Here is a 70591-nt window from a genome sequence, read left to right as displayed (position 1 = left end):
CTGCTCAGCGGGGAATTGCTTCTCCCTCTGCCCCTCCTCCACTGTGTTTTCTCTCTCTTAATCTCTCTCTCATATAAATATATAAAATCTTAAAAAAATAAGATAAATATATACATACACATATTTTTTTATTATATTTTTTTAAAGAAGTGAGGCCATAATCGCCTTTGAAAGCCAGAAGGAGATATTTGTGGACCAGAAACTGTGGAAAACCCCTGAGACAATGAAAGTAGTTAGGACTGAATTGGGAAGACCCACAACAGAGAACTCTTTGAAAGTTGAAAGAATGAGGACTAGTGTTTTCCCAGAGAGTAGGGAGAGTTCTGGTGGGCTCATGCAGAAGTTCCGCAGTGGGACGAGTCACAGTGTTAAATACACATAAGAATAACATGGGTGTTAAAAATGTAAGTATACCACTGTGAAAACAGAAATATAATCTATAATCTCAGGTTCAGGGTAGAAGAAAAAAGGACCATAGAAAACCTGAGCAACACCACAAAGTGGGGAAGAGAGAAACAAAGAGCATTCATCGAAATAGAAAAAGCTCAAAATGTCAAGATTACTAAGTCCACTTAAGAAAGAATATCAGGGGTGCCTGGGTGGCTCAGTGGGTTAAGCCTTTGCCTTCGGCTCAGGTCATGATCTCAGGGTCCTGGGATCGAGCCCCGCATCGGGCTCTCTGCTCAGCGGGGAGCCTGCTTCCCCCGCCCCCTCTGCCTGTCTCTCTGCCTACTTGTGATCTCTGTCAAATAAATAAATAAAGTCTTTTAAAAGAGAGAGAATATCAAAATAAATGAGACTGTTATCACACAGATCACATTTACTAACCTCAGTGCAGTGAAAGGAGAAATCACCAGTCGTACCCGAAAAGCTCCCCGTGTCCTACATGAGAAATTGAAACTCATGCTTCTTACAGAAGCCTTTGGTTCACAAGAAGGTGAAGGAGGAAGGAAAAAGACATAAAAATAGTCCCTACTTATTAGAACCTGTAGGAGCCAGCCAAATTTATAACTCTAAATTCATTAGAAAACAAAGAATGAAAATGAATGACTTAAACTTTCAACTCTAGAAGCTAAGGAAAAAAAAACCCACAATGAATAAGGAGGAGGGAGTACGGGAAGTGAACAAAGCAGAAGAAAAGAACTAATAGAGGGGTGCCTGAGTGGCTCAGCCCGTGAAGTGTCGGACTCCTGGTTTCAGCTCAGGACGTGGTCTCGGGGTCCTGGAAGGGAGCCCGTCATTGGGCTCCATGCTGAGCATGGAGTCTGCCTGAGATTCTTCTCCCCTCCCTCTACCCCCCCCTCTTCCTCCCCCCCATGCTTGTGTGTGCTCTCTCTCTAAAATAAATAACTAATGTTAAAAAAAAATAAAAGAACTAATAAAGTTATAGGCAGAATTAATTAAACTGAGAGTAGCCCCCAAAACAATAGTGATGATCAAGAAACACAGAAGTTGTTTTTTGAACTAATAATAGTAAGATTTAATGGCAAACATTTTTTAAGTGTCTGCCATACACTCTACTAATATACTACCCATAAGAACATTTAATTCTCACATCAATCTCACAAAGTAAGTTCTAGTATTACCTCTTTTGCAGATCAGTAAATTGAGATACAGAGAAGTTCGGTCATTTGCCCAAGGTAACCCAGTGTGTCAGACTGAGGATTTGAACACAGGAGTCTGGATCTAGTTTACACTGTATATATTAATATTGTATGTTAATACGGTGTACAAATATACCACTAACGCACACTATGAAGAGAACAATTAGGAAAAAAGAGAAAGCACAGATGACATTCAGAATAAAAAGAACATACTTTGGATAGAGACACCATTTTAAAAAATGTAAGAAAATTTTATGCACCTCTTTCTATTGATGTACTTGAAAAGCTAGGGTTTCAAAATCTTTGTAAGGAGAATATACACATGTATTACTTGTGCAATTAAAAAATTCATTTTAAAATCACTTAAAGGAGTGAGGGGGTGGGAGACACAGGCATCCAGTTAGGGAATGAAAGTCACCAGGATGAAAGGCAATAATAAGTACAGAGAATATTCAGTCAATGGGGTTGTCATAGTGCTGTATGTTGGCAGAAGGAAGCGCCGCTCTTGGGGCGCACGGCGTAACGTACAGACGTGTTTCGGCGTCACTATATTGTACTCCTGAAACTGGTGTAACACTGTGTTTCATCTATACATCAATAAAACTAATTAATTACTTAACATAAACAAAAATCTCTTAAAGCAATGGACAGGAAGACATTAAAAGCGGGGACACACCAGAATAGCACCCAGTCTCTGGCTGTGGGAGTACAGCGAGGTTGAGAAGATGATTCTGAAAGTCCTGGATCTTGGGACTGGAGTCGGGGCGGTTCACTAAGTGAAACTGTCGATCCAGGAAGGAGAGAAGGATCGGGGATCAGAGATAATGGATTCAGGTGTGGAGCTGTTGGATTTGAAGTGTTACTGGTATTTCTGTCCCAGGCTTCCTTAGATGGTCGAAATTCAGTGCTGGACGTGAATATTTGGTTCGACAGGTCATAACCAACTGCTAGGTCCGCTCTACAAAAACGACGTATCATTACTGTTCACCCTTAAGGATAGAGGCGACTGTTATGGTGAAGACCAGGTTTAAAAGGAGATTTTTGTCCATTTGTTTTCCAGAAAGAAAAAATAAGAGGAGGAAATGGTCCATTCAGTGAACACGATAACTGCCAAATGAACTAACACAAACAAATACACAGTAGTGATGGCTAGGGAGAGGGAGGGAGTCTGTCCAACTCACATAAGAATCCAGGATCCCTACATCACAGAGGTCTCATAAGTAATAAGAAAAACCTGGATGGCCCAATGTAAAAGGGCAAAGGAGGGAAGCAGACAATTCCCAATGAAATGCAAATGTTCATCGCATCTAGAAAAAGATGTTCGGCTTTGCTTATCATGAAACACGCAGGCCAGGAGATCAAACCTTCCCTGGACAAAGGGCTAGAGTTAACAGTTAACAGTTAAAGGGCGATAGTTAACACCCCTGCCGTAGGACTTGGGAGAAAGCAGCATTGTTCCCCGACACAGTGGAGAGGAGTGGAAATAAGTAATGGTTTCTGCCAGGCAGCCTATCGAGGTACGTCGCCATTCCAATGTGCATTCCCCTTGACCTGGCAGTTCCACTGCCCTCATTCACCCTGGAGACAGACAGGGCCAGTGTGCACTTCTCAGTCGATGTTATACAAACAGTCCATCGAAAGATCAGTTATGGTTCATCCATACTATGGAATGCTAGGCTACTATTAAAAACATGAATGTGCTCATATTTAGTAAATAGTGAAAATGTGTAACATTTGTAACCTGCAAACAACATCTTAGAAATTCAAAATAAGGTTCTGAAACAAGGTCTACACTCTGAGCCTACCAACACAAAATTGTGTATACACAGCAAGCCATCTGTCATGGGGACTACCTCTGACAATTTTAGGTTTTTTTCTATATATCTTCCTATATTGCTTAAGGTGTCTATATGAATGTGTGTTAACTTTAAAATCAGACAGAAAGTAGAGCTGTTTTCATTTTGGAAAAACATTTTAAAGTTACTGACCTCCCAAGTGAAACTCAAGAATCACGCGTATTAGTTGCATAATGAACAGATCATTTTTAGTGGCCTCTCTCTTATATGGGTTTGTTTGGCTTTTTTAAGATTTTATTTATTTATTTGACAGAGACAGTGAAAGAGGAATACAAGCAGGGGGAGTGAGAGAGGGAAAAGCAGGCTTCCCGCTAAGCAGGGAGCCCAATGCTCGATCCCAGGACCCTGGGATCATGACCTGAGCTGAAGGCAGACGCTTACCAACTGAGCCACCCAGGCGCCCCTTTTTTATGGTTTTACTGCTCGGCTTTTGGATTTCTAGATTTGGACTTTATATGCAAGAGCAGAAATGATACTGGAATCAGTTATTTGATGGTGACTTGATTTCTCCATTAGTAAACTGAATTTGGTTTGTCAATTAACATCCTCTAAGATTGTCCTCTAAGACTTATGTATCATAATAGCAAGTAATCTGCAACATAGGCCCTTGACATGTCCATCTTCCTTGGATGGTAATCAGTGTTCTGTCTTCTCCCCCACCTTCAGATGTATCAGAACATGGAGGGCCACGTCTCAGACCGTCCTTCTGTCTACCAAAACAGGCGACCTTACAGCAGAGAGGTGGACTCGGGGCTCCTGCCTCCACAGGCTCATGATGAAGATTCCTAGAGAAACAGTTGAGTCTTAAGGCCTTCCTCCCTCTGACCCCCTCCTTAAACAGGCTATAGATTACCAAAACAGGATTAATTTCATCACCAAAAGAAAGCATGATCTCAACTGCTGCTTTGCTGGGCTTTTCTCTAGAAGCTCTCTGTATTTACTCTTGTTTTCAAAGGGACTTTTGTAAAAACAAATCATCCTTTGCACAAGGCGGGAAGAGCTGATAAGTACTTTTCCTGGAGCATCTATCCAGATCCAAAGGCCTTCTTGGGCTGACTTGAGTGAAAATCGTGTACTTGAGGTACAGTACGTTCCTGTAAATAGATAACACAAAAGCATTTTGCTAAGGAGAAGCTGATATGATTTTTTAAATCTATGTTTTAAAATAATATGTAACTTTTTTCAGCTATTTAGTGATATATTTTATGAATGGAAATAAAATCTCTTCTCTAGAAATGTTTGCCATTGAATTGTTTACATGTCCCGTTTAGGGCAAGACTTAACAGGCGGGCAGGAACCTAATGAATTATGTACAATGATTTGTTTGTGCATGTGTATTTTTTTTCCTACTGAGACGCTCTGGCCCTCCATCAGATTCTTAAGAGGACGCATGACTCCTGCCCCCAGACTAGGGCAGAAACGCTGAGGTCTGCTGGCTTCTCTGCAGCACTCCGTGGAGAGGAGAGAGGACGTGGAGAGAGGACGGCCTCTCTCGTCCTTCGAATTCAGCTTAGCTTCTTCCCTCCCACAGGCTTATAAAGCTGAACTTGCCCTCATCCTTATTTTCCAGGTGTGGTTCTCGGTGAAGTGTGTGGTGAAGTTCTCCCTTTTTTCTTTTTTAAGATTTTATTTATTTGTTTGGGAGAGAAAATGAGCATGAGAAGGGGGAGGGTCAGAGGGAGAAAGTACTGCCTGATGTGGGATGCGGTCCTGGGACTCTAGGATCACGACCTGAGCTGAAAGCAGTTGCTTAGCCAACTGAACCACCCAGGTCTTAACCAACCAACCTCCCCAAGGTTTGCCTTTTCTTGTCTTCCTTTCCGGGGCGTGGTTAAGATAAGAACCTTGAAGCCAGTCTGCCTGGGCTGAAATTCTCCTTCTGATGCTGCTTAGCTGAGCAACATTGGGCAACCTTGGGCAAGTAACTGAACTTGATTGGGTCTCAGCTTCCTCTTCTGGAAGACGAAATAATAATGGATGACATCTATCTTACACAGTTCTGGTAAGAATTAGATGGACTACATATATAATATATGTATGTTATAATAGACGCACAGATGGTCCCCAACTAAGGGCGGTTCAACTTAAAATTTTTTGACTTTACGATGGTACAAAAGGGATACACATTCTGTAGAAACCATTCTTTGAATTTTGAATTTCCGGAGCTAGCGATATGCAGTTCAATGTCTATCACAATGCTGGCAGCCCCCAGTCCACTATGGGATCCCAGGGTGAAAAATCAAAACACTGACAGCCATTGTATACCCATTCAACCGTTCTGTTTCTCACTTTCAGCACAGTATTCAATACATTACATGAGATATTCAACACTTTATTATACAATAGGCTTTGTGTTAGATGATCTTGCCCAACGCAAGGCTGACATCAGTATTCTGAGCACGTTTGAGGTGGGCTAGGCTAAACTGTGAGGTTTGATGGGTTGGAGTATTAAATGTATTTCAGCTTATATTTTCAGCTTACTGGGGGTTTACTGGGACATAACCCCATCGCAAGCTGAGGACGAGCTATATTAAAGAAAGAGAGTGCCTCGTCCATAAATGTACCCGAATCTGTCATTTGCACTTCCCTCTCTGGTTTTAATCTTTTACTTTAGACGAGGCCACATAAACTAGATTACACAAATCCGTTCTTCACGTCACCCCTTCTCCCAAGCTCTGGGCCATCCAGTGTTTTCTCTGGCCACAGAGAGATCTGTCTTCCTAAAGTATTCCTGCGCACCTGCCACTTCCGGCGGGAGCACGTCTGGTGGCTCCTGGTATCTATCAGCTAAAGCCGGATTCTGCCAGCGTACAAGCCCACCACAGCTGGGCTCCCCTGCATTTCTGTGTCAGGTTACATAAGGACATCTGTCTCTGTCGCCAAAACCATCTGCTCGTGTTCAGTGGGTATGTCTTGGGCATTCCCATCTCCTGTGTTTCTTTTCCTCACCTGCCACCCTCCTGGGATGCTTCTTCCTATTCAAGTAAGCCCCTGCTTCGTGGCAGACTTGAGCTCTGTCTTATAATTCAGATCTTTCTCAGCTCCACCAGTCGTGGGTGCTGGCTTCCTCCGCTGAAATCTATAGGCTCCTTGTCCATATCATCCAACTGGCTCTTTTTTTTTTTTTAAGATTTTATTTATTTATTTGATAGAGATCACAAGTGGGCAAAGAGGTAGGCAGAGAGAGAGAGAGAGGAAGGGAAGCAGGCTCCCTGCGGATCAAAGAGCCAGATGCGGGGCTCGATCCTAGGACCCTGGGATCATGACCTGAGCCGAAGGCAGAGGCTTTAACCCACTGAGCCACCCAGGTGCCCCCCAACTGGCTCTTAACATAAACTTTCCTTCCGTTTCCTTCCCTTCCTTCTCTTCCCTCTCCTCCCCTCCCAACCCCCCTCTCCTCTTTTTCCCTTCCCTTCCCTCCCCTCTCCTCCCCCTTCCCTCCCCTCTTCTTCCCTTCTCTTCCTTCTCCTCTCCTTACCTATTCTATTCTTTTTTCTTTTCTTCTTTCAGAGACCGAGAGAGAAAATGTGTGTGCGCGCATGCGCGTGCACGCACTCACGCCTGAGCAGGGGGAGGGGCAGAGGGAGGGGCAGAGGGAGAGGGAGAAACAGGCTCCCTGCTGATCCCAGGACTGAGATCATGACCTGAGCAGAAGGTAGGCGTTTAACCGACTAAGCCACCTAGGCGCCCCAAACATTCCTTATTTTCACCTGGATTTTTTTTTAAGCAACAAAAGCATATCTTATAGTTCTATAGTCAGTTCAACAAATGTCCTTCTGGGCTAAAATCAAGGTGTCATCAGTGTTGCCTTCCTCCTGGAGGCTCTAGTGGAGACTGTTTCCTCACCTGTCAAATTTCTAGATGCTGCTGGAATTCCTTGGCAGTTGCCCCCCTCTCTCCTTCCTTATAGCCTACGGTGTTTCATCTCTCCAACCATTCTGTAGCCATGTCTCCCTCTGATTTTGAACTCAGCTGACCCTGGTTCTCTGATTTTAAGGATTATGTCTTTTCACTTGAATTTTTAGAAGTTTGAAAGTAGATACGATTTATTCCAAGTTGTATGCCTAATTCTTATTTGTGTGTACAGTCAGGACACGCACCATACGTGTATTCAATTATTTTTTGCCTATTCAGGTTAAAGCATAAAATATGCTTGATGTTAAAAATTCAAAGAATTTTGTATTTTTTCTTATAGTAATAAGTGAAATTTACCCTTTATGCACCCAACCCAAATCCCAGATTGCTTCTTCAGAGGAAATGCTGTTCAAGTATCAGGTATAATTCTTCCATCTTCTTGCTTAAATATACTTAATGTTACAGGTATTTACACAAACACGCACCCCCGCCAAACTCTGTTTTTTATATAAATGGAATTATACTAGCACTATGGTCAAACGTATTTTTGTTCTTGACCATGTATTGATATTTTCCCAACTATACATGTCTGTGTACCACTTGTGGCAAGCCAAGCAAGCATGGTGCTAAGACTGATATATGTTTTACCTTCTGTAATTTTCCTAGCTGCCTTATGAAGTAGGTACTAATATGATACCATGTATTTCTGGAGAACTTGGAGCTTAATTTAGTAACCTGTGGTCTCCAAACCCCTCTTAACACTTACCATGTGGTTACTCTTGGGTTCTACCATTATTTTATCTATTGCATTTGTTTATCCATTTATTTATAATTGTGGCAAAAAAAAAAAAAAAACACATGTGTCGTCTTAACCATTTTTCTAAGTGTATAGTTCAGCAATGGTAAGTATCTTCACAGCCCATCTCCAGAACGTTCTCGTCTCTTACATCTGAAACTTTGGCCCTCATTGTGCAATAATTCCCCTTTTTCCATCCCCCAAGCCCTAGTAACCATCATTCTACTTTCTGTTTTTCTGCATTTGACTACCTCATATAAGTGGAATTATACCATAGTTGTCTTCTTGTGACTGACTTATTTCACTGAGTATCCTGGCCTCAAGTTTCATCCATGTTGTAGTATGTGCATATTCTCTTTCTTTTTAATGCTGCTACTATTTCACAGTATGTGTGTATATCTTATTTATTCATTTATCCACTGATGGGCATTCGGGTTGCTCCCACCTCTTGCCTATTGTGAATACTGCTGCTATGAACAAGGAGGTGCCAGTACCTCTTGGGACCCTGCTTTCAACTTTTTTGGTATATTTTCATATGCTTTTATAGAGAAGTGGGATTGCTGGATCAACTGGTAATTCTATTTTTAAGTTTTTGTTGTATTATCTTAAAAGACCCTGGTGTAGTGATCATGTGTTTCTTTGGCCATCCAGTATCAATTCCCATTTCTTTTGATAACAGCTCTGTGGTTGGGGGCATGGCTTCTCCTGATGGCATGCAGTGGAGTGGGACTTCCATAAGCGGTCTTCTAGCCAAGGAGGGTCCTTGACTGAAGCTCAGCTCATAAACTTCCTCTCTTATTCTGGAACTTTGCATTTGGACTGGATTCAGGCAAGGATCAAAAAGGGAGTTGGAACTCATTATTCTCAACAATACCGGTCTCCGACAAAAGTGACAAGCAGTTCCCACTTCGTAGATCCCTGGAGCTGCTTTGGTCCCTCTTCTTGCACTAGCCTTGGTCTCTGGCCTTCCTGTTAGGCCTGTGAGCCACCCAGTGTCCTTTCTGTAAATCCCCTTGCCCCAGGAGCCCACATCTGTCTCCAGAGCTCACAGCCAAGACCCTTGGCACACACACCTGAACTGATTTACAGTCTCCTCTGCCAAACTGAGGATTTCATCTGCTTGGCCTTCTCTAGAAAGTCCTCTCTGTTTTCGTTGTCCAGTGATCTCCTTTCAAGTTTCAAATAATTTATCTTCATTTGTACATGATTCCGTTATGTTGACAGGATCTGAGGAAGTAGAGTCACAAGCATTGAGTAAGCCCTCTAGAACTGCTTGACCAAAACTGTGGGTGATCATAGAGAGGAAAAGAAAAGCAAGTTAATTTTTATAGGAATGTTCTCCTTTTCCTTCTGCCAAACCTTTTTTAGGTCAGACCCACATATATTCTGAACATGAATTCACTGCGGATGGAACCAAATAAATACATTTATACATGGAATCACCAACGCGACGCACCCCTTGCAGTTGTAGTATCTACGGCACCAAAATTTTGATTTCCTTGAAAATGAATATTCTCTTGTTGATGAGCTTCACAAAAATGGCACCATACTCTATATAGACTTCCAGTTCCTGCTTTCTTTAAAAAAAAAAAAAAGATATCAACATCACTCTAAGATTCACTCGTGGTGTTCTGTGGATCTCAAACTCTTTCATTTCATTGATGTGTGATGTAACTATACAATTACCACTATTCATTCATTTTCACACTGATGATATTTGAAGCTTTTTTGGGTTAGGTGAGATAATGGGTTCATGGTGTTTATTGATATTATCTTACTTTGTAATATAACTTTTGTAAATACCAAATATGATATTTATTATTTTTTCCATTTTATTTTACTTAATTTCTTTTCAGTGTTCCAGCATTCATTGTTTATGCACCACACCCAGTGCTCCATGGGGCACCTGGGTGGCTCAGTGGGTTAAAGCCTCTGCCTTCGGTTCAGATCATGATCCCAGGGTCCTGGGATCGAGCCCCTCATCGGGCTCTCTGCTTAGCGGGGAGCGTGCTTCCTCCTCTTTCTCTGTCTGCCTCTCTGAATACTTGTGATCTCTGTCTGTCAAATAAATAAATAAAATCTTTAATAAAAAAAATACATGCCCTCCATAATAGCCACCACCAGGCTCACCCAACCCCTCGCCCCCCTTCCCTCCCAAACCCTCAGTTTGTTTCTCAGGGTCCACAGTCTCTCATGGTTTGTTTCCCCCTCCAATTTCCCCCAACTTCCCCCAATTCACCCAAATATGACATTTATTTATTTATTTGTTTGTTTGTTTGTTTTTAAAGATTTTATTTATTTATTTGACAGAGATCACAAGTAGGCAGAGAGGCAGGCAGAGAGAGAGAAGGGGAAGCAGGCTCCCTGCCGAGCAGAGAGCCTGATGACTCTGGGACCACCACCGGAGCCGAATGATAATATGATATTTAAATATCAAAAATGATAATATGATATTTAAAAGGCAACATTCTCTGAGGAAGGAAGGCATTTAAAAAACCGTATTGGGGAAAACAGAATTAGACCCTACTAAACCTAGCTCTTATCACAGATCCGGGATTAGTGTAGGTCAAGTTGTGTCTCTGACTTAACTACACATTTTTTTTTTAAGATTTTATTTTGGGGTCTCCTGGGTGGCTCAGTCAGAAGCTCTAGCGACTCTTGACCATGGGGTTGTGGGTTCAAGGCCCACGTTGAGTGTAGAGATTACATAAAAACTAAATCTTAATTTTTAAAATTTCTTTTAAGTTTTATTTATTTAAGTAATCTGACTAAGCCATTCCGGCGCCCCAAACCACACATTGTTACCACGTGGAAAAACACAACTTACAACTTACACACTGATTTTAGAGATGTGTTCTTGCTACTGCGTGCAGTCCCTTCCGTATGACCAGTAGGTGGCGCCCTAGGACTACTGTGTTTTTAATTAACCCCAAACAGGGGGCTGGACTTCATTCCTACACCCTGCCTCTGGAAAGGCAAATTTTAACAAGCAGAATAAAGAAAAGGCCAGTCTGTTAATTAGAAGGAAGAACAATCCTCTACACAGATCACTTAAATTCATTTATTCAGTACCTGGTTATTTCTTGACTATGATAACGATTGCGCATTTTACGCACATTATTTTCACATTCTCCACATTAACAGAGCAGTCTGTCAGTTTCTTTATGGAACTCAGTTTTTACCATTCGATTCTGCACAGCACGTTTACCAGCACAGGGGACTGACTTTGGAGCTTATTCTTTTTGGAACACGTTCTATGCATAGTGTTGCCTGAGCCTGGACTGGCTTCCTGTTGAAAACAGAGTCTTTTTCTCAAAGATCTTTTGGAGTAAGGAAAACAGCCAGGGGTGTTTGGCCTGCAGCAGGAAGATGTCCTGGGTGACCTCTTATCAAAGTTCCAGCCCTTCGATTATCCACCTTCTGTCCCTCCTTCACCCACCTCTGCCACTTGTGTTACTTCCTGATCTTCCTCTTCAGGAAGGGACTTTCCCAGTGACATGATTATCCGAACACCTTTGCCACTCCCACTGTCATTTCTGTCAAAAATAAATTACCTATCAGCGTTCAAATTTGCTTCTGTCTATGCCACCATGACCCTAAGAAACAGAAAAAAGGGTGAGGGGGAATTATCACCTAAAAACGCCACACTGGGCCACCTGGGTGGCTCAGTCATTAAACATCTGCCTTCGGCTCAGGTCATGATTCCAGGATCCTGGAATCGAGCCCCGCAACGGGCTCCTTGCTCTGCAGGAGCAAGCTTGCTGCCTGCTTCCTCCTCTCTCTGCCTGCCTCTCTGCCTACTTGTAATCTCTGGCAAATAAATAAATAAAATCTTTTTTTAAAAAAAGATTTCATATATTTGACAGAGAGAGAGACACCAAGAGAGAACACAAGCAGGGGGAGTGGCAGAGGGAGAAGCAGGATCCCTGCTGAGCAGGGAGCCAGATGTGGGCACGATCCCAGGACCCTGGGATCATGACCTGAACCTAAGATAGATGCTTAACCACTGAGCCACCCAGATCCCCCTCATTGCACTTTTTTAAAAAGCTTTATTGATATATAATTTGTATACCACACAATCCCCCTCTATATGGTGTACTGTTCAATACATTGGCTTTTTGCTCAGCTGCAAATTGCCTTACCTTCTGACGACTTGCCATTTCTTCGATTGATTTGATCGGTGAGGGTCAACAGAGGTGAAGCCCAGAGTGCTGAGTTAAGCCCAGCGGCATGAGCTGCTGAGTTCCACATTAGTAATTTGTATTTTGTTGTTGTCCATATGTTTTTATGTCCGTGATTATTTAATTCCTTAACTTTTCTGTGTCTCGAAGTTCGAATGTTAGTAGGTAATTTGGAGTTTCATTATTATACAATAGATAGAGCAAAATAGAAGTTTCAGTGTCTAGTCTGTGCCAGAAAGGTAGCAATATCAGCAGGGAGGTCCTTCCCATCCTTGTGTATCAGCATTGCCATGAGAGGATGGAGTTTCTACTTGAAAATTCAGATGTCTATCTCCTGCTATTCTCAGAGGAACTGAGAACCCCCAGGCTCCACGCCCCAGGCAAGAGCTCCTTTGCAGGTAGGGAGACCCTCAGTGTGCAGAGATAAGAGCAGGAAATAGTAAGGGGTCAGGCCTGAGGGGTGGGGGACAAAGAGCCATGGACCCAGGATGGTCTTCTTTCTTGGCTTCTGGGCTACCTTCTTTTCCCAGATTCCAGGAATGAGGGTGGTAATAAGGCTGGAGAGCCTGGACAGACCAGTCGTGGGGATCCAGCCAGACTCCCCCTCAGTCTTATCTCCCCACAGTCTTATTTGGACATTGCAGATGCTGCACAGGTCATGCTAGAGTGAACCGAGGCTCAGGGCGGTGGTGTCCTCAAGAAGGGGGAGAAATGGATATTGAGCTATTAGCTGGGTCTGCAGCAAAGTCCGCATGCACAAGGAAAAAGCTCTAATGGCAGAAAGGATAAAGGAGAAAATTCTGTGGTTGGTCCAACGGAGAGATTGTATACAGAAAACGTTAGCCCATGTAGAGCTCTGTAAAGGAGCTGTTTTCTGTACTTCTGTATAGTCACTAATCTTTCCCCAAATCCCACAAGGTAAATACATCATTATCCCCATTTTACAAAGAAACTGAAGAACAGAAAGTTTGATCACTTGCCAAACGTCTGATCAGTGACAGAGGCAGGATCAGAACTCTCCTGGGTCTGTGCTCTCCACACTGAGTTCTACACCCAAAACCGTGTACACACTAGGGGATTCTATGTGTTTTCCCAAATACATGGTACATTATATATCCGTGTTAACTTCTATGAAGACAAGCCAGTAATGGCAGTCTTCAGTCACTGGATTTACTTCCTACAAACGCAAACCTTACCAGCTTCTTTTCAAGAGATGAATTCTTGGTCCCTCTGTCAGGTAGTCAGAGGGAACCTGGGCTGGACAATGTCTACAAACAGAAGGAGAACAAATTCCATGACTACTGAAAGATGGTCAAGGGCACTATTGTCACCCGGCTCTCATCAACCACAGTGGACAATGTAGTTGACTTATTAAAGCTAAGTTGGCCACTCTGCACTTGAGTTTTGACTCCGATGGAGGCAAACATGTAGCTACTATGACTTTCACAAATATGTTTGCATTTTTTTTTGTTCTAAAGGGAAACAGCAGCAATTTATTTTAAAATTTTGACCCCTCCCTTTTTTTTTTTTTTTTTTACTTTATCTTCCATGGTATCTTTTGTTTTGAGTACACATGAAAGCTATTAGAGTGAGAAATTAAATCTTTGTGGTCATTTGGTCAACTAAGTCACCCCATGTTCAGTGGGTACCTACCGTGGGCACGGTTCTAGGCACCCAGGACACAGAGGCAAACAAGACACACCGTCTCCAGGCTCATGGAATTAGTCGGGGCTGAGAGATGATATGCAAATAAGTAAATACATTAAGCAAGGTGATTTCAGATAGGTTTGTATATATATTCAGGAAGAAACTAACACGTAATGGTGTCTGAGAGACAACTGAAAAGGGGACACCATTATCTCTTAGATGCCACATCCTGTGTAATGAACATTTATGAAGTACCTGTCATGTTAAGCATCTGAGATACAGAGAAAAGATAAAACACACGATCTGACCTCTCTAGCAGCAACCGATGGGAAGTCACACATTAGGCAAGTGAACTTGTGACCTGTCTTTGAGTTATCAGACAAAACTTCCTGGGATACCCTTGACATTAAAATGTTAATGACACCAAAAGTGTCTCTGGCTTGAATGCCCACAGTGAAATAGGGTCCCTTCCAGCTTGGTGGGAACAATTTGGTGAGAAACGTTTCCCATATAGAGATCTCCACTCCCCGGATTAGAACCTTAGCCTCAGTTTGCTCATTACACAAGGATTGTGGATCTACTCCTGCCAGAGGCATTCAAAACATGCCAAGCTGGTGTTGCATAAAAAAAAAAAAAAAAAAAAAAAAAAAGCTTGCGCATTCAGCAAATATAAGCTGGCGAGCAGAGCCAGGGTCACCCGCTTTCGAGAGGGGAGCTGCCGTTCTGCGGCCTCGGGTTGAATGCAAGCAATGGACATTGAGAAGGTCAACTCCATGGACTTTGGGGAATTTGTGGATGTGTTTGGGAATGTCATTGAGAGGTGTCCTCTGATTGCCGCTGCTGTTTGGTCCCAGAGCCCGTTCTCCAACTTGGAAGATTTAGAGAAGCACTTCTTTGCCTTCATTGACGCCCTTCCGCAGTCAGGTAAAGCTTTGGCATTAGACGCTGAGAATCTCCACAAAGGGATTTCAAATATGCTTATCAAAATATTTTTATCTTTTTTAAAAGATTTTATTTATTTATTTGACAGAGAGAAAGATCACAAGTAGGCAGAGAGGCAGACAGAGAAAGAGGGGGAAGCAGGCTCCCTGCTAAGCAGAGAGCCCGATGCGGGGCTGATCTCAGGACCCCGAGATCATGACCTGAGCTGAAGGCAGAGGCTTAACCCACTGAGCCACCTAGGCGCCCCTCAAAATATTTTTATATGTTTCAGCCTAGTTGCTTATCGCTGATCATCACTTTTTATTGTAAGGTTTACTTTCCTCAGACTTAGTAAATGCGAGTCAGACACTTGCAAGGTGTTAGGCCAAAAATGGAATTAAAGACATATGTTGGTCTCAACTCAGGTCGTGACCTCAGGGTCATGAGTTCTAGCCCCTTGTTGGGCTCCACACTGGGCATGGAGTCTATTTTTTTAAAAATTGTATTAAATTTTTAGAAAAAGAGACATATGTTGGCTCAGGTAAAGGAGCTGTTAAATATTAAAGCTATGAGGTTAAGAGGGAAGAGGAACAGGCACTTGTTTCCTCAGGCCTCACAGTCGCTCAGAGGCCAAAGGTCAGGCAGAGGGCCCACCCTCTCTTAGCCAAGTGTGTTCACTTTGGGAATGTCCTGTATGCAGGAGAGGAGACAGTACAGTATCAGAATATCTCAGGAGCCCAGGGGAAAGAGCAGATGGCTGACATTTTTACCAGAAAGGGCCAGTTTGGACTGGACCACCAAGGAAAGTAAACTCATTCAGATCAGCAACTCCCTGAGGGAGTGAAGGGGAAAAGACAAAAATCTGAAGGAATTCCTCTGGAGAAAGGGAAAGAAATTGTTGATTTCCTCTGGGTAGAGAGAGAAAAGGAGACACTTCTGGGTGTGGGGTGAGGAGAGGCGGGGGGTGGAGGTTTATTCTAACCCCAAGTGACTCAGAATGACACATGGCCTCACAAAGATTCAGAGGCCCAGGATTAGAGCCCACTTACTGGGCTGTCCTGTATCTTCAGAAAAGCCCGAAGGGAGATGAGGGGCAAGGGCTGCCTTCACAGAGGGGCCTTCTACAGAAATCTGGTCTGTGTGTGGAGGGGTTGGGGGGAGAATGGCCGCTCTCTTCTCCACCATTACAAGGCCAAGAAACAGAACTCTTGCCTACCCATTCAGAGTTTGATATTCAGGATGGTTTCCAATTGTCAGATGAATGTCTCCCAAAGAAGGAACTCATTTTAATTTATTTTAGGCACATTTAGCAAGAGGGGAGGAAGGTGTTAGAAAATCAGACTGACAGAAATATCAGGACTATGTTGGCAGTCACCCAGTTCTCAGGGCCTTTCTCAGCTCCGCCACTGAGCTCAGACATTAATGAGGCTGATGGACACCAGAGCCTTGTGACTGATGACTCACAGGAATGTTCAGCCCTGGCTTGAGGAGGGAAGGGGTTCCCCTTGTCGGCCCATAGCCTGCAGAGTGAGCTGGAAAGAGCAAGAACCCATGTTCATGTTCACCGTGTTCACTAGAACCCGTGTTCAAAATGTCTGACAGGAAAATGTGGGTCAAATGAAAGCCTTCTAGGCCAGAGGGAAATAATTTTTAAAGGGTGTGAATGCCTTATGAATAGCATTTTTTTCTATCACGTTAAAAATAAAAGGGAGAAAAATCCCATTATCTGTCTTAATACACAAGGGATGATGGGGCTGGGTGATGGGGCTGGGGAGGGAAGGTATTACATGGATAATTTAAATCCAGTATTCACTGGTTTATCCAGTTACTCGACATTTATTTAGAGTTGACTGTGCCAGAAACTTAGATAATAAAATTAAAACTTCCCTATTTCTGTCTTCTTTCCCACCAGCAGTCACCCTGATAGGTTTGAGCAGAGGTTCTGGGTAAGGTTTAGTTAAGGGGCGCCTGGGTGTCTCAGTTGTTAAGCACCTGCCTTCGGCTCAGGTCATGATCCCAGGGTCCTGGGATGGAGCCCCACATCAGGCTTCCTACTCTGCAGGAAGCCTGCTTCTCTCTCTCCCATTTCCCCTGCTTGTATTCCCTCTTTTGCTGTCTCTCTCTCTGTGTCAAATAAATAATAAAATCTTAAAAAAAGAAAAAAAAAAGGTCTAGTTAAGGTTAAATCCAATCACAATCCTGAGCAAAGTGGGATTTGGGGATTGGCATTCACTCCCTCTCTCCTGAGGCTTGTTTTTGATCCTTCTCCTAACACAACAGGAACTCTGTATTCCAGTCAGTGTCAGGATCTTACATCATTCAGTGAATAGGATACTGGCACTTAATAAAGATTTAAATACATGAAATGATTTAGAAGGTGAGATCATGAAATGATTTTCAAAGATGATGGTTCCTGGTATTACCCTGTCCCCACACATTTTCCCTGGAGTGACTTTAGTGGCAAGTCAGTGGGACAAAATGCCCAGAGGAAACTGGAGGGTTGTTCGCTTCTGGACTAGATGTTGTTCTGTGGAGGGACTTCCCTGTGGGCTGCTTCTCAGCCCTAAGCCAGCGTCCACACTCTCTCAGACAGCTGGGAGCAGAGCTTCAATGTCGTATGGATGGTCACACTGATGAGGTTGCTGCTGCTGATGTTGTTCGATAAGCAACTAATAATAACAATAGCTACAATGCATTTCACCCTTACTATTGGTGTGTTTCAGGCACTTTTCTCAGCACTTTGCATTTGTCAACTCATTGAATCCTTGTAACAATCTTATAAAGCAAGTATTATTATTATACCCGTTTTACAGATGAAAACTGAGGCACAGAGAGATTAAATAACTTGGTCAGAAGAACACACAATTAGAAAGTGGCAGAACTGGAATTCAGAACGTTGATAGTCAACCCAACAGCTTTTGCAGCATTTTTAGAGAATCAGGGAGGAACAGCTAGAAGCATTTTCTAGGGGTTACGTCTATTCGTTCAGTAATTTATTCAATTAACATTAATGCCCGATGTCCCAGACGCTATGTTCAGCTGTTTAAATAAGCAAATAAAATAGGATTTACTGACTAGTCTAGCTTTAATCTTTGCATGGCTGGGAACAAACTGGGTGTAATAGTCTTTGAATCCTAAAGCTAAAAGGCACCTTAAAGAAAAGTTCGGGTTATGGTAATCTACTTGGTCAAGACTTTGTTTTATACATGATCTAAGAAAACCGTCTACGGGGCACCTGGGTGACTCAGTGTGTTAAGCCTCTGCCTTCAGCTCAGGTCATGGTCTCAGGGTCCTGGGATCAAGCCCCGCATCAGGCTCTTTGCTCAGCAGGAAGCCTGCTTCCCCCCTTCCCCGCCTACCTCTCTGCCTAATTGTGATCTCTGTCAAATAAGTAAATAAAATCTGAAAGAAAGAAAGAAAGAAAGAAAGAAAGAAAGAAAGAAAGAAAGAAAAAACCGTCTACCATTAGCGGAAATGAAAATCTTGTTTCTAGAGTAAACCAAGGTTGACAATCTATTTCCATTGCACTATAATGATTATTGGTCAGTAGGTGGCAGTCCAGGATTAATATTCAGCTCTAGCTCAATTGGCAAAGTACTCTGAGCCAATCAGTTCCTCATTTCCAGGCAAGGGGCAAGGCAAAAATAAAGGGAAGATGGTTGAAACACCTACCCATACACACCTACCCTCACACACACTCAAACACACACAGCCAATAACAAACCAATTCAGTGATTTTTAACACAAAATCAAAGAGGAAAAAAACCCTCTCATAACATAGGGTTAATCGTGTATCTCCCTGTGATTTTTCAAAATTGCAATCGTTCCATAATTTATTACTTAATACATATTTCATAGTTGTTGAATGAATAAGAAAGATACTCATAATTCCCTGAAATGCAGATTATAAGGTACTTAGAAGAGACTATTAAAGGGTGTTCAATCAAAAAAACATATAGCACTCCTTCCTGAGAGTGATGTGTTGGTCAGGTGCCCACTGTGACCCAGGAATTGTACCAGGCACTGGGGACAGAGCAGTGAACAAGACAAGTGCCTGCCTTCAATGAGTTTACATTCTAGTAAAGAGAGACAGGATTAACATGAATAAGTGAGATACTTTCACATTCTAGGAACTATTAGAAGAAAGTATGTAATAAAAGAGGTCATTCTTAGGAAGTGACTTTTGAGTTTAAGACGACTGAAAGATGAGAAGGAAGCAGTCGAAGATCCAGGAGAAGGCCATCTGAGAAAAGGAACTTAAAACTTTTGGCATTTCGGGAGCGCAGAAAGCCCACAGTGTGGGGAGAATAGTGAAAAGTGGAGAGATATAAGGAAAGAGAGGTCAGGTAGAGGGCCTGAGGAGGTGGTAAAAGTGAGGGGAGATGCTCATTTGGACTAAGGTTGGAGCAGGAGAGATGGAGAGATGTGACTGGGTTCTCAGAATACATTTTAGAGTTAGATTTGCAGGTTTTTTTAACGTGTATTTATTTATTTTTGAGAGAGAGTTAATGGGGGGAGGGGCAAAGGGAGAGGGAGTTTCAGGCAGACTCCCCACTGAGTGTGGGGCCTGACCGGGGAGGGGGGCTGCTGTATTTCAGGACCCTAAGACCAGGACCTGAGCTGAAACCAAGGGTCTGCAGACGTTTAACCAACTTCACTACCCAATTGCCCCTCAATAGTTGTTTTTTTTTAATGGATTTGGGGGGAAGACAGGTCAAAAACAAAGAGAAATTAAGGGTAATTTAAATTTTTAATCTGAGCAACTGGATGGGCAGTGGTGTCGTTTTCTACAATGGGGAAAACTTTACGATTGAGAAGACAAGGTAGAAAATGGGAGCTTGTTATGTCTGAGGTGCCTAATAATCATCCAAATGAAAATATGGAGTGTCCCTATGAATTATAACACAGGAACTCATTGGCAAGCTGTAGGCTGGACTGGAACTGGGTGTCGTTAAAAAAAAAAAAAAAAAAACTGAGGGCATTCCTGCTGGTGGGCTCCCTGCTTATGGGGAGCCTGCTTCTCTCTCTCTGTCTGCCCCTCCCCCTACCTCATTCTCTCCCTCTCTCTCTCCTTCTCTCTCTCTCAAATAAAGAAATGAAATCCTTAAAAAAAAACAAAAACACCCAAAACTGATGACATTTAAAGATACAGAACTCAGTGAGAACATCTGGGCATCAATGTAAATACAGAAGGGAAGACAGGTAAGTACTGAGTCCTGGGGTACTTCCGTGTTAGTGATCTGGCAAAGCAAGAACCAGTGAAGAAAGGAGGCAAGCGCTGGTAATCTTATAAGAAGGAGAGAGGAACGAGCATGTGACATTCTCTCCAGAGGCTGAGGAAGAAGACCGGGCACTGGTCATGGGGCTTGGGCAAGATGTCCATCATTTGTGGCCCTGATGAGTGTGCATTGGCTAGCAGGCGGGGCTGAAAGCATAACAGAATGAACGTGAAATAGGAGGCGAGAAAGCGGGGAACACTGAGTAGACAACTCCTTTGAGGAGTTCACTGTAAGGAGGAACAGCGATATAGAAAGAAACTAGAGGACAACAGGGAATCAAAGGTGGGTTTTAATTTTCTTGATGGAATGGGTGATTCTAAGGCATGTTTGTCTGTTGATGAGGATAACAGAGCATGGGGTGCGGAGGAGACCTGGATGTTTGAAATTGGAGTCTTGAGATGAAAAGCAGGGCTTGGGGGTGCCTGGGTGGCTTAGTCCTTTGCCTTTGGCTCAGGTCACGATCCCAGGGTCCTGGGATCGAGCCCCACATCGGGGCTCCTTGCTCAGCAGGAGGCCTCCTTCTCCTTCTCCCACTTCCCCTGCTTGTATTCCCTCTCTCCCTGTGTCTCTGTCAAATAAAATCTTTTTAGAAAGAAAGGAAGGAAGGAGGGAAGGAAGGAAGGAAGGAAGGAAGGAAGGAAGGAAGGAAGGAAGGGAATCAGGGCTGGCTTCAGGAACACAACAGAAGGGACAGATGATCCATTGTACCAGGAGGGAGAACACGCTAGTTCCTACTGATGTAGGGACTCTGGTGGACTGGAATGGGGTTCTAAGCCAATTGCCTCTTCCACAGTGGCCACCGTTGCCTGTGCCGTTCTCCTGTTGAAATAGAATGAGCTCTGCGCCAGGAACTCTCCTAGATGCAAAGATTCGTGACTTGTGGTCGTAGCAAATAATACATGTCTACATACGTGTGACAAGGCAGTGGCACAGGCAGTAGGATTTTAAGAAGACTGAAGATTAGGCAGCATTGACATGGTCCTGAGAAGCACAGGATACTCCACTGAGCTGGGCCCCCCCCCACGAGGGTGGGGAGAGTGCTCATGGGGTCAGCGGTGTGGGGCAATAAAGGAAGAGTCTTTAGTTGGATGGGATCAGGTTCCCTTTTTTTCTGAGCTGCCATCCTCTAAGGACTCCCTGTACCTTTCTCTTTATCTGCAGCTCTGTGTGTGTGTGTTTGTGTGTGCGTGTGCGTGTGCGTGTGTGTGTGTGTGTGTGTGTGTGTTCTTCTCTTTGCTCTGCCCTTTTCTGGGCCTCCCTTCTCTCCTCTTCTCCCACTCTTCCCTGCAAACAGTGTAAAACACAGGCTGGATCCTGGGCAAACATTAACCCCAGGCCGCATTTTCAAGAGGGGAATCGAACCCAGGGGAGTGAGAAGCGAGGTGTGAAAGCAAAATGGAAAGAGGGACCAGCCCCGCTGCACCTCTACCTCTCTCTGCTCTGTGGTCAGCTAGTGGAGTCTGCTGGGGAAGGACCCCCATGCAGGCACCACCCAATAGCTAACTACTTCCCCCAAGCTCCAGTTAGGTCTCTAGAGAATAAGAAATAAGGGGGGAAGGGAAGCTGAGAGAAGGGGAGTCGGTGAGAATACTGACTGTCAGCCAGACCCCCCCAACACACACACACACACACACACACACACACACACACACACACAGGGCCCCACTGTCTACAGGCTGCTTTGAAAACCTGAATATGCAAGGAGGGAGAGCCAGGGGGAGCCCTCAGGGTCCGGACTTGCAGAGCCACCCACGACTCTGTTTCTGTTTCCCCATTCCCAGCCCGCCGTTTGCCAGGCCCAGGGCTGGGTGGGTGCGGAGTAGATTCTGCGTGGCAGGTGTCCGCTGGGCACAGCCAAGCTCCAGGGCCAGCGTTTGGGGCCGGGAGTGCAGGTAGGGAATTTAACACCTTCATTTTCTCCCTACCCGGACGGGGCTGGACGCAGGAAATGGAAAAGAACCACCTGGCATTTGCAGCGTCCCAGGGATAGGGCTCCTGAGAAGGGGTCTAAAACAGCGGTGTTAGAAAGATGGGAGAATTGGCGCGACACGAGTTTCGTTTAAATAAGCGCCCCTTAGCCTCATAGGGGCAGCCAGTGCCCCCAAATTGCCTGGCATTTGAGCTACTAAGTGACCTTGGGTAGGTCACCTAATCCCATCGGAACTTTCACTGAATGCTTTCTTAAATACAGATGTCCCCACCCCAGTTATCCCTACCTGGCCACTGTCTAAGAGTTAGGTGGTGCCATACCAATCATCGTTTAATTGGGCAGAAACTACCAGGTTTGAGTACTGGGAGGTTTACGCCGTAACTAAAGCAAGTTTTAAATGATCTTCCTTTCCAACAGAGCTCATGGCTAATCCCAGGGCCACAGTCGGATACTCCCAATTGCACCACAGTCCCATTACAGTGTTTACTACGACTTCTATTAATGGCTGTTTATTGGATGTTTGCTAGCATTAGGCACTGTGTGTGTGTTTTTTTTAAATATTTTATTTATTTAAATAAAAGATATCACATTTAAATTTAAATAAAGAGAGATCACCAAGTAAGGATAGAGACAGGAAGAGAGAGAGCTGAGGAAGCAGGCTGCCCACTGAGCAGAGAGCCCAATTCAAGCCTGGATCTCAGGACCCTGAGATCATGACCTGAGCTGAAGGCAGAGGCTTAACCCACTAAGCCACCCAGGGACCCAGGCACTGTGTTTTAGGGAAACGAATTGTCTCTAATGCTCACAGCTCCTCTGCAAGTTAGATGTCATTATCCTCATTGTACAGATTATGGCCGTCTGCTGACCATATCTGAAATCCTGCCCAGCCTTGACTATTCGAATTCTCTCTAGAGAGCTAAGCAAAATGGCTGGCCGGGGCTCAGGGAAACTCCCTGGATTCGGATTTAAAATCTCAGGTGTCAATCACCAGGGATTTCCAATTTTAGTCCTAGGAGATTATGAGAAACTATCTCCCAAGAAAACTCCAAGGCAGTCTGCAGTGTCTTTGGAACCTACAGTTGGAGAAGGGGAAGGAGCCTCAGCAGGGTGGGTGATGAGTGGGTGTTATTTTCCTAAAAGGAAGAAAAGTCACTTTCATTCAAAGGGCTGTGGAATTCCGGCTGGAAATGGGTTTCTTTACACTTAATCATCTGTAAGCTTCTTTGGATGCTTGATTCCAGAAGCCCAAAACTCACACTTTCGATCACAAAATCCTGGACATTTATTTGCCAAGCCCCGTGGATGTTATCCCTCTGGACCCTCCCCGCCCTTCTCCTTTGGACAGAACGAAACCCATTCTGTGGCTTTTGCAGGAAGTCTTCAGGCCCTCGTGTCCGGCCCTCTGAGACATCAAAGCCCCCTTGAGAGCAAAGGACTTTGAAAAGATACGAAATGCTCGGTCTCCTTATCGCGTCCCTGCTCCCTCCCGAGCAAGTCGTAAATTCCGAGCCCCAGTGGCCTCTCCCCTCCGCTCTTCTTGCCCCAAGGTCTCAAAGGACAAACTTGTCACTTCCCGCCCCGCCCCTGGGTCCAGGCCGAGGCCCCTGAAGCTGGGACGGAGGGGCGCAAGGTTGGGGATGTGTTTGAGGGGCGGTGGCCGTGGGCACCCCTGCACTTCCAGGACACCCCTTGCTGCCCTTCGTCACCTCCTGAAGACCCGGCTTCCCTGGCGAAGCCCTATTCGGGCGGGGCAGGCGCCCGGGCTCGGGCGGCCCGCAGCCCCGTGCGCCCTCTCCGCCGCGCGCGCGGGGTAACGTGTTCCCGTCGCGTGTCTGTGCTTTCCTGCAGGCCAAGAGGGCATCCTGCGCTGCCACCCGGACCTGGCGGGCCGCGAGCTGCAGCAGGGCACGCTCACCGCCGAGTCGCAGAGGGAGCAGAGAGGCGCGGGCCTGACGAGCCTGAACGCCGACGAGCGGCTCCGGCTGGCGGAGCTCAACGCGCAGTACCGCGCGCGCTTCGGCTTCCCCTTCGTGCTCGCCGCGCGCTTGAGCGACAGAGCGGCGGTGCCGCGGGAGCTGGCGCGCAGGCTGCACTGCCCGCCCGCGCAGGAGCTGCGCACCGCCCTAGGCGAGGTGAAGAAGATCGGCCACCTGCGTCTCGCCGACCTCCTGGGCGCGGAGCAAACCTGACTGTAGCGGCCGCGCGAGCCCGGGAGCCGGGGCGCACGTCCGGACGCTCGGGGACGGGAGCTGGCGCGGGCCGGGAACGGCGTCCAACACGCGCGCAGAGGGAGGGGAGAGCTGAAGCCACCGCACGAATAATGAGCCCTTTTGTCCACCCACCCACACGCGCACGCTTTGCCAAAATCTCTGTAGAGGTTCGTGCTTTGGCCCCGATTTATCCAGCTCACTGCTTCAATTCTTCACTCCCTTTGCAGCCCGTTGACACCACCAGCCTTTGTGGATTCCAAAGCGCTTATCCAGCTCTTGGGTCCGCATCCTCTCCCGCTAAGCCCGAGCTGCAAAGCAAAACGGGAGGAAAAGGCATCTTTTTATTCCACAGCGCTTTGTTTGTTTTTTCTTCCCCACCTCTTTTGCCGTACCGACATTAACATGTGAGCAGAAGTAGTTTTCTCCCTCTGGGGCGCCTACGGGAGCCGGAGCCCAGGCGAGGAGAGCGAGGTACTGATTTGGGTCCTCCGCGCCCGGCAAGCCGCGGGTGGGGGGTCCGTGGGCGAATGGGAGCCTCGCGACGGGCCAACGTTGGGAAGGCGCCCCGTGGGGGCAGGCGGAGTAGCTGCCACAGGCACTCTTGAAAGAGGGGTGGGAGTGGGGGTGTCTCCAAGCTGGACGGGCCTGGAAGTCAGGGGCAGGCGGCCTCTCCGCCTCTTCCAGAGATCTTCCCTCCACCCCCGACTCTCCCAAAAGTCGTCCCGTGAGAGTTGGGTCGTCAGAACTTCAGGCTGCCCCGGAGAGAGCCATCGGTCATTAAAAGTTAATAATAAAATAATAATTATTTAATAATACTCACTGGATATTCTGGCCCCCAAGGTGAAGATGAAACCACTCCTCCCCCACAGCGCTGATAAAGCAGGTAATGAGGAAAATGGTGGCCATTGCGATCTTTCTGGCCCGCGTAGGCCGTTTCTGGGGAAGTTACCAACCGTGGGACTCCAGAGCTGTCTGCCCTGAGAGCCAGAATGTCCACTTATGCAGAAGGGGTTCATCTCACACATTCTCTCTCTCTGGGGAGCGTGGGTTCTCCCCACACACTGGAGGGTTTGTCTGACCCCAACAACACGACTGAAGTTTCTGTTGGCACAGGAGAAACAAGCCATACCTGCCCTCCTAGATGCAGACGTGGTAAGAAGTGAAGGCCCTTTTGAAGACTGGAACCTCCATTAGGGACCATCCCAGGCCCAGGGTAGCAGCAGCAACAGCAGCAAGAAAATCTTCTTTTCACAAAAAGTGTGGCCACACCTCGGTTGGGGGTGCTGAATCCCACAGAAAGAAGCCGCTCTGACCACACCAGGTATTTCAAACAGGGAACCTCCATCCCTCCTTTCCCACCGTACAGGTGTTCTCTGCTCGAGGTAAGGGGGGAAGATTGAAGCTGGTGATGGGGCTAGGTGGGGGTGCCAGGGCAGTGAGCTGTGGCTACCCACATCCCTATAGATTAATGCCAGGGCCTGGCTGGCCTGGGCCTGTGCCAGAGGCCTTCTCCGGAAGCACCAGGTGTACACTACAAAGGCAACTTGATGACTCAGTTCCTGTGCTCTAGGACCCCAAGGCCACGGTGGGCCCCTTAGGCCTGGGGCTAGAATCCTGCTTCACTTTAGATGGGTAACTTGGGGGCCTAGGATACAAGTGCTACAGACTGGGTCTGAAACACACTAATCCACTATATTCAAGCCACCCTGTCCAACCCTAGGATAAGTCCTGCTTAGATAGATGGCCCCCCACTGCAGAGTCTGGACTGTCCCTGTAAATGGGCTCGACCTAAGACAGCCAGGCTTGGAAGGTGGGGGGACGACCTTCCAGCTACAATTGTAGACTGAGTGCCCAGGAGATCTGGACCTCTCAGGCTGGCTCCACCTGGGTGTCCTCAGTCACACAGTTACATTTCAAAGCTTGCCCAAAATTGCTTCTTTCTGCAGGAGGAAGTTCCGTAGTGGGAGACCCTGGATCCACCCCTGAAAGGAGCTGGGAGGTTCCTCTGGCCAAGACTCCTGAGCTCTTATAGCCTTGCAGGCAGACGCAGGACGCGGGACGTAGGCGCCAGGCTGGCAAGGGCCCTGGCAAATACAACTGGCAGCTCTGGCTTTTTTTTTCTCCAGTAGGAGCAAAGAGCCCGAGGCCGGGTCTTGTGGGAGCGGGTCAGCTGTGGCTGCCAAAGTCTGGGAGAGCAGTTTTCTGTGGACTCACACAGCAACACGCCCTGGGCTTGTGCTGGCCTTGGCCTGGCGGAGACGTTTTTTCGTTTCCGTGCTGCCCTGCGCAAGAGGCGGGAGACAAACCCGGATGGCGGAGACCAAGGGCCACCGTCTGAGGCCTTCATGTGTGTGCACCAGCACAGGTGGCGGGATGGCCTGAGAGCGTTGGGCATCTGGGGTTCCAGAGTTGTTGGTGCAGATTCTAGGGTGGATAATTTAATATTTTACTTACTAATTCGTTAACACACAAACACAATAGCAATGCAAAAAATAGTTGGAAGGCGAGGAGCTGCTTTCGGTCCCCTAACCTTGCAGCCCTTCCAAGCACGCTCCCTTCCCAGGTGCTGGTACTGCTTTGCCAATTTTCAACCCCCTCTTAAAATGTCCAACCCCAACCCAGCGTGTGCTCTGAGCAAAAAGACCGAGAGCTCCCGCTAGGAATCCACGAGCCCAATCCCAGCTTGGCATTCACATGTGTAACTGAGAAACCAAATTGGGGAGGGGTCTGCTTTCATTTGCCCAGAGATGCTGGCTTTTTGGTCTGTGTGTCCAAAAGATGTCCACGGACACGGGCATGGGAAGAAGAGAAAGGGGGAAAAGGACAAGACAATTTCTTTGCATAAATTTCTTTATTCATTTTAAATTTGACACACTTCCAGAGATCAGCCTTAGGATGTCAATTCCAGTTCAAAAATAAAGAGCTCTTTTTAGAAAGTATGTACTGTAGGACAGGAGTAGATGGAGACCTTCTTTGGTAACTGGTGGAAAACTTGGGATGAAATTTATGGAAAATTGGCCATTCAATAAACTAATAAACAGCAGTTAGCAGGTGCCTGTGAAAGAGAGAATAAAAGAGAAATAAGTGGGATGCGGGAAGTAGTCCGAAATGTTGCAACAGCAGAACCTGATTGTTCTGGTACTATTTGGTGTTGGGGGGTGGGGGGTGGGAGTGGGGAGTTTGGATTCCGGGAATCGTCTAGTTGGTTTTGTGTTTCCAGGGTGGCACCAGCAACCTTAGTAATAATTAACATCCATACAGAGTCTTATGGGTTCCAATGTACCTATAGTAGCTCATTTAGTTTTAGTGGCTGGAACAGCTAGCTGTGTGACCTTGGGAAAGTCGCCCAACCTCTCTGAGCCTGGGATTTCTCCCCTATAAAGTGGAAGTGCGGCACAAACAGTAAGTCCCCTGTCTCCCCTCCAGGGTGAGTAGCTTCCCAGTGACTCAAGGACCGCTGAACCTTATCTGAGCCCCTTCCCTCAGCCTCATAAAGACTACTGTGTAGGGCTTCCTCGGAACATATTTTCATATGATAAGCAAAGGTCACTCTAGGCACAGACGTTGTGAGTGAACAAATGGTAACTGAAGGCCGTCCACGTCAAGACCAAGTGATAACGTTTAGCTGCTGCTGGCCCAGGAGCCCGATTCTCCTCAGCATCAAGGGTTTTTCTCCTGGGGTGAGACCCCAAGGCCCTCCCTTGAGGGACTTTAAATCATTCTCAGTGCTCATCCGTCACACGGAACGAGAATGGGTTATACAATAACTCCACACTGACCACTTTAATTTCGGAAGAAAGAATGAAAACAGTCCACCATCACTTATTTTCATGATATTCACCCAATGAGCAAAACTGGATTTCTATACCCAAATATCACCCTCTCCCTTGAGACTCTTTCTTTTCCTAAATCTCCTGGCTTCAAGAATATGGATAGAAGAGCATAATGAAAACTGTAAATTCCTTGCCTTGGAATAAGAAAGCCTTGGATTCCTCTGTGAGACAAATAAGGCAGTGGATTTCCCCCATGCTCCTGCCCCCTCTCCCTGAGTGGTAAAACTCTAGTCCACTAAAGACCTCCCACAAATTCAGGAACTTTTCCTCAGGTAGAAAAGCCCAGACACTCAGTTTGCCGCAGAGGGTGGGTGGGGGAACATTCTCTACTCTGAGGGGGGCAAGGGACATCTGCTCTTGTGAGGGAAGTCTGGGCAGCTATGGACAGCTGCGGCCCTCCCTGTTGTTCAGAACGAACATGTTGGGGATCCATTGTGGCCTGATGGGGCTGAGCGGGCAATGGACTCTGGGGACGCCCCACAGAAAGGACACTGCCATCGATTTCCTTCCCAGAGATATTAGCTGAGTGGGCCGTGGCAGGGGAGGGGGTGTTGCGGTCAAACCACCCATTATTGAGCCTTTCTTTGTGCAGGGGGGTTGCCAATTGGGTGCAATGGCTGAAGAACTCCTTAAACACCAAATTAAGTAGAGATCTCCTCAGCGATGTATATTGCCAAGCTGACCAATTGTATCAAACCACATTCTCTTCTTTCCCACTCTTCCTTAATTATGCCAGGAATCCAGGTCAGTGCAGGGTGAGGGTTTCCTGTGCGGAGGGGGAGAGGGAGAACAGAAATGTTGCACTATATGGATAATTCCCTTGATCTGAACGGGATTCCAAAAGCAGACCAGCACGCTAAGGTGGGCAGAGATGGCCTGCCCTATCCAGGTTACAAGGATCACAGGTGCCCCAGTTTTCAGGAGCTACAAATATAGGGGAAAGGAGGGTCCCCCAAGCTGGAGCAAACACTGGGGACCTTTGAGCAGGGAGAGAGTCCTGTCAATGATCTGTGGATTCAAGGAGTGTCCCATCTGCCTAGAGGAGCAGCCCGCCCCTTCCTGTGCCTCACGCTCCCCCACCCCACCCTAGCCCGGTGCCCCTGCCCTTGCCACCAACCAGAATCCTGGAAGCCCTGACCCTCTCCAAGGAATGTTGAATGGCCTTTACAATGTTAGCAACAAAGAGACGTCCCTTTGATAACCAAGTTGTGGCTGCCCTGTAGTATTCCTGATGCTTTATTTACCTGGGTCTCTTTCTTCCCACCCTCTCCTACCCTTACAAGCTTGCTTTAGCTCTGGTTCCATGGGGTCACATTCTGCCTCGGCCCAACTCCAGCCTCTAGCTTACCACCAGTGCCTCCTCCAGAGCGATCTGCTGAAGGCTTCTCTGCTGGGGCAGCTAGTTGGAGACCAGAGGTACTGGCTGGAAAGGAACCTTGAGCAGAGAAGTTGGCGACGACTATCCCAGGCAGTTCTCAGCTCAGGCCACATGGTTCTAAGAAAGCTGCCAAGCACCTTGGGTCCAGGACTGAGAAAGCTCTCCCCTGGGGCTTTGTGCAGGTGATGCCAACATCCTCCCAGGGCCCGCATCTGCACCCAAAGGCTGGCAGAGTCCCATCTAGAGCAGGCCTCCAGAGGGTAGGCACCTGACAAAGACCCACCAGAGGCTAAGCCATCATGACAAAAAGACACATGCAAGCTTCCTTCTCAGCAGCCAGCCACCTTCCAAGGCTCTCTGACTGCTCCTGCTGCCCTACCTCTCGGGGGGCCCACATGGGCCTCTTGGTTGAGAGGGCAGCTGGATGTGAAGGGGCATTTCCAATCTGAGGAGCTTGTCCAAGGACATCAGTAGAGGCTCCTTTCCCTCACCAAACAGCCTAGATCCAGGACCTTGGGGGCAGGGGTGGGGAGGGGTGGGGGGTACAAGCTACTGCCTGCAGGCCCATTTTCTGTGAAGAAAACCAATTGTTTTTTCACCATGATTTCTTTTCTCCAGCACTTGCAACCCAAATGAGCCTCAGATTTACCTGTGGTCCAGCCAGCACTGGGGCCCGGAGTGACCCCTGGGGCCAGAGCAACCCCGGCTGCTCCCAAAGCATTTGGGCGGGCAGGCCAGAACCCTTTCTCGGGGGCAGAGCACAGAGACACAGCTGGAAAACCGGGACAATTAGCCAGCGGCCGGCGGCCGAGCCATAAAAACGCAGGAAGTGGCCACTGCAGGGCAGAGGGATGGCTATCCCCAATAAAGTGATTGTTCCAAAGAATGCCCACATTCCGAAGACACAGGCTTGAGCCTGGGCCTGGGCTTCCAGAGCTCGAGGCTGGGGAGGGGGTTGTGGGGGACAGAAAGAGGAATTGTGTCTCCAGGAAGGGGAGGGAGATGTTTGGTAGATCAAAAGTCTGCAATGCCCACCATGTAACCTCCCACATTCTCAGCCCATTCTCATCAGGATTACAGACTCCCCCTTTCTCCCCCTGTCCCCCAGCTCAATGATTTGGGTTCTGTAATGTATTTATACATATACATATATACATATGTATAATATGCGATGTATTTCCTATTTTACTTCTTGAGAGGTCCAGTGACACTCAGCTGTCTGGTCCAGGTGGGAAGGTCCACATGGAGAACCTGCTCCTGGCTCCCACCTCTTGAGTGCTCAGCTCTCTGACCCTCCACTGAGCCCTGATTTTTAATCATCCTCCTTAGGAAAGGCAAAGGCCTGGAGGGACCAGCAAGCAGGAGATCCCACAGGCCTGGGCTAGCTCAGATCCTCCTTGGGCTTGGCCTCTCTCCAGTCTGCAGCTTTGGTGGGTGTCATCTGTAAAAAAGGAGAGACCAACACCAGCTTTGTTCCCCATCTCGGGAGACGTGAGGATCAAGGGAGATAAAGAACGCTGGAAGAAGGGCTCCAGAGATGAGAAGGTGAAGTGACAAATACCAGAGAGCGCTTCACAATGAGAACCGACAAGTGCAGCTCTGGAGATGAGCTGGTTCCGAGAGCCGTTCAAGGCCACCCAGAGGTCTTGCCCAGGCCGCGGACTCGGCCGCTGCGATCCTCAGATCCTAGTCTGGCAGCGCTGGCTGGGCCTGGAGAGAAGGGCTGAAGACTACTGCGGGTTCACTCCCTGCGGCGGCTGAACCCAGATGGGCGCGTGCCCAAGACGGATCTCATCGTTCTTGCTCTCCCGTTGGGGCAGTTCCCGATCCAGGCCGCGCAACACAGGTCCCCACAGGGGCCACCGAGCTCCGGGCCCCTTGACACAGTGCTTCAAAACCAAGGAGGAGAATTTCTCAACTCCTCCCTACTCAGAGTTGTTCAGAAGCAATCATTAGGAACAGCCTGGGTTCCCTTCCCATCTCCTGGAGATGAAAGACAATTTTCCTCCTATACTGTTTTACTTTGTAAAGCAGAAAGTTTTTTTAAGACAAAGGTGTGCTTATATGACATATATCTAGGGAACACATTCTGGCTCTTTTTTCCTTGATTTTTAGCCGCTGATTTCAGTAAAATAAACATGTACCTGTAGGTTCGCTGAATCTTCACAGACAACATGCTGTGTCACCAACACCCTGCTCAGGAACCCAGAACTTTCCCAGCACTCTAGCGACCCCATTTTGCGCCCCCCCCCCATTACTGCCCTCCACTAGTCTGACTTCTACCACAGGCTCCTTGGTTGGACTGTTTTGAATATAAATGCTTGAATATAAATGCTTTTTAAAAAACTAATTGCCTTAATTTAACTTAAATCCCAAATGTGAGATGAACTCGGAGATGCAGCCTGAAGCTAGGGTCATAATTTATGTCCTGCGAGAGGCAGCAGTTTCCATGGGGGAAGAGAATAACAGATTAGCAGTGACAGTTGTTTGGGGCGCGGAGTCCTGGCCAGGAGCTCAAGGAGGACAGGAACTGGCCCATCTCTTAGGGCTTAGCTCGTTTTCTCCCGGGTTGGTCAAAAACGTTGTCATCAAAGTAAGGGTTCCCATTTCTTTTCTCTTTGGTATAAAAGGAGCTAGTGATGCGCCCCCACCCCCGCTTCCACCCCGCAAATGCATACACGCTACTACTCAGTCTCCAAGCCCAGATTCCCACCAAGATAGCCCCCCCCCCTTTTGCAAGTCTCTTGATTTCATTCTTTGAACCTGTGATTGGAGGTTAAAGTGCACCAGGTTGGAAGGAGGAAGCTCTTAACAATAAAGGTTTGAATATTTAGCTGTGATCGGGTCTCTGGAGCTCCCCCCTCCCCTTATCTTTTAAAATGCAAATCGTGTTTCGGGGGGTTGTGCGCAGGGTGCGCGCTGCGCCTCGACGTCTCCAGCCATTGGTGTCTGTGTCATTACTAATAGAGTCTTGTAAACACTCGTTAATCACGAAAGGCCGCCGGCCTGGGGCTCCGCACTCCAGCCTGTGGCGGGTCTTCCCCGCCTCTGCAGCCCAGTGGGAAGGAGGTGGGAGGAAAGAAGGAAGAAAGGGAGGAGGGAGGACGCAGGCCAGAGGGAGGGACCGCCTCAGAGGCAGAAGCGCCGCGAGGAGCCAGCGGAGCTCCGCGGGCTGGGGCGCAGCCGGCCGCCCTTCTCCGCACCCCGCCTCGCCCCTTCCCCTTCGCGCCCTCCGGCAGCGTCCAGCGTCGGTCCCCAGGCAGCATGGTGAGGTCTGCTGTCGGGCCCTCGCCACCATGTACGTGAGCTACCTCCTGGACAAGGACGTGAGCATGTACCCCAGCTCCGTGCGCCACTCTGGCGGCCTCAACCTGGCCCCGCAGAACTTCGTCAGTCCCCCGCAGTACCCGGACTACGGCGGTTACCATGTGGCGGCTGCGGCCGCCGCGGCCGCGAACTTGGACAGCGCGCAGTCCCCGGGGCCGTCCTGGCCCGCCGCCTACGGGGCCCCGCTCCGAGAGGACTGGAACGGCTACGCTCCGGGGGGCGCCGCGGCCGCAGCCAACGCCGTCGCCCACGGCCTCAACGGGGGCTCCCCGGCCGCTGCCATGGGCTACAGCAGCCCCGCCGACTACCATCCGCACCACCACCCGCACCACCACCCGCACCACCCGGCCGCCGCGCCTTCCTGCGCCTCGGGGTTGCTGCAGACACTCAATCCCGGCCCTCCGGGGCCCACCACTACCGCCGCCGCCGAGCAGCTGTCCCCCGGCGGCCAGCGGCGGAACCTGTGCGAGTGGATGCGGAAGCCTGCGCAGCCGTCCCTCGGAAGCCAAGGTAGGCGGTGGCGGCGCCCGGCAGGAGGTGGCTGCTGGGCTGGCCGCATGTCCAGGGCGGACCGAGGCGTCCAGAGCTGTCTAGGGGCTCCGCGCCCCGAAGGCCGGGGCGGGAGACTAATTCAGGGGGCCTCGACTGCGGGGCTTCTCTACTGTGCCTGGGCTGGCAGGGGGTGGGGGCGGGAGTGGATATTTTGGTCTCCCAGCCCGCGTTGGGTTTAGCGCGGGAGAACCTTCCTCCCTCCAGCGGTCCTTCATTCGTACCATCCCAACGCTCTGGGGACGCTCCCAGCAATGTCGGCGGGAGCAGGCGGTGCAGGAGCGCGTCCTCCTCCACTTGCCACCGCGAGCACCGGGTGCGCGGCTTGGAGCCGCGGGGGAAAGGGAGCCCTGCACTCCATCGGCCGGGCTTTAGAGCATTTCTTTCCACGCCACGGAGCCACTCAAGAAGAATGGTGGCCCGGGGGGACCAGGAGGGCTGCGAGGCTGTGCTCGGGACCAGGTTCGACCATTCGGGCCAATTCAAGGGATCTCAAGAGCTAGGGCGAGTAGGAAGACGTGGGGCAAAGCTGCATTTGCAGCAAAGGCCCCAGGAACTAAGGGGAAAGGAGGGCGTCCCCTCATTGAACCTTTGATTTGCAAAGATTCAGAAGCTGGGGGGCTAGGGTTAAGAAGTCATGGGAGTCCTCCTGTGTCTGCGGAAGCGGGGGAGGAATCCTTGGTGAGGATTCAGCTTCTGCTCCAGACAGGGATCATTTCTCCCCACCCTTCCTTTCCAGGGTTGTGGGGTGGGGGGAGGTGTATGTGTACGTGTGTTCACATGCGCCTGTGTTCAAGAAGCTTACTCAGGAGACGTCCCTGCAGACGTCCTAGGTTTGCCCGATTGTGGGGGCTCATTAGTTCCGGGTCTGCCCCTTCTGGTATTGGGATGTGTGTCAAAGTGGGAAGGAAGTGCGAATAGGTGTGGTGGGAGAGAGTCCTGTTGGCGTCCCTTTGCACTCCTTGAAGTCTTCCTAGCCCTCTGCACTTCCGCTTCTTTCTCTTTCCTTCTTTCTGGCCCAGCCTTGTCCTCTTGCAGGTTATGGCCACTTTGCAGAGCTTTATAGCCAATTACTGCCGTATAAATCAGAGAAGTCGTTGGGGGCTGTCTCTGGGCATCGGTATTTGCGTCACTGGGCACATGCCGGGTGGGAAATGCGGCCGCCCACGGAGAAGGCCACAGGGCCAGCCTCAAAGCCTCGGCTAGGTCCCATCCCCAAGAGGAGGTGCCCTCGTCTGAACCGTGCGCTGTCTCGGAGAAGGCTCTCTCTTACGGAGCCGGCCTGGGGCGCAACTGGCGGCCACCGGGGGCCCTAAGGGAGCCCTTTGGTTCGTCTGGGGAGAGCGGCCGCCGGCCGGGCCCGGGAGGGGGAGAGGGAGGAGAGCTGCAGGAGCCCAGGCCGCGGGGTCAGCAGATGAGAGGCCGCTGTGATGTCCCGCGCAGAGGTGGCAAGGCCGCAGTCGGCGCCGGGCGCCCTTGTGATGTTAATGTGGGGAGGCCGAGGCCCGCGGGCCAGTGCCCGACTCCTCTGCGGAGCATCATCTGTCAAGGGGCTAGGGGGCTGGTCCTCAGCCCGGCCCGCTTTGATATACACCTTCCCAGCCCTGCCATTGTCTCTTTTAGCGCCCGGAAAGAGGGTGGTGACTTTCGCAGTCAATAATGAATTCTCACAAGTCCCTCTCATCTCTCCCCTCCTCCAGCCCCCTCCTTGGTTCCCAGGGGGTGCGGGGCGCCTCCAAGGCCCTTGGGGCGCGAGCCGCAGAGCCCACAGGGGTCCAGGTCACCGCGCTCCCGGTGCATCCCGGATACTGAATGGGGAGCACTGGAACAAGAGCCGATCCCAAGCACCCCAAGGCGAACACCGCTGCTGAGATGTTCAGCTCGGAGAACGTTTTCTGCGCCCTGCTCCCAAGTCCCGGGGGTGCCCTTTAGGCTCCAACCCCGGCTGCAGTTTCTCCAACCCCGCCTGATACTCCCTGCGTGACCTCATCCGACTCTCAGTTTCCTCATCTGTAAAATGGGGCGACTACCGCTGGCAGCCTCGAGTGGGTTTGAGGCGGCAACGCGTGTAAACGCGCCCTCCACTCGGAAAGCTCTCAGAACGTGTTAGTTCCCTTTACTTTCTTAGCAGCCGCGGGGTCGGGGCCGCTGCGCCATTCAAATGCGCCTGCCGGGCCGTGTTTATGTTAATGCGCCTGGCGGGGAGGGGGATGAAAGCCGGGACCGCCATTTGCTCAGTAGTGGTAATTCAAACAGAATGCGGTTGTTATTAAGGCATTGAAAGGGCTTTTCTTTGATAAGATCGCCTTGTCCTGCATTGTTTGCGACTGTGTTCCCCTTTCAGCGGCTCGGGGGAGCTCCCTCTGATCCGGCCTGTATCTTCCCAGGGCGCTTTTGTTGTGGTTTGCAAAGGGTTTTTACCTGAACAAAGTAGGCCTGCGGGGCATTAAACACCTCCAAGAAACTCCCAGACCCTTTAGATCTTCCTGGAGGACTGGGCACCGGGCTACTGAACCTGTCGGGCTGCAGAAAGACCTGAACCTGGGGCCAACAAGGAGGGAAGAGGTCCCGGCCGGGGCTGCGGGCCCTACCAACGACTGACCCAGAACAGACCCGGTGCAGACGCCAGGCTCGGGCCTGCTCCAACCGCGACGGCACTATTTGTCAAGGCCCTTCAGTGAAACAATCAATCTGAGGTTTAATATGTTGACTCAATCCAATGAGCATAGATCACTGGTCTGGATAGCTCTGGCAGAGTTTGTAGCAGAAATAAGTGGGGGATTGAAAAAGAAAAAGTGCCAAATGCCAAACCAGGTTCAGCCAGGTATACAGTGTTCCGGAGCTGGAGGGAGGGTTTTCTGCTTGCCAAACCCCAGCTCAGAATTCCACCAGATGGGCCTAGTGTGCCTGGGAGAAGTTTCTGGTGACTTGAGAGAAAACTGTCAGCTCCTGCACACCTCCCCCTCTTTCCGCTTTTCTTTTTTTTTTTTTAAGATTTTATTTCTTTATTTGACAGAGAGAGACACAGCGTAAGAGGGAACACAAGCAGGGGTAGGTGGAGAGGGAGAAGCAGGCTCTCTGCTGAGCAGGGAGCCTGATGTGGGGCTCTATCCCAGGACCCTGGGATCACGACCTGAGCTGAAAGTAGCCACTTAAGTACTGAGGCACCCAGGCACTCCTCTTTCCACTTTTAATAAAGCGAACAGAAAGTAACATTGCCACCAGCACATACCCACACCCCCAGCTGTTTTCAGGGTGGGCTTCCATCTCCTGCACGCCTGAAAATCTGAATACTCCCAGGACTCTGGAGATTCCATCCTGTCCCCTTTGCCTTTAGGCCTAGCCTGCTCCAGTACTGTATTTGGTTTACCAGAAGGGTGGTTGGGTTCTGTTATCGTGTGTGAATGAGGTTTTAGTTTTTCTTCATTTTTAAAAACCACTTAACCTCGGGGTGCCTGGGTGGCTCAGTGGGTTAAAGCCTCTGCCTTTGGCTCAGGTCATGATCTCAGGGTCCTGGGATCGGCCCGCATCAGGCTCTCTGCTCGGCGGGGAGCCTGCTTCCCCCTCTCCCTCTGCCTGCCTCTCTGCCTACTTGTGATCTGTCTCTGTCAAAGAAATAAATAAAATCTTTAAAAAAAACTATAAAAAAAACCCCACTTAACCTCAAGGTTAGTTAAGTTGTCTTGGATAGGCTCGCACCCGCCCCTCAGGACCCCCTGGGGGGTCTTGTCAGGCCGGGCAGGAACCAGCCAAACCCTGGCCCCCTGGGGTGGTGGAGGAAGAGAAATGGCCCTTGGGTTAGGGAGGTTTGTCATTACCCATGACTGATGGGCCGCTTTGCAGTTCTCAGCCCTAACTTCTCCTTCCTCTTCAGTGAAAACCAGGACGAAAGACAAATACCGAGTGGTGTACACGGATCACCAGCGGCTGGAGCTGGAGAAGGAGTTTCACTACAGTCGTTACATCACCATCCGGAGGAAAGCGGAGCTGGCTGCCACACTAGGGCTCTCCGAGAGGCAGGTGGGAACCGTTTTGCTCCCTCCAGGGCCTGGTCCCTGGCAGCGGGTTGGGGGGTGGGGGCAGGGGGTTCCTCAGGCAGAATTAGAAGCCGGGCCCCAGAATCTACCTAGTTCTGTGAGCAGATTAAAGTGGGAGGATAGAGGGGCGCCGGCTGGCTCAGAGCATGCAGCTCTCCATCTCCCGGTTGTTGAGTTCAAGCCCCACAGTGGGTGTAGAGCTTACTTTAAATAAGTAAGTAGGGGCTCCTGGGTGGCTCAGTTATTGATCGTCTGCCTTTGGCCCTGATCCCAGGGAGTCCGCTTCTCCCTCTCCTGTTCCCCCTGCTTGTGTTCCCTCTCTCACTGTATCTCTGTCAAATAATAAATAAAATCTTTTAAAAAACAAGTAAGTAAGTAGGTAAGTAAATAAATGAATAAATCAGGAGGATAGAGAGTATTTCTTTCCAAATGCTTTTAGAAAAGGTTCCTTCCACCTCTAGTTGCCTTTTTTGGATGTTGATTCTTTTTCTCCTATTTTCCGGGACCCAGAAGGTGCAAGAAAAAAAAAAAAATGAGTAGTAGTTTAATCCAGAGTTCTATTTTGGTGAAAGAAGACTTAAAGACCTTTTTTCTTTGTGCCCAGTACCATACCTGGGGAAAAATTAATATAATACCCCAATCCCAGGGCTCCTGGGTGGCTCAGTAGGTTCAGCCTCTGCCTTCGGCTCAGATCATGATCTTAGGGTCCTGGGATGGAGCCCCGCATCAGGCTCTCTGCTCAGCAGGGAGCCTGCTCCCCGCCCCCTGCCTGCCCCCCTCCCTACTTGTGATCTCTCTCTCTGTCAAATAAATAAATAAAATATTTTTTTAAAAAAGGCCCATGAAAACTAGAGTGAGGCTTGACTCATGAACACTCTATATGGTCTAGAAAAAGGCGGAATCCACTGCCGTGAAGCTGCACACTGAATCTCATTCTCAGGGGGTGCCTGGGTCGCACAGTCGGTTAAGCATCTCAGGTTGTGGTTGTGTGATCCAGCCCCATGTGGGGCTCTGCAACCTGCATGGAGTCTACTTGGGACTCTCTCCCCAGCTCCTTTTGCCCCTCCCCCCACGCACTCACATTTTTTCTCTCTCTCTCAAATAAATGGACAAATCTCTCTCTCTCTCTCTCTCTCTCTCAAACCTCATTCTCAGCTTTAAGGTGAGGAATACTACATTCCAGTTTAATTTTGAGAGGCCAAAGCCTGGCATTTTGAACTATATCTATGCTGGTCTTCTCTTGCTTGTTGTGGAAAATGCTCTGCAGTTTCTGTTTTCCTTGGTTCTGAGACTCTGAACTCTTCCAGTAAAGCTGTAGATAAAGGCTGCTTTGGAACAAAACGTGGTGAGCAAGGAGGGAGGAAGGCTCTTCTCTCCTGAGGCTGTACTGGGCTTAGGAAGGGCTCCAGCGCTTTGTGGTCCCAAGCTCTCAGATGAAAGGCTGGGAGAAGGTCTTGGGGTCCCTGAGTTCAAGAGGGCCCTTCTTTAGCTGGAGAGGGAGATATGGCAGCTGGGGCTGAGGGCCAGTTCCTTACCAACTCCATTGGCTCGTTCATCACCCTCTGTTTTTCTCCATCTTCCATTTCTAGGTTAAAATTTGGTTTCAGAACCGCAGAGCCAAGGAAAGGAAAATCAACAAGAAGAAGTTGCAGCAGCAGCAGCAGCAGCAGCAGCAGCCACCGCCCCCGCAAGGCCCACCGCCTGCCCCGCAGCCGCCCCAGCCGCAGCCAGGCCCTCTGAGAAGCGTCCCGGAGCCCCTGAGTCCTGTGTCTGCTCTGCAAGGCTCGGTGCCTGGCTCCGTCCCTGGGGTTCTGGGGCCAGCGGCAGGGGTGTTAAACCCCACTGTCACCCAGTGACCTCCAGTGGCCTGCAGCAGCAGAGCGATTCCGGGCTGAGCCACGAGGAGCATAGACTCTGCTAGAATCCTCAGGAGAGACCCCCTTCCCTCCTAACCACAAATGTGCACCAACTTACCTAGCTCTCAGAGGAAAAATGGGGGCCGGGAATAAGGACAAATGGGGTTGGAGGCCTCCAGGAAGACATTCTCCCAGATTTGGACTTCTGTTGGTCTTTCTGCCAGCGAGGAGATGGGATATGACTACCGGGGCTTCGTTTAGTACTGGCAGAAGCCTGGCCTGGACTGACTAAACAGACAGGCTGTCAGCCCCCACCTCCGCAGATCTTGGCCTCCAAAATCTGCGGACACACCTCTGATTGAAGCCGAGGGAAGAGAGGAACTCAGGGGGAACGCCAGCGCTTGCAGCCAAGATGGCTACTGCCTACTCCCAGCCATTCAAGGGCCAGCTGGTCCCTCCTGCCTCAAGGGCAGGCAAGCTTTAACTGCAAAAGTCAGAGGCAGCTAAGATAGAAACCTGGACCTACCAAAGACTGCAGAACCCCCAGGTCTTTGTCTTTCTTCTCTTCCCTTCCCAGACCAGGAAAGGCTTGAGTGGTGTATGTGCTGCTGTATGGTGTGAGGGGCGTGGTTATGGGGCTCCAGGCCTGACAAGAGGGCCCGGGACAGGGCCTTGTTTAGAAAGCCTGTCACCAGAGCTTCTCTGGGCTGAATGTATGTCAGTGCTATAAATGCCAGAGCCAACCTGGACTTCCTGTCATTTTCACAATCTTGGGGCTGATGAAAAAGGGGAGTTTTTGTTGTTGTTGCTGCTGTTTGGGTTGTTGGTCTGTGTAACATCGAAGCCAGCATTTAAAAAGCCTTCTGATTCCATGGGGGAGAGAAGTGATACAGTGAAGGGAAGTGGGGGTTATTTGAACACAGTTGAATTTTTTCTAAAAAGAAAAAAAAGAGAGAGAGAGAGAGATAAATGAGCTTTCCAGATTTCAGAGTCTGTATTTATCATCTCTCAGATTTTTTCTGGAATTATTATTATTATTTTTTAAGATATGAAATGTCTACTTGCGAGCTAGTATTAGAAAAACCAGGGAGGGGGTGGAGAAGGTTATCTGGATAAACTCATTTTACCCCAGAGCGTCAGAAGCCTGAGGGAGCAGGTTCTAAGACCTTCCCTGCCCCCAAGCCTGAGCCCAACCTTGGATTGTGGAATGTGTGGTTCTCCTGGGGTGGCTTTGGGCTAAATGTACATCTGAATGGTCAGCTGCTTCCAAGCTGTGGAGAATTATGGGGGTGGTGGTGGTGGTGAGAGAGTCCCCTCCTGACATCTCATCAAATGCACATTGATGCGGTTGCAGACATCCCCTTCCTCAGTGATTCCCTTCACCCGAGGGATGTCCCACAATCCAGCTAGTTAAACAGAAGCATTTAGTAAAAGTGTTGTGTTTTCTGCTCTCTCAAGGTAACATTTCCAGGAATATAGTCTTCTGTGAATCAACTGGGCATTTCTACGAGCCCTTGTCGGTCTCCACTCCTTGCCGTGTGTTGCGAAACTGCCTCCCTTGCCCCACACCCACACCCCCTTCCCGCACTCCGCAAAGAATTCAAGACCTATTATAAGGAGACCGTTTTAGTGGTAGTTGCTTGTTATCTAGCCGATCCACTGGCACCGCGCTGCTGCCCTTGAGGTTTTGGGTCCTGGAAGCCGCCGAGCTGGGCGCTCTGGCAGGCAGGGCGTGGGGAAAGGGCTTTGCTCTCCGTGTCGGTCTTCCCACAAGCACCTTCGAGCCCTAATCACTGCCCCAGCAGAAGCAGGAGGTGGCCCCGAGGGCTCGGGAGGAAGAGCAAAGCAGCGAGACCTAAATAGCGCCTGCAGCATGTCCCTGGCTCTGCGGCCCTTCCAGGTGGCATTCCGCTCCGGGATTGAGAAAGGGGCCCTGGTGGCCGGGCCCGCGGGCGCCCGGCTCAGAACTGGATGGAGAGTGCCTGGCCCGCCCCTCGGGCTGGGGAGTCCGCCGATCTGGGGGTGGCGTTCCAAGCCCGGTTATCCGCCCCCCCCCCCCCGTCCCCGTCCCCGCGACCGGTCCCTGGTCTCTGTGCCTCCTGGGGAGTCCCGGCGCTGGGAGGAGAGCGAGGACCCGCACCCGGCCGCGCCCACACGTCCGCCCCAGCCGCCGCGGTTGCTATGCGTTGCTGTGAAACGCCTGTCAATAAACCCTGTTTGGACAGTGAAGCGAGAGCACAAGGGTTGTTTGCTTAGTGGTTAGAGGTTCAAAAGTCAGCATTGTCCCGCTGCAAGCGATTACAAGTTCTTCCCCTCGCCGGGTCCAGCCCCCTCGCACTGACGCCCGCCGCCGGCCCGCGCCCCGCGCATCCGGGGCGAGGAGGGGCGCTCGGCTTCTCTCCGAAATGCAGGTCCGGGGTTGCGAGCTGCCCGCTGGTCTCCCGATTCGTGGAGGGGGCGAGCAAAGAGGGCCCCCGGGGGCAAGCGAGGCCACCGCGCTTGGGACGCCGAGACTCGCCGCTGGAGCAAACCCGAGGCAACACGGGGACTCGGCGCGGGTGGGGCGCCGGAGGAGGCGTAGGAAGGTCGGCGCTGGGACGCCCTGGTGTATTTTTGACAGGGTGACTTCGCTGTTCCCAGGGCCTCCAGCTCCGGCACAGGGATCCCTACGCCTCCCTCCCCATTCCTTGGCCCTGGGGCGCCCGCCCCGATCTCCGGCCGCCAGGGGGCGCGCGCGCGCTACGGGAAGAGCGGGGTCTGAGCCCGCGCTCCTCTCCGACCCTGGAGCGGACCGGAAAGGAAATCAGTTCTGACCCAGCTGCAAGGTTGCACGCTCTAGCAGCCTTCCCACCGCTGCCGCTCCCGAGCTGGGGCGCGGCGAGATTTCCCCACTGTGGTCGTGGGCCTGCTGAAACGAAGGTCAGACTAAGTCAGGCGCGGGAGATTCTTGGATCCGTTGAGTGTTTAAGAAAAACAGATTAGGGTGAGGGAAGCTATTCGCCATTCTAAAAGGGTCTTCTTGCACGAGATGTTTTTAAAAAATTACAGGACTGTGGGTAAGATATGAATATATAGGAAGACTGTGAACTTAGGATAAATATGGGGAAGAATGTACCCGTGTTGTGGAACTCATGTCAAGAAAGACATATAAATGGAGGCCTGGCTGGCTCAGTCCGCAAAGCGTTCTACTCTTGATCTCAGGGTCGTGAGTTCAAACCCGGTGTTGGGCGCGGTTAAGATAAAAAAAAAAAAAATTTAAAAAGGCGTGTGTGTGTGCGTGTGTGTGTGTGTGTGTGTGTTTTTAAGGCATATGTGGATAGAAGACAGCCTGAGTCTTTTTTCTTCTGTAAACAGTTCATGGCTTTATCATATTCATCCAATAAAGTTAGCAAGATGGGCTGCTAATGAGAGCAATGAAAGTTTCAACGAACCTCACTCCTTTCTGATAATATCTGTAAGGGGCCTACATCAGTCAGGAAAATTAATCTTAAATAGAAATCTTAGTATATAAACAGCAGTATTCTTGCTGTTATTATTCACAGCCCCTCAGGAAAAAATAAGAGAAGACAACAAGCAGAAGTAAAGAAACTTCGGTTACATGGGGTGCCTGGCTGCTTTAGTCTGTAGAGCAAGCAACTCTTGATCTGGGAGTGGAGAGTACAAGCCCCAAGTTGGGCTTATTTAAAAAAAAAAAAAATCTGTAGAATATTCAAGGAGCATTATTTGCACTTTGTTTTAGAGACAGGCTGCAATTTACTGGTTTAATGACCTTGAGGAGAGCCCTACCACCAGCAGGGGAATTGAATAAGGTAAAGTAAGAGAATGGAATTTACAACATACACTTAGGATTAATCCCCAATGATGACAAGACCTATTGCTGCTTTTTTTTTTTAAGATTTTATTTATTTGAGAGACAGAGATCACAAGTAGGCAGAGAGGCAGACAGAGAGAAAGGGGGAAGCAGGCTCCCTGCTGAGCAGAGAACCCGATGTGGGGCTCAATCCCAGGACCCTGAGATCATGACCTGAGGCTTAACTCACTGAGCCACCCAGGTGCCCCCCTACTGCTCCTTTTGAACATGAACCATGTTTTGCAAAGTGTGCGAGAATCTTTACAAAGAGACCTTGAGCCAGGATAATTTCTCAAATCACCTCGCAAGTTTTTCTAATTCACTGAGTTTTGCTTACTTTCCCAAGTAGCTGCCAGTCTGTTGTCCCTTGATTTCCACTGCCTAGGCATCTGCATAAAATCTCAAGTGGCAAAGCACTAACATTCCAGACATGAATATGTGTGTGTGTGTGTGTGTGTGTGTGTGTGCACTGATGTGTATGCACTGATGTGCATAGTTGACTTCCCTTTTCACCCACCATTAAAGACAGCCCCCAAACACTTGTAGGAGATTCAGATTAGTTGAGGATGTAGTTGGGAACTTTCTTATAATGATCAGGACACTTTCAATCCAAAGGAGGCAGAGATGCAGGTACTCTAACTAGATGGCATTGAAAGTTCCTTTATTTTGAAGCAATTTCCATTCTAGCACCTCAGTGTCAATTTTCTACTCTTCAGGGAACCACCCCAAAAAGCTGCTGTGGATTTAATTCTTTAAGACCGATTCACCCCTTGAGATCATTTCAAGCGTTTTACTCTAGTCCCCACGTTTTTCCCTGACATTGAAACTACAACAACAGATCTTGTGTTAAATTAATTTTGTGCTTTGGAGATAATAATGTAGATTAACTTGTAACTATTTAAAATTAACATTTATTTTCTTAAATTACACTGAGACCATACAAACTTCTAACCTCTATAATTATTTTTAAAAAAATTTAATTAACCCCAATAATTCTTACATTTAGTCTTTCTTTTTAAAAGATTTTATTTATTTATTTGACAGAGAGAGAGAGACAGCTAGAGAGGGAGCACAAGCAGGGGAAGCGGGAGAGGGAGAAAGCAGGCTTCCCGCTGAGCAGGGAGCTCAACGAGGGGCTGGATCCCAGGACCCTGAAATCAGGACCTGAGCTGAAGGTAGATGCTTAATGACTGAGCCACCCAGGCGCCCCTCCTCCTCTTTTTCTATAGGTGGATGACTATAATTTTAGGAAATTTTAGGAAACCAAGCAGGCTTTATTGATAACCATGGGATTGGATTAGTGCTACTGGGGCAAAACAACCACTAAATGCCTTATTAGCTACAAACCAGAGGGAATATATGTTTCTAATATTATTACTTTTTTGAAGACTATGAAATAATGTGTAAAAGAAAAAAAAAACCAAACCTCTCAAGTGCCAAATAAAGAAAGTAGAATCTTCCAGCTTCCAGCTTTCCAGCTTTCCAGTTAGATTATACTAACATTTACCTTGACATTCTTCTTGGAAGAGTCAGTCTCGGAAGAATCAATTTAGAGAGGGTGAGGGCAAGCACACAGATGACCTTTTGGCTCCTACATCTCTAGTGCCCAGACATTACATTTGTTTCAGCAACAGTTTTTCCATATTGGAATTTGTCATGAACCTCAGTGGATAGTGATAATATAAGGATAAAGTTAAATGACCAGTTGATTCTTTTTTTCTGCAGGATCCTGGTGCTTCTGTGGTAGAGGACTAATCCATAAACCAGAACACAACCAGTTTTGATCCATAAAGAATTCCCTGAGATTAAATGATAACCAAACAGTCTCTTCGCACATATACATTTATATTAAAAATAATATTCAGGTCGTGTTTCAGATTTTTGTGCCCAATATCGTAGGTAAACAGAAGCCCAGGCATTTAATGCATTTTAATATTTGTGTTTTGATTTCTAGGAAAGGAATTCTTTTCTAATTTTTATGTGTTATCAGAACTTTCAAGACTGATAGTTCACTATCATAATGCTTTGTATCCTTAGTATGACAATAATTAGTTTCATACAAGTGGGAGTTGATAAATTCCTCTCCAGCCTCAGGAAGGCAAACAATGAAAAACAATGCAGGAGCTAGTCACTGTAGTACAAATACACAATGGCTTGTTGGGTGGCACTTAAATAATTTTAATTTATTGGCAATTAGTAGAATAAGTGACAAAGATTAAATACCTAAACCACACATTAGGCCTTGTTAAAAATGACCTGGGCAGCCTTTGTCTTCTACTCCCAAAAGATACTTAATGCACTGTTCTTCCACTCTGTGCATCTAATGGAATAAAAACAAACACAACAAAACTGGGCAGAACTCCATTCTATTTTCAGCCCCCCCTCCTGTTTTCTAGGCAGAATTATGTGAGTTGCTAGAAACAAACAGAAGAATGATATAATTAAGCAAGGCTCAGAGAACAGTGACCAATAAGTAGTAACATAGATGCACGTAGGAGGAACAAAAAGAAAGACTGTGTGTCTGGAATCCACATTTGCAAAATAAAACTTATTTTTTTTCCTCCTCAGACCACTTTAATGAAAATGATACAAACTTCAGAATCCAAATTCTTCTGATTCTTTTCATTTGTTCCTGTTATAATTTTCATCCTAAGAATTCGACATAGCCACCCGCTAGTGATGTATTGTTACACATATTAGACCCTGATTCCAAATGGCATTTCTGATCATGTTCTAAGTCCACAGAAAGCCAACAGTCAACATTTATTTCTCGTTTCTAGGGTGAGAGTCTCGAAATGTACATTCAGGGTTCTGATTGCTACTCTTGGGTAGACACTCGGCCAGAACTATACAACTAAAAGGTCTGAAGCTGTTCCATGAGTACATTTTAGATGGACTTGGTATTTCTGAATGAAGCTGGGCCCTCCTTTCGCAAATCTGAAGTCAGACCCAACCAAGAAGAAGCAAGCTGTTTTCTTTGCGAGAACTTTTAGTTTCTTTACCAAACTTTTCTTTTATTCCCAACTCCCACCTCTACCTCAGAGAAACCGTCTGGATTTGAGTCTTTGAATGTCTTAGACAGAAAAAGGGAAGAAAACTTTTCCCATGCCCAAATAGAGAAATGGTTATCCAAAAATGGGTGGGGGAAAGCACCAGTCAAGGGCTCTGGGCGCTGCCCCAGGCACCACTAGGAAAGGCCCTGAGGGCACTCGTGGTGGCGGCCTCACCCCTCCCCTGCGGGCATCAGCATCCGCTCCTGCTGCCCCGGGGTTCAGGCTCCCGGACCGTCCCCAAGGCCCCCCTCCTCCAGCTCTTCGCGCGCGTCAGGGCGCAGGGGGCGCGTCTTTCCCGCCCTCCGACTCCGCGGCGGCGGGAAGGCGGCTCTCGGGTCTGCACCGGTCAGAGCGCCCGCTCGCCCTCCCTGCGTCCCCGCCGCTGTCAGGGCCGTCCCGGGAGCGTGTCCGGCTTCCCCCGCCATCCCAGGGGTGGGAGCGCGGCGTGGGCCCCGGCCGGGTGCCAGCCCGGCGGGAAGCCCAGGGGACACCTCCCAGCCGCACCCAGCCGGCGTCCGCGCCCCTCCGGAAGTCGCGCTTCAAGACCGCTGGCACTTTCTTTTCCTTCTTTGGGACAGCTAGGTTTCAGCAGTGGCTTTGTGCTTGGAGTTCCAAGTACGGCGATTTTTCTGAGGCGCGCAGCGCTTTGAAGGGGACGCTACCGGGACCCCCGCCGGGGCTCCGAGAGCCGCTTTCCGCGGTGGAGCTGGGCGGCCCTGGCGGCGACAGCTGCGGCCAGGCGTGGGGGATGTTATTTTGGAGAGGGAGGACTGGAGTGTTTGTGTGCTCAGCGGGAGTCCGAACGTCCCCGCCCGCCGCCTACCTGCGCGTCTCCGCCTGCGTAGCGGCCGAGCTGGCGCCAAGTGCCCGGCAGGCGGCGCTGCTGCCCCGGCTGAGCCGGCGGAACAGACCCGGGAGCTGGGAAGAGCTGGGAAGAGCGGGGTGTGGAGCTGGAGGGCGGAGCAGGGCGGCGGGCGGCGGGCGGCGGGCGGCTGGTAGTGCGCTGGAACCACCTCCGGAGCGGCCCTTCCCGCCCGCTGGGCTGCTCAACTGGCCAACGGCAGGGGGCACGAGGCCGGGGGTCCGTCGCCGCGGGTGTCGCCTCGAGCAGCGGGTGCAAAGTCACCTGCGCTTTTCCGCCTTTGCAGGGTGCGCTCTTGCACTTTCGCCCCCAGCTTCTTCTCTTTAACAGCCGCCGAAAGTGCGGCCCTCGACCTGGGGAGAGACCCTCCCCCGTCTTCCCCTCCCCCAACCTGAGCCCGGTTGCAGCCCAGGGTTGCCCGCCGCACTCGCGGCTCATCACCGCAGGGAAAAGTCTCCCTAGTTTGACCCTCACCAGACTCTAGAGATTTCTCAGCTTCAATGATTAGTGGCGGTTTGGGGGCTGATCCCCAGCCTGGGCCCACTTTGGGACGTGTGGGGGAGGGGTGGAGGCGGAATCACTCTTAATCTCGTCTCACAGCTAAATAATTTACTCGAAGTTTTCTCTTCCTGCCAATTCCCTTCCCTGCACCGCTGCCCTTGACTTCCTGCTTTGTGAAGCCCCGGGGAGAGAAAGGCCGAGTCTTAATAAAAGTTAATATTAATAGTGGTGGAGGAGCCATGCCTGTGCTTCTCCAACACCTCCTGTGCCCTCCCCATCCCTCCCCAGCCCAGCCCCCTTTCTCTGGAGTTTCTTTTAGAATCGGAGATGGGAATTGCACTTTGGGGGGGAATGTTTCGTAAATCCGACGCTTGGGCCACGTTCTTTGCAAACCACAACCTCCTGCAGCTCAAGTGGCAAAGGTCGAGCGTGCACACAGTAGCTGCCCCGCTGGAGCAGCGCCCGCCGGTCGCGGCTTGGGCTCTAAAGCACAGTTTAGAGATAAGCGGGCAGGAGAGTCAGCAGGTTTGACAGGGGAGATACCTGCAGGAAGGGAACGGGCAGAGCAAACTAAGTAGAGGCGGGAGTGGGAGGGTGGGGAGAGCAGAATTTGCTGGTAAGGGGGAAGTGTTCAACACACGCTTAAAAAAAAAAAAAAAGGCAACAAACCAATATCGTAAAAAGAATACCTAATAGGGTGTAGTGAGAGAATTCAAACATGCTGTCTTTCCCATAGCAAAGTCTGGTTTGGTTCAGGCTTCTCTTAATGCAAGCCAAGGTCTTGCACGAACAATTCCTTTCAGTAAATTTAAACAGTGCAGAAGTAGGAAAAAATTAATTTCTCCTTCATTCGTTTAATGCCATCCCTCTGGGATACCAATATTAACACCCCGGTCCATATTATTCCAAGAACTTTCTGTGCTTACACAAATATATATTATATACCGTCTCGGACTTCCTTTTTCCTTCCTTTAAACAAAACAAAGCAAAATAAAGTCATACTTTGTGAATTGCTTTTATCATTGAATAATATACCATGGGCATTTTTTCCCAGCTCATTACACGTAAAGCCAACGGATTCTTTTTAGTGATCACTGCATTTTGTAAATTTAGATATACCAGAATTTTATTCATTTATTCAACAATTTCTTTAAAAAAAAAGATTTTAGTTATTTATTTGACAGAACACAAGCAGGGGGAGTGGGAGAGGGAGAAGCAGGCTTTCTGCTGAGCAGGGAGCCTGATGCAAGGCTGGATTCCAGGACCCTGGGATCATGACCTGAGCTGAATGCAGACATTTAACTGACTGGGCTATCCAGGCACCCCCAAAAATCTCTCTCTCTCTCTCTTTTTTTAAACCTCTGTTCTTGGGCAGCTTACATTCTAGTGGGAGAGATTGAAAATATTATTTGTTTTATTTTATTTTTATAATTTTATTATTACTGTATTTATTTGATGACTTCCCTACTGAGGGATATTCAAGTTGTTGTCAGTGTTTTGCTGTTATAAACAGTGGAAAGGTAACCATCTTTTAACATATGTGTTTCTATATCTTAGTATTTTTAAAGGCTAGACTACTTAACTTGGAAATGCTAAATCAAAGAACATGCCCTTTTTTTTACTTTACTAAATATAGTCATTGTTTTCTGAAACGGTTTGGCAAGTCACACTACCATCACAAAGTCCCCCTTTCTCCTTAGCCTCTTTGCATAAGAGATCACCTTCCAAATATTTGTTAATCTGATGTACAAAAAAAATGGTATAATTTAACTTTACATTCCATGATTCTTAAACAGGTTGAACGTATTTTCATATGTTTATTGGGCATTTGTATTTTCTGTGATTTGATTGAATTAATTTTTTTTATAAAGATTTATTTATTTATTTGACAGACAGAGATCACAAGTAGGCAGAGAGTCAGGCAGAGGGGGGCGGGGAAGCAGGCTCCCTGCTGAGCAGAGAGCCTGATTCTGGGCTCGATTCCACGATTCCAGGACCCTGGGATCATGATCTGAGCCGTAGGCAGAGGCTTTAACCCACTGAACCACCCAGGCGCCCCTTGAATCAATTTTTTTAAAAAATAGTAAACAGAAGGAAAAGAAATGGAGTATTTCTATATCCCAGGTTTTGTGCTTGATTTTTTTTTAAGATTTTATTTATCTGTTTGACAGAGAGACAGCGAAGGAGAGAGAGAGAGAGAGAGAGAGAGGATACAAGCAGGGGGAGTGGGAGAGGGAGAGGGAGAAGCAGGCTTCCCGCTGAGCAAGTAGCCCCATTTGATGTGGGGACCAATCCCAGGACCCTGGGATCATGACCTGAGCTGAAGGCAGACGCTTAAGGACTGAGCCACCCAGGTCCCCCTGTGCTTGATTCTTTAACTTAAATTATTTGATTTAATATTTGCAATAACCAGCATCTACTCCTGTAAGATAGATTCTAATCTAGGCCTATCTGACATCAAACATCATGCTGTTTAAACTAGTATTGAGGACTCCTGGGTGGCTCAGTCAGTTAAGCAGTTAAGCCTCTGCCATTGGCTCAGGTCATAACCCCAGGGTCCCAGGGTCCTGGGATGGAGCCCAGCATCAGGCTCCCTGCTCAACAGGAAGCCTGCTTCTCCCTCTCCCACGCCCCCTGCTTGTGTTCCCTTTCCACGCCCCCTGCTTGTGTTCCCTTTCTCACTGTGTCTCTCTCTGTCAAATAAATAAATAAATAAATAAAATCTTTTTTAAAAATGAATTAAAAAAATAAACCAGTGTTAATAAACCAGTCTGGTCTCTGAATGTAGCAGACTTTCTAGGTATAAAGACAAAGTAAGAAATTATGGGGATGCCTGGGTGGCTCAGTCAGTTGAACTTCTGACTCTTAATCTCGGCTCAGGTCTTGATCTCAGGGTTATAAATTCAAGCTCTGCATTGGGCTCCACACCTGGTGTGGAACCTACTAAAAAAAAAAAAGAAAGAAAGAAATTATGAAGAAAACAATGGATAGCTATCAATAACATCATTTCAGGGGCACCTGGCCAGCTCAATTGGTGGAGCATGCGACTCTTGATCTCTAGGGTTGTGAGTTCAAGCCCCACGTTGGGAGTAAAGATTACTTAAAAAGAAACTCTTTAAAACAAGCAAAGGAACACAGCATTTCAAAAATTTAAAAGCAAATAAAAAATGACAAAAAGTATTTGCTACAAAAATGACAAGAGCATTGGTTTTTTTTTTTTTAAGATTTTATTTATTTATTTGACAGAGACAGTGAGAAAGAGAACACAAACAGGGGGAGTGGGAGATAGAAAACAGGCCTCCCACCGAGCAGAAAGCCCGATTTGGGACTCCATCCCAGGACCCTGGGATCGTGACCCGAGCCTAAGGCAGATGCTTAAGGACTAAGCCACCCAGGCGCCTCGACAAGAGCATTGTTATCCTTTTTTTTTTTTAATAATAAAGTTTTTTATGTATTCACTGGAGAGAGACAGAGAAAGTGAGCGAGAGAACACAAGCAGGGGGAGGTTCAGAGGGTGAGGGAGAAGCAGATTCCCCACTGAGCGGGGTGCTGGATTCCCAGGATCCCAGGATCATGACCTGAGCCAAAGGCACACTTACTGACTAAGCCACCCAGGCACCGGGAGAGCTGTTATCCTTAATATATAAATAATTCAATGCAACATGATAAGAGGAACACTAGACTTGTAAAGAATGATCATCAAATAACATAAAACTTTAAAAAAATCAGATACTCAAGCCTGGTGAAGATGTGATAATAGAAGCATCTGCTGAGCTGACTGAGCTTAGGGTCCAAGATCTCATAATATAATTCAGGTCCAGGTGGATATTGGGCTTTTTGAGTGAAGGGTCTGCTTGATAAGAAAACTTAGGAATTAAAGAGATAAATTTTCTTCTACTCCTCCCTCAAATAAACCCAACATACAATGGTGGGACAGGTATAGGATATCTGCTATAGATACTCCTGTGCTAAAGTGGAGAAAACAGAAACACACAGCAGTCATTAGTTTATATTAATTTGAAATCCGCCCGAGCCTAGGTTGCCCACGTCTTGATTAGGACTCCAACTTGCCCTCTGGGAGTGACCATCTGGGACTTTCTCTCTACCCTGTTGGTCTTTGTTCCCATTCTCTGAGTCATCCTTCCTTTTTTCATGGAAAGTAGTCAATATTTGCAGTATTTTCAGCCTGCTTTCTGCGTAGAAGTTTGGGGAGCCAAAGGCCTCATTTCATCTTGTACTATCTCTGTTCCTTTCCATTGAAGGTGATATAATTACTTTGAAATCCTTGTGGATGTCTCTTGTCTCAATTTATAAAACTATTCCATTAAATGAAATTACTCACACATCTCTGAGACAAGTCTTTCTCTACCTTGAGTCCCCCTGAAGCCGTTGTACAAAAATGGTTTTAAGATTTTTAAAAATTTTTCTTAAGATTTTATTTCTTTGACAGAGAGAGACACAGCAAGAGAGGGAACACAAGAGGGGAGTGGAAGAGGGAGAAGCAGACTTCCCGCTGAAGAGGGAGCTCGATGCTGGGCTCCACCCCAGGACCCTGGAATCATGACCTGAAGGCAGACACTTAACAACTGAACCACCCAGGCACCCCGCTTTTAAGATTTTTAGAAGCTCTGGGCACCTGGGTGGCTCAGATGGTTAAGCATCTGCCTTGGGCTCAGGTCATGATCCCAGGGTCCTGGAATGGAGCCCCGCATCAGCCTCCCTGCTCGATGGAGAGCCTGCTTCTCCCTCTCCCTCTGCTGCTCTCCCTGCTTGTGCTCTCTTGCTTTCTCTGTCAAATAAATAAATAAAATCTTTTTTTTTTTTTTTTTTTTAAGATCTGTAGAAGCTCTGTTGTTTAACAGAGATTATTTGTAAGGCTTGTCCTGAAATCCTTAGTAGGCTGAAGAGGTCCAGAATATGCCATCTTAAAATATGCCACTTTGGCTTAAGGATTATGTTGAGCCCAAGGGAGTTCAGTCAGGTCCAGGGAGAGGTCTCTTTCCTTCCCTTTCCTACCTAAAAGTAGGACACACGTTTTCCCGTTGTGAAGATATTCCCCTCCCACTCCCGAACCAGGAAGAGGAGAGTCAGCCAGAAGGTGAGTCTGCATGAACAAACTTTACTAAAATAACCTTAATCTGGGGTGCCTGGGTGGCTCAGTGGGTTGAGCCTCTGCCTTCAGCTCAGGTCATGATCTCAGGGTCCTGGGATCCACCCCCACATCCGGCTCTCTGCTCAGCGGGGAGCCCGCTTCCCCCTCTCTCTCTGCCTGTCTCTCTGCCTACTTGTGATCTCTGTCTGTCAAATAAATAAATAAATAAAATCTTTTAAAAAATAATCTTAATCTTCCATGAATTTCCCTCATGTATTTATTTATCTGCCATGTCGCTCGGCCACAACTCCTCACCCCTCCTCTTGGTTAAAATGGTATATAGCCCCATCCTCAAGTCTAGTCACTTCTTTTTGAGTTTCACTTTTTCTCTGTGAACTGTCATGCAGATAATATTTTAACCAAATTTTTTTTCTTACTCTCTAGTTCATGTATCTTGTCAGCTAAATTCGAAGGCTCCCAGGTACTGAACCTAAGAAGAGAGAGGGAAAAATTTCCTTCTCTCTGGCCTTTGGTCTAGTTGACATTTTCAGGTCTAGGAAGAACTGGTCTTATACTGTCCTTGGGTCTGAACAAAGGACTGATAGTCATACCCTTGGCTTCATTTTTATTCTGAAAACACATTTTCCAGGCAGTGCCCTGAATTTGATCTCTGCTCAGAGGTCATTTCTTATTTTGAGAATCCTTTGCTGGATAAGTTTTGGTGACACCCTCTACTTTCCTCTTAATTTCAATTGAAAATGGGGCCGTATTCTTTAGCTAATTTTTCTCCTTTTATACAGACAGCTAGGATAAGTTGGTGGCACCTTTATTACCCTGTTCAGGAGTCTCCTCAGCTATATTACTGAGTTTATGAAGTACATTTCCTATTTTCCACGTTATCCCAGGTGACAGCGTTAGCAAACACTTTGCTGATACACATCAAATATCTTCTTTCCTTCAGGGAATAGTAGCTGTGTTTTCTCCACTATATCTAGAGTCTCAGCTGGGAAATCTGGGGTGGGGGGTGGCTGCAATCATTTGGAGGCTTCTGTGTTCATATATCTGATACCTTGTTTGAGGTGACTTGAAGTCTAGGCCCAGCTGGAACCGTCAGTTGAAGTCTCTATACTTGGTCTCTTCATGTGGCTTGGGATTCCTCACTGCCTGGTGGCCACAGGGTCCTCAGACTTCTTACATGGTGGCCCAGGGGCCCAGGAGCATATGTTCCCAGCAAACAATACAGAAGCTATATGGCCTTTAATGACCTAATCACCCAAGTCATTTCTACCATATTATGTTGGTCAAAGAAGCCATAAGTCCATCCAGATTCAAGGGAGGGACCACACCAATACTCTATTTCTTGATGGGAAGTCTGTCAAAAATGTGTGGTTGTGCTTTGAAATAGCCATGAGCACACGCATGTATTTACTATGTACATAGAACGTAGACTGAGAGGAAACATACCAAAATATGAGTGATTAAGAGAGAATATCACTGCTATGGTTTTAGGGGGAGTTTTGATTGTTTTTTTCTTTTCCTTAGATTCTTCTATATTTTCCAAGTTTTCTATAATTATAATATATTTATTTTTTAACAAATAATTATTTTATGTTTTATTTTTTATTATGACGAATTTAAGGGACATTCGAAAGGCAAATAGTATAAGGAACTCCCATGTACCCATCACCTAGCTTCAATAATGATCAACTCACAGCCCATCTTATTTCATTCTTATCGCCCTAATAATCTGAAGGAAATGCAAAGCATCGTATCAGTTCATCTCTAAATGATTTAGAGTGTATCTTTAAAAGATATGGACAACTGGGGGTGCCTACCTGGGTAAGTAGGTAGGGCACGAGACACTTGATCTTAGTCTTATGAGTTTGAGCCCCACATTGGGCATAGAGACTACTTAAAAAAATAGCAAATAATAATAAAAAAAAAGATATGGACACTTTTACCAGTATTACACATAAAAAATAATACTTCTAAAAAAATAATACTTCTGCAGAGGAAAGTCAACTATATGGAAGAAATATCCAAACTATATGAAGAACTCATTCAACAGACCAATAGAGAATATTGGCATCAGGGGAGGGAAAAGAAAGAAGGAAGCAAATGTGTTGGAAAATTATAATCTAACAATGAAAAAACAGTAAGAAGCATAAATGACAGGAAGAGAAGAAGGGAGATGATAGTTATATTGAAATCATTCATGTGTTTATTCCTTTAGTGAGTCACTCTCTGTTTACTGAGCCCCTGACAAACATAAGACTCTATGCTGTGTATTACAACATACATAAAACCACTAAATGAAAGTTAAGATGGAAAGAGGAAATATGGGACGCCTGGGTGGCTCAGTTGGTTAAGCATCTGCCTTCAGCTCAGGTCATGATCCCAGGGTCCTGGGATTGAGGCCCACATCAGGATTCCTGCTTGGCAGGGAGCCTGCTTCCCCCTCTCCCTCTGCCTGTCTCTCTGCCTACTTATGATCTCTCTCTCTCTGTTAAATAAAATCTTAAAAAAAAGAAAAAGGAAAGAGGAAATATTTGAAAAAGAAGTATGGACTTCTTTACATAGTTCCCTGGACATTTATTTAGCTAAGCGTGTCCCAGAATTGTAGGCCAGAGCACAGTGAAAAGACTGGGATAAAGTAGGCTTTCTTGGATGATGAAGCATCTCAGAGGTGACGCGAGAGCTATGATGTCTGCACCCGGCCAATGCACAGGGACAGCGTCTTCAGTTTAAGGGCTTAACAGCTGACATTTACAAGGAACTAATTTAAGGAATTTTTACACATTTTAATTAGTTAACACATCAAAATTTTAAAAATTGTATGTTTATTTGACAGAGAGATGGAGAGATCACAAGTAGGCAGAAATTTTGATTTTAATTTAACAGGCAGACCTATTAATTTATTTTTAAAGTATATCTATTTTTTCTTCCAAATGTAACACAGCATTGTGAAAAATATAAACCATCAGAAATAAAAATTATTAGGAGTGAAATCCCCCCAAAATCACTATTAAAGTTCTACTAAATTTGTCTAGATTCATAACATTCTTTTTTTCTACTTGCAAACATTTGTAAAACGCTGAACTTCTTTGACGAAAAAGAATCTCTTCTTTGGAACCTAGCTGATGATAGCTAACATTTACCAAAAGAAATTAAGTCATTTGCCTAGGACCACACATCTGGTAAATGGTGGATCAAGAATTCAAACCCAGGGGTGCCTGGATGGCTCAGCTGGTAGAGCATGTGATTCTTGATCTTGGAGACTGTGACTTCAAGCCCCACACTGGGGTTAGAGTTTACTTAAGGGGACAAAAAAAGGAATTCAAATTCAGACAGTCCAACTTTAGGGTACATACTACAAAAAGCAGTGCTCTTGGACAGAACTATAATTTGATCTGCATATGTAATTTTAATTTTTTGTAGCCATATTAAAAAGAAGTAAAAAAAACAGTTGGAGCGGATGTTAATATATTTATTTAGCCTAATATACCCTAATTATTATCATTTTAACATGTAAATAATATGAAAATTATTATTTGTTTCACACTAAATTGTACATGCATTTTGCATTGTCAGCATATCTGAGTTTGGCATAGCCACATTTCTTTAAAAATTTATCTATTAGATGGGGCGCCTAGGTGGCTCAGTGGGTTAAAGCCTCTGCCTTCCGCTCAGGTCATGATCCCAGGGTTGTGGGATCGGGATCCTCATCAGGCTCTCTGCTCAGCAAGGAGCCTGCTTCCCCACCCCCTCTCTGCCTGCCTCTCTGCCTACTTGTGATCTCTGTCTGTCAAATAAATAAATAAAATCTTTTAAAAAAATTATCTATTAGAGAGAGAGAGAGAGAGAATGCAAGTGGGGGAGGGGGGATTAGAAGGAGAGAATCTTCAAGCAGACCTCCTCATAAGCAGGAAGCCCCACCCAACTCTCCTGGGAGTGGGGGTCAATCTCACAGCTCATGAGATCATGCCACGAGCTGAAACCAAGTCCCATGTTTACCCCACTGAACCACCCAGGTGCCCCACGGCATAGCCACATTTCAAGTGCTGAGTAGCCACTTGTGGCTGGTGGCTACTCCATGAACAATGCAGGGCCAGGCAGTTTCATCTGTTCCTTCAGTAGGTGTTTCCTGCAGGCCCATTATGCGCCGAGCACCATGTTAGGTGCTGGGGAATCAGTGATGAGTAAGACCCAGAGCTTACTGGAAAACCAATAGAGTAAATAAGTCCACACTACATACCAGAATATGTGAGATTGTGGGCACTGCTATAAAAAAAGGAGAGAGAAAGAGACAGATGTGGAAATTACTAGAGATATTAATTGAGATAAGGTGTCCAGGAGAGAGGGTTTTGCAGAGGTGATGTTGGAATCGAGAACTGGGTGGGGGGAAAGCAACAGTAACACCACCACCAAAAGGCTAATTCTTTTGGAGAGTTTATTATATTCCAGGTGCTGCTCCAAGTGTTTTCCATACAGGAGCTCATTTCATCTTCCCAAACCCCAAGAAACTGGGTCTATTATTATCCCCATTTTCCAGATGAGGAGACCAAAACAGAAGACGTTAAGTAAGCTGCCCAAGTTTACACAGTAACAGTGTAGGAGCCCCTGGGGCAGGCCTCAGGAAGAAGTGCTCAGGCAGAGGGATGAGAGTGTACAAGTCTCAGGGGACTGTGGCAGGCCACATAATGCACCCCCCCCCAAACCGGCGCCGTTTCTGGGTCCTGATCCGTGGCACCTGTGAATGTTGCAAAAGGGGACTTTGCAGATGTGATTAACTTAAGGATCTTGAAGAGGGGAGATTATCCTGGGTTATCAGGGTGGGCCCAGCCTCATCATTAGGGTTCTCAGAAGAGGCATGCAGAGGGAGATTTGGTGACAGATTGTGATGACTAAGAAGAGAGAGGTTTAGTGACTGAAGGAAGGGCCAGGAGCCCAGGAATGCAGGCGTCCTCTAGAAGCCTGGAGCAAGGAAACAGCCTTTCCCCTGCAGCCTTGAGCAGGAGTGCTGACACCTTGATTTTAGATTTCTGACCTTCAGAACTGTAAGAGACTAAATCAATGTCATTTCAAGCCACTGAGTTTGTGGGGATTTTTTAATTTAATTTTAATTTTAAAAAATTTAAAATTTAATTAATCAACATATAATGTATTATTTGTTTCAGAGGTACAGGTCTGTGATTCATCAGTCTTATATAATACCCAATGCTCATTACAACACATACCTTCCCCAATATCCATCACCCAGTTATCCTCACCCAGTTATCACCCAATATCCTCCACCCCCTCCCCTCCAGCAACCTTCAGTTTGTTTGGTTTGTCTCCCTCTCCAGTTTCGCCTTGTTTCATTTTTAACTCCCTTCCCCTATGACTGATCCTCTGCCTTGTTTCTTAAATTCCATATATCAGTGAGATCATTTGATAATTGTCTTTCTCTGATTGACTTATTTCGCTTAGCATAATATGCTCTAGTTCCATCCACATCATTGCAAATGGCAAGATTTCATTTTTGATGGCTGTGTAATATTCCATTTTATATCTATATATAGCTATATATATAGCTATATATAGATATATATATATCACATCTTCTTTATCTATTCATCTGTCAATGGACATCTGGGCTCTTTTCATAGTTTGGCTATTGTGGACACTGGGGTGCATGTACCCCTTTGGATCACAACATTTATATTTTTAGGATAAATGCCCAATAGTACACTTGCTGGGTGGTAGGGAAGCTCTATTTTCAACTTTTTGAGAAACTTCCATACTGTTTTCCAGAGTGGCTGCACCAGCTTGCATTCCCACCAACAGTGTAGGAGGGTTCCCCTTTCTCCACATCCTCCCCAACATCTCACATTTCCTGACTTGTTAATTTTAGCCATTCTGACTGGGCTGAGGTGGTATCTTGCTGTGGCTTTGATTTGTATCTCCCTGGTGCCAAGTGATGTTGAGCACTTTTTCATGTGTCTATTGGCCATCTGTATGTCTTCTTCGCAGAAATGTCTGATCATGTCTTCTGCCCCTTTCTTGGTTGGATTATTTGTTCTTTGGGTATTGAGTTTGATAAGTTCTTTATTGATTTTTGGGTGCTAGACCTTTATCTGATATGCCATTATCTTCATATATCTTCACCCATTCTGTCAGTTGTCTTTTGGTGAGTTTGTGGTAATTTGAAGGCAGCAATCAAAAAGAAATGTAGGAACTTCACATGTGCCCTTTCTCTGTGCTCTTTTGGACTCTAGGTCTTTGCTTTAGCTGTTCTCTTGGCACAGAATCCCTCTTTCTGGACCCTCTCCTCGGCTGGCCCACTTCCAACTCTGCTAAAAATTTTCTGACTCCGCAGGCTTGGTTTCTCTTTCTTCTGTGTTCCTTGAGCACTTTGCATAACTCTCTGCTGTATCACTTATGACATTTTATTATAATGCAGCCTTCTACTTGTCTGATTCTTGCTTTTGACAAAATGGACTTCTTGAGGGTAAGGATCTTCTGTTTTGCCTCTTTCTGTCCCCAGTGATTAGCAGAGGGCCTGGTAAATAGTCAGCAGTTCATCCAAGTTTGTGGATTGAAAACAAAACAGAAGACCACAGTAAGGAATCAGGTCATCTAAAGTTCCCTTCAGGGGCGCCTGGGTGGCTCAGTGGGTTGAAGCCTCTGCCCTCCGCTTGGGTCATGATCCCAGGGTCCTGGGATCGAGCCCCGCATCGGGCTCTTTGCTCAGCGGGGAGCCTGTTTCCTCCTCTCTCTCTGCCTGCTTCTCTGCCTACTTGTGATCTCTGTCTGTCAAATAAATAAATAAAATCTTAAAAAAAAATAAAGTTCCCTTCACAAAGCAACTCGCTCTCCAAGCAACTTTTACCTTGTCTTCTCTGGCCCACTTCTGACTGCCACAGAAGGGTAGAGCCCTGTCTCACCACCCCCACACTCTCACACCCCAGGAAGACTTCCCATTCCCTTCTAGTCAGTTTGACCTTGAACTGCTCCATCTGATGGTGTCCTAAATCAGACCATCTTCCCAAGTATGATGCAGTTTGAGCCCACGTCAGTATTTCTGTTCATTGAGGCTCTATGGGTCAGCCAGTGATTAATGAGGTGAAGAAAGGTTTACTGAATTTTAAGAGCAGACCTACTTGTAAACAGGTATACTTGTTACATTGCCTGTAGGAAAAGTGACAACAATTTAGTCAATGTTTTTTAATTTTTTAAAAGGTATTTAAATTTCCTCAGATTAAAAAAAAAATTATTTATTTATTTGCCAAAGATAGAATATAAGTAGGCAGAGCAGCAGGCAGAGGGAGAAGGAGAAGTAGGCTCTCCGCTGAGCAGGGAGCCCAATGTGGGGCTTGATCCCAGAACCCTGGGATCATGACCTGAACTGAAGGCAGACGCTTAAGTGACTGAGCCACCCAGGCACCCTGTCAATGTCCTTTTAAATTATCCCATTTTTTCCCCCCAACATAAAGTAAGATTCAGATAAGAAAAAAATTTAAACCATCATCTGCTGTTCCTTTATTCATAATCATTGATAACGTTTTAAAAGCTTTTTACTAATTTTAAAGTTAGTATAATCCTATTGTCAAAGATATAAACAAGGCAGAAGAACATAAAGTAAAGTGTAAAGAAATACCCAGTTCCATTCCCCAGAGTTAACTACTATTAATACTTGGCTGCATTTCCATCTAAACTTTAGAAAAACAAAAGAAAACAAAACTGTAAAGCAACTCTTTTTTTTTTTTTTTTTGAGATTTTATTTATTTATTTGACAGAGAGAGAGAGATCACAAGTAGGCAGAGAGGCAGGCAGAAAGAGAGGGAGAAGCAGGCTCCCCGCTGAGCCACCCAGGCGCCCCTGTAAAGCAACTCTTTAAAAAGAAAAAATAAAATCGAAGATCTCAACAATACTAATGAAGACAAATAACAAAATTCTACAAAACTGACTCAGGTCAATTAATTAAAAAAAAAAAATCCTAATCTTGGGGCACCTGGGTGGCTCAGTCGTTAAGCATCTGCCTTCAGCTCAGGTCATGATCTGGGTCCTGGGATCAAGCCCCATATCAGGCTCCCCGCTCAGCAGGAAGCCTGCCTCTCCCTCTTCCACTGTGTGTGTGTATCTCTCTCTCTCACATAAATGAATAAGATCTTTAAACAAAACAAAACAAAACAAAGTCCTAGTCTTATTTTTATGAGCAGTTAACCCATTCCTGTAGGGAATAGTCTTTGTGGCCCTCTCTCCACACCAACCCTCTTGGCTATTCAGTATACAGTGGACAAGGATAGCGGGATGGACGGGGGCTCCCACAGTACTTTATCAGCATTGTTTGGTGACCTGCATAACAACCGCATCTTGTAAGTGGTGAAAATAAGACAGCTGAAAATGAGGTCTGAACTCGCCTTTACAAGCCGATGGCTGAACTGAGCAAAGCAGCCTAGAGTCTTAAACGTGTTTCTAGTCTCTGCTCCACTTCCCATCCTTGAGGACTTGACAGCTGTGTGGCACCATAGGTGATAGCTTAGATAAATAAATACGACGTGTGAAGTGATTTTATTTAACCTCCAAGGTTAAATAAAGTTCAAGGTGGAGCCCTAGAGTTTACCTGTCAATATAGCCTTAGTTGTGACTGTTTTCAAGAATATGGACTTTGTGGCTGATTTATTTCCTTTAAACATGCCTTATGTATACTTTCCAGAATCAGCTACAGGGTTGGCCTTGAAAAAGCAGCCTCTTTAAGTCCGGGTGAACTTGGGTGTATTTGTACAACAGGTTGAAAAGATTAACATCTGAAATGGATTCTGTTTTTGCCCGTTTACTCTCAGTGACAGTGCGGAAGATACGGACTTTGCAAACAATAGTGAGAATCTTACAAAATTCACACTCACTTTCCACTCTTGCCAAAACTCAGCTCTACTCTTGGGCTCTGCCTTTCGGAAATTTTTTTTTTTTACCATCTCTTCACCTTTGCCTTCCCAGCATCTAGCAAAGGAAGAGGTCCACAAGAGGCCCATCACTGAAGGCTAGCCTGGCCCAGATTCCACATGGGTGGGACTACATAGAGATATAGAGACAGAGAAGCATGGTTCCCTGGGGGCCATCTTAGAAACTAGCTACCATAGAGGGACACTCTGGGAAGGTCCAATGGTTGATAAGCTAACAGACTTGATAGAGGACCCAAGGCATTGTCCAGAGCCTAGTATGGTTTATATTATTAATATTATATTATATTACTTATATAATAAATTATTATAATTATTTATCATCAGTAAAACTTTTTTTTCCCCAATAAATCTTAATGTAAGGAAGAAAGGAAGACAAAGATAAAGGCAGGCAAATACAGGAAGGTTAAGTTGGTGGGTCCTTCCAGCCAGAGACAAAAGAAGCATTGTTTAGAGGCAGTACAGTGATTTCAGAACGTGTGCATATGCACCAATGGGCTCAGAAAATGAAGGGGCCTGTGAGTCCAGGCTGGGGAGTTTGGCCTCAACCCTTCAACTATGAAAGCTACTGAAAAAAAAGAAAAGCACTTTAGGTAATGGAGAAGAGAGGTGTGGAGATGGTCTGGGAAAGCTGGTACTGGAGACAGTGAGATCAGTTAGGTAACTGCTGTGCATCTAGGGAGGAAGGAAGAAAATGTTCCAGGAAAACCGTCGTGGGGGAGGCAGAGGAGGAAACAGATCTGGATAGCCTTGGAAGGGAGAATGGCAGACCAACTATTCTGTGATTTGTTGTGTGACTAAGAGGATTTGAACACATATATTTGAGGACATTTATCTTAATATGCTGCATTTCCTTCCATGTATTGTTTGTTATAAACTAACACATTATATGAATATATATGATTTCAAAGTGAACACACAATAAGAAATAGTACATTCCTGGAGTGACTGGGTGGCTCGGTGGGTTAAGCCTCTGTCTTTGGCTCAGGTCATAATCTCAGGGTCCTGGGATAGAGCCCTGCATCAGGCTCTCTGCTCAGCAGGGGGCCGGCTTCGCCCCCTCTCTCTCCCTGCCTCTGCCTATTTGTGATCTGTCTCTCTTTGTCAAATGAATAAATAAAATCTTAAAAAAAAAGAAATAGTACATTCCTAAAGCTTCTTTTTTTTAAGGCTTTATTTATTTATTAGAGACAGAGAAAGAGAGAGCATGAGCAACATGGGAGGTGCAGAGGGAGAGGAAGAAGCAGATTCCCTGATGCAGGACTCGATCCCAGGACCCTAGGATCATGACCTGAGCCTAAGGCAGAGGCCCAAATGACTGAACCACCCAAGGCTTCTAATGTAAAACAAAATGTGAACTTTGTGTAACATAATGTTTTAAATCAAGGTACAGATTTTCCCTTATATCATTTCCCCTGCCTTTTTTTTTCTTTTATAGGCTCCATGCCCAGTGTGGAGCCCAAAGTGGAGCTTGAACTCACATCCCTGAGATCAAGACCTGAGCTGAGATTAAGAGTAAGATGCCTAATTGACTGAGCCCCCCCAGATACCCCTCATTCCTTGATAACATGTCTCATGGTCAAAAGACAAAAGACATCTTGTCTTTCTTCATAGGGATTTGATCTTACCCAACTAGCATAAAAACATAATATTAAGAACAATTCAATTTCCAAGTCCAGTCTTTAAATGGATAAGCTAAGTAGTCAGCTGTTTCCACATGAGTGGTGTTTTCCTGGAAACTCAGGAAAACACCTGAGTGTTTTGTCTTGGCTGGTCTTGGCTGTCTTGACCCCAGTCCACATGGGGTTTCCAAGGAGCCAAGAAGGCATGCTCAGGGAAGTTTAGAAGCTGAACAAGAAAGATAAATCTAATCTCTCCCCTTTCCTGATCCATCCTTACCCACAAAGCACACTGAATTGCCTCCTGATCCAAGGTCTGATCGGGAGACAGAGACAACACAAGTTACCCCCCAGGGAGAAGAATCAGACATGAGAAACTATGAGTGAAAAAAAGAACATGAAGGTCCCAGCGACCCTGTTAGGGCTGGGACAATGAAACCAAGAGGTTGTAAATATGAAAACTTAGAAACTTGAAGGGGATGCCTCCTAGAGCTGAGATCTCTGAGGAGGGACTGCTGGCCAAAGGCTATGATGTCTTTGGGAGATTGTTGATGCCCTTGTGGAGGTGTTGATTCCAGAAAATTCCAAACTGGAATGAGCTGTTGCTAATGGACAAAACTGGCACTGTCAGAAGAAGCAGGTCCTCCCTCTCACTGCAGTGAAGAAGCAGAAACAAGTCCTCCTTCCTGCCTTGTGCCATCAAACCTCCCTCTAGTGCCTCCTACTGGTTGACAGAACCAAACCCACAGCCAGTTGCCAAAGGAGAAATGCAGTTTTTTGTGGGGTCAGCCCCAACATCACAAAGGAGAGTTTAAAAAGGTGAGTTTGAGGGGCACCTGGGTGGCTCAGTGGGTTAAAGCCTCTGCCTTTGGCTCAGGTCATGATCCCAGGGTCTTGGGATTGAGCCCTGCATCGGGCTCTCTGCTCAGCGGGGAGCCTGCTTCCTCCCTCTCTTTCTGCCTGCCTCTCTGCCTACTTGTGATCTCTGTCTGTCAAATAAATAAATAAAATCTTAAAAAAATAATAAAAAGGTGAGTTTGAGACCAAGAAATAAGAGCTTAATGATTGTATTTGGATTTAAAAGTGCTTGACATGAGTTCTCCCCTCACTTTTCTTTTTTTTTTTTTTCGTTCTTTCTTTCGACTTTATTTATTTAAGTAATCTCTACATCCACCGGGGACTTGAACTCATGACCCTGAGATCAAGAGTCACATGCTCATGCACTCTTGCAACTGAGCCATGCAGGTGCCCCGCCCCCTTTCTTTCTCATTTCTAGTCCAATTTTCTCCTTCCAAAGAGGATTTCAGTTGGTTTCCAACAAAGGCACATACTAAATAGGACATTTAAACACAAAAGGTTAAAATAGTTAAATAAAGATCAAGCACCACTCAGCACTGTTTTCAAAACTTTGTATGACAACCAAGGTGAAATATATTTTGTACAATGACTTATTAGACACTTATGCACATGACTGAAAAAAGTTTCATGAAGCAGTGCTCACTAAGTATAATGTACTATTTCTTTTTTATTTAGTTTTTTAGAAATCTGATAACCCAGTGAACTGGCTTCATCAATGACTAAGAGGTTGCAAGCTATTGTTGGAAAACCACTGACACAGAGGAAGGGGAGATCCAGTGTTTTATAATTACATATGACATCCAGGGCCCATTTCATATTAAAAAGTACTTTTCACACACTTAACTCTCATAGCAATCCTGTGACGTGGGTATTTCCCCCAATTTACTTTTTTTTTTTTTTAAAGATTTTATTTATTTGATAGAGACACAGCGAGAGAGGGAACACAAGCAGGGGGAGTCAGAGGCAGAGAAGCGGGCTTCCCGCCTAGCAGTGTGCCTGATGAGGGGCTCGATCCCAGGACCCTAGGATCATGACCTGAGCCGAAGGCAGATGCTTAACAACTGAGCCACCCAGACGCCCCTAAAGCGACAATTTTTATATAGACTCTTGGTAATAGTGGTAGAGCCATCTACCCTTCCTTCTTTAATTCTCTTCCCTCCCATTTTTTTTTCTTTTTAGATTTTATTTATTTATTTGAAAAAGAGAGAGAGAGAGAGAGAGAGAGAGAGCATGAGCAGGAGGGAGGGGCAAAGGGAGAAGCAGACTCCTCACTGAGTGGGGAGCCCAATGTGGGGCTTGATCCTGAGAATTTGGATCATGACCTGAGCTGAAGTCAGAGGCCTAACTGACTGAACCACCCAGATGCCCCTCCCCTCCCATTTTTAATTAAACAAATGGCCATCCAGAATAAAGACTACATTTTCCAGCCTGCTGTGCAGGTAGGTGTTCTCAGTAACTGAGTCTTGTTACTCAAGTGTCAGCAAGAGTGTTGTGACTTCTTTGAAGTGTCATTAAAGTAAAGGGAACCCTATGCATTTTCTATTGCTGTAATAACAAACCAGCACACATTTAACAGCTTAAAACAACACAGATTTATTATCTTCCTGTTTCTGAAGGTCAAAAGCCCCCTTTGGCTCATTATGTGTCTCTACTCCAGGGTTCACATGGTCAAAATCAAGTTGCTGGCTAAATGGGCTCTGCTAGGAGGACTCTGGGGACAATTCAGGCTTCTGGCAGAACGCAGGCCCTAGGGGTGTAGGACTGAGGTCCCATTTTCTTGCCAACTCTCAGTTGGGGCATCTTTTTGCTTCTAGAGGCCTCTCTCCAGTCCTTGTACCTGGGTCCCTAAATCCTAGAGCCAGCAATGGAACATCAAATCCTCCCACACCTGGAATCTCTCTGACTCTCCCTTCTGCAGCATCTTTCAGATTGTACCTAGAAAAAGTTCTCTGCTTTTAAGGTCTCCTGTGATCAGATTGGGCCTACCAGATAACCTGGGATGGTCTCCCTATTTTAAGGTCTTTAACTTAATATTTACTCACACCAAAATTATCGTATGTAATTATCACTAGAAGTAGAGTTCTGTGTATTCTATAACGCATGCAAGAATCTTGAATGCATGCTGATGAGATAACATATATTTAAGGTCTCCATATGTTCATGTCTAGGGAAAGACGCCAAGCAATTGAATCTGAAGTATAAAATATCGCTTAAGGTTTGAGGTACCTAGCTTTTCAAAAGCCATGGCATCTCATTTCTAGAGAAAAATAATTTTAATAAGAAAAGGAATAAAATTTAATTCTGCCCATTCTATCTCATGATATATAAATATAAGTTATTTTAATATGGGAACCTGGCATTGACAGGTTATCAGTAGGTAGCTCAAAAAAACCATTTCAGCCAGCCACTTTCACTCTTAAAATAGTTATTGGTAGTAGAACTTGACCTCCCATTCCTACCCAGAGTCACCTGCACGTCATTTCCCACTACTCAAGCTGTCCACGTGTAGCAATTTCTGAAGGTGACCAGCTAAGAGGCTATGTATCACACCTAGTTAGTTCCTCGCAGGAAGACCTTCCGGCTTCCTGTTGCCCTGCCTCAGTTTCCCATTATATTGATTGCCCCCAGATGTAGCTTGCCAGAATGAGTTTCAGTAAAATTTGATTCAGTGTCAACACAGAATTTCCCTCTTCTGACCCTTCTTACTACTTATATTTTTGGGAGGGTTTCTAGATGTTACTGTTGGAGTATGAAAGACCTCAGTTGTGAGATTTTTGTTAGAAAGGAAAAGTTTAATTCTTTATGCACTCATACCACACTTTAGCAGTCAGACTCCATCAAAGTTCCAAGCTGTGCACAGACAGCTTTTCCTGCCTTTAGACATTGTGTCAACACAATGAACTGAGACTGTTACCTGAGTGGGCAGTTTTCTTTTCTTTTCTTTTCTTTTTTAAAGATTTTATTTATTTATTTGACAGAGATCACAAGTAGGCAGAGAGGCAGGCAGAGAGAGAGAGGAAGGGAAGCAGGCTCCCTGCTGAGCAGAGAGCCCGATGTGAGACTCGATTCCAGGACCCTGGGATCCTGACCTGAGCTGAAGGCAGAGGCTTTAACCCACTGAGCCACCTAGGTGCCCCCTGAGTGGACAGTTTTCAATAGCAGCGATATCATCAGACACTTGGGAGATAGCTGTGCTGGACAGGAAAAAAAAAAATGAGTATATAGGAGGGTGTCTCTGGTCCTCAGATACACATTGACCAGTGTCACCATTGAAACCCACTTAAGATGCACCCTAAACATAGTCTCACAAACATACATAGGCATAACCAAACAGGCAAAGATAGGGAGACTCACTCTAAGACACACACCACACCTACATAGACCCAAAGATCTAGGGAGAAAGAAAAGAGGAGAGAGAGAATGAGGGAATGGAAATATAAGAACGGGTAGATTTCATCAACTTGAAAGGGCAGTTCAATGCTTCAATTTCATTGGAACTTACATGCATTGAACTGAATTCGTTGAAGAGGAGATCTCGGGAGGGTGACAGCGCCAGACCAAGGTGGCCAAAATTAATTTGGGAAAACAAAACAGCCCTTGTGGTTCAAAAGGAGAAATCTGGGAATCCCGAGTGAATTCCTATTTATCCAGGTAAGTTCACAGATCATCAATTCAATCTCCATGACCACAGAGACCATTAGGAGAAGTGATCCGATTTTTTAAAACTGTGAGCATTTCCAGAGCGAGCACATGTAGGACTTCCAGAGGTGCGCAGCACAGAGTAAGAGCCCAATAAATGTTGCTGCATGCATCCGGGCACCAGTACGGGATTGAAAGGTCTAAGCGAGTTATAGGTATTAAATCTGCGGAGAACTATAGGCAGATCCTGAAAATCCCAACTTTCAGGCATTATTATTGCACGGTATGAATTTAGCTTTTAAGGTGAGAACTTCTTCATGTAACTGTTAGCAAACTGACAGGAAGAACCATATTTCAGAAGAAAAAGAGATTTTTGTTTGCTGTGCCCTATACCTGGCACCGTGTGATCACGGCGCTATTCACAAGAAGTCCGGTAGCTCAGTCTCCCGCCTGCACAGCGGGGTGCGTTCCTGTGTTCTCCACCCCGGCTCCCACTCTCTCGGTGGCTTGGAGTGTGTGTGGTGAGGAGCTCTGTGCCGAATTTTCCGAATCCCCGACCGGCACTTCTGGCGAGAGCTGGGACCATGCCGCAGTAGGCGCGCGCGCGGGGAGCGCTCATCTCCGCTCCACTAGCGCCCATGGCGCTCCACCCACGCCGGAGGTGCGGGGCATGGCAGGGCTTGTGGCTCCCCCTTGGATGATCATCCGGCTTGGACCGGAGTGGAGGTGCAGGCGGACGCTCGTGGGATTGCTTGTCTGCGCGGTGAACAGAGGCCCCGCGGTCCTGTGGTCGTGTCGCCCGACCCGCGTGCACTTGCGCGAGGGAAGTGCGTGCGGAGTTCCCGTAGCGCTTCCCGTAGCGCATCTTCCCAGCCGAGAACAATTTCCCCGAGAGCTTTCGAAGGCTACCGGTGTCTCTTCCTTCCCGGAGAGAAGCATGCCCAGCCGCAAGAGCAGAGGGAGGCTGACAGCGCTACGGGAGAGGCAGGTACCAGGGTCATCTGAGGAGTTCTGGGACCTGGAGATCCCTTGATTGGCAGAAAGAGGCCCTTCTCAAGGCCCCGCTGGCTGTTTTGTTTTGTTTATGGGCTTCTGGGAGATCTCAATTTTACCGGCCCCCTCGCTCCGGAGACTAGGCTCTGTGCGTGGGTTTGGGCTTGGGGCTCCAAGTGCCCCCGCCACTCGGGCCCACGGTTAGCCTGCATTTGGCCAACGGTGGCCACTCAGAGTTGGAGATTCGCCGTGAGCCCTACGTGGTTCGCCCTTGTGGGGCCTGACCTAGCCCAGAGAGGCCAAAAGAGTTGGTGACAAAGTCCTCCGCCACGTCTCCGCCGCTCGGGTGAAGTACCCAGTGGCTCTCTCGACCCGGGAGCTCGTCCTTCGTTCTTCCTCTTTTTCAGGCTCATCTGGCCGGCAGGGCTGCGCTCTGTGCTGTCTCCTTGGGCCTCCGTGGAAGGCTGGCCTTTACTGACAACATCAGCTCACCTCTGCCACTGCCACCATCCTCACTCGACCGCGGATACTGGCAACGAGGCGCCAGGCTCCGTAATAAACACTTCAAAGACATCATCCCAAATTATCCCGTTTTGAGCCCATATTATGGAAGAGGAAACAGATCATTAAGTGATTAGCTCAAGAAGCCCTTAAATTTCCTGGATTGCATGCCGTGGGCGCAGGGACTTGAAAGCTGGAGCCCTTCTCCGTGGGAGGCTCCGCTCTGGCAGCAGGTCTCGGAGTCGCAGCTAAGCCGCGGAACTGCGCTCTCGGCGAAGCTTAGAGATCCGGAACCCGGTTCTGAGCAGTTGGAGACCACACGCCTGACCCGGAGTCAGCACCTGCGCGGACACCTGCGCCCTCGGTCCCCCAAGCCCGCCCCAGGCGACTCACACTTCTCTTTGGGTTGGCAAACTCTTCAGCCCGCGCGGAGAGGCCACCGCGCAGTCGGTGTTTGGGATGCGAGCCTCAGAGAGGGAGGCTGGTTTGTTCTGGAGCCCTGGCACAGTCCTTGGCCTCCGAAGACGAGTCTGCGCGCCTCCACCAATGGGGTGGCTGCGCTTCGGCCAGCCCTCCCCACCCAGCATCAGCTTCCCTTGTGTAAAAGGAGGATAGTTTCACTTACCTAGGGATGGTTGCTGTGGGAAATCAGAAAAGTTTATTTATGAGGAAGTCAAAAAACTAGGAAGTGTTAAGGCTCACTGGTTGTATGAACAAGTCACATTAACAGCGACAGCGTGGGGATTTGTCAAAGGAGAGGGGCTTTAGGGCTGGCAGGAGACCCAGTGGAATCTCTGCAGCAGCCACTCCTGGCTTGGTTCGGAAAGGAATGATGGTCATAAAACAATGTGGAAGGATGACTATTTCTAGATAGTGAATTAAACACTTTACAAGCAGGGCACCTGGGAGGCTCAGTCACTAAGCGTCTGCCTTTGGCTCAGGTCATGATCCCAGGGTCCTGGGATCCAGCCCTGCATCAGACTCCCTGCTCCGCAGGGAGCCTGCTTTTCCCTCTCCCACTCCCTCTGCTTGTGTTCCCTCTCTCACTGTGTGTCTCTGTCAAATAAATAAACAAAATCTTAAAAAAAAACAACTCAACACTTTACATGTGTTCTTCGGTTTCAATCTCACAACTCTGTGATGTAGTATTTACTTCCACTTTGCAGATAGGGAAATTGAGGCACAGGAATTTGAATAATTTTTATCAAGGTCACCGGTTGGTATTTGAGGGACACAGATGTGAAGGCAGATTTGCTTGACTCCAGAGCCCAGTGGCAAAACTGCAGGGCAAGGTCATCGTCTCCCCAGTGAGGTATCTCATTGATGAGAAAGTCCCCCTTTCTGGTCGATGGGGCTTCCTTTACTTGGGTGGGGCATTAGGACTCAGTTTCTTTCTCTCAAGAAACAGAAACAGCAAAACAA

At 47.2% G+C, this 70591-nt stretch overlaps 3 protein-coding genes across 4 annotated transcripts in view; all 3 read left to right on the top strand.

Annotated features, from left to right (window-relative positions):
- The window catches only part of LOC111158528 (fms related tyrosine kinase 3), a 75819-nt gene extending 71043 nt beyond the window's left edge, over positions 1-4776 (top strand). Inside the window, exon 24 of one of the 2 annotated variants that reach the window (XM_022520623.1) lies at positions 4127-4776. In XM_022520623.1, coding sequence (XP_022376331.1) covers positions 4127-4249 — 123 coding nt within the window. In that variant the 3' untranslated portion in view covers positions 4250-4776. The remainder of the gene's footprint in view (positions 1-4126) is intronic. The other variant, XM_022520624.1, reaches the window with a different exon arrangement.
- Positions 4777-14574: 9798 nt separating this feature from the next.
- Positions 14575-24258, top strand: LOC111158587 (ureidoimidazoline (2-oxo-4-hydroxy-4-carboxy-5-) decarboxylase). The gene is made up of 2 exons (XM_022520714.1): positions 14575-14863; positions 23918-24258. The coding sequence occupies exons 1-2, from the start codon at positions 14680-14682 to the stop codon at positions 24256-24258; spliced, it is 525 nt and encodes a 174-aa protein (XP_022376422.1). The 5' UTR covers positions 14575-14679.
- An 8528-nt stretch (positions 24259-32786) lies between these two features.
- LOC111158588 (caudal type homeobox 2) lies at positions 32787-39259 on the top strand. Its single transcript, XM_022520715.1, has 3 exons — positions 32787-33327; positions 37241-37386; positions 38993-39259. Exons 1-3 carry the CDS (start codon positions 32787-32789, stop codon positions 39257-39259), a joined length of 954 nt encoding a protein of 317 aa, XP_022376423.1.
- The last annotated feature ends 31332 nt before the right edge of the window (positions 39260-70591 follow it).

The sequence above is a fragment of the Enhydra lutris genome, unplaced genomic scaffold (assembly GCF_002288905.1).
Source record: "Enhydra lutris kenyoni isolate GAN:26980312 unplaced genomic scaffold, ASM228890v2 scaffoldscaffold60, whole genome shotgun sequence".
Lineage (NCBI taxonomy): Eukaryota > Metazoa > Chordata > Mammalia > Carnivora > Mustelidae > Enhydra > Enhydra lutris.
Note: the sequence above shows the minus strand (reverse complement) of the source record. Positions and strands in the feature narration are given on the sequence as shown.

Bases quoted from the DNA above. Each gene is read 5' to 3' on its own strand.
- LOC111158587 (XM_022520714.1), top strand. From the start codon at position 14,680: ATGCAAGCAATGGACATTGAGAAGGTCAACTCCATGGACTTTGGGGAA. The intron at 14,864-23,917 runs GTAAAGCTTTGG...GCTTTCCTGCAG, and splicing joins TGACGCCCTTCCGCAGTCAG to GCCAAGAGGGCATCCTGCGC.
- LOC111158588 (XM_022520715.1), top strand. From the start codon at position 32,787: ATGTACGTGAGCTACCTCCTGGACAAGGACGTGAGCATGTACCCCAGC. The intron at 33,328-37,240 runs GTAGGCGGTGGC...CTTCCTCTTCAG, and splicing joins GCCGTCCCTCGGAAGCCAAG to TGAAAACCAGGACGAAAGAC. The intron at 37,387-38,992 runs GTGGGAACCGTT...TTCCATTTCTAG, and splicing joins TAGGGCTCTCCGAGAGGCAG to GTTAAAATTTGGTTTCAGAA.